The sequence below is a fragment of the Microtus pennsylvanicus genome, chromosome 9 (genome assembly GCF_037038515.1).
Source record: "Microtus pennsylvanicus isolate mMicPen1 chromosome 9, mMicPen1.hap1, whole genome shotgun sequence".
NCBI classification, from domain to species: Eukaryota; Metazoa; Chordata; class Mammalia; order Rodentia; family Cricetidae; genus Microtus; species Microtus pennsylvanicus.
In genome coordinates this window covers 3,864,878-3,936,966 of record NC_134587.1, presented here as the reverse complement: position 1 = coordinate 3,936,966, position 72,089 = coordinate 3,864,878, and the positions used below count along the sequence as shown (strand labels likewise).

The following is a 72,089-nucleotide window of genomic DNA, read 5'->3' as shown; positions in this document are numbered from 1 at the left end:
CTTCCATTAGGCTCTCCCTGTGTTTGTTCCTGTCACGATTTCTCAATTCTATAGACAACACTTGAACTGGAGTCTACCTGTAATGAGGATTTGGAAATCACTAGTCTTGTTACCTCTAGATTCTAGCATGATCTGGACCACCCTATGTGTGTTTCCATGGTTACCCACTCACTGGCAGGCTTGTCCTGCTGCCCCCCACATCACTTCCCAGTTGACTTGAGAAACAGCAGAGAGTTTTACCTGGTGTGATAAAGAACAACAACAGGACAACAGCATCCCAGCAACGCACACAACATTATCACGACTTGAACCTTTTTATTACCACTACAACATATTATGACAACTGAAAGAATTAACAAGAACTTCTCAGCAATATCAAACATTTAGCCTTCTAAGTGCTGAGAGTTTTGTCTCAATATTTTACCCAATAATGTTCTAATGCCCATATGTTCTAAGAAACATATGATATCCAATTGCCTTTTTGTGTGATGTTAATAGCTATTGACAATCAGTGTTGAATTCATTTTTGATCTTTTAATGACCCAAATTTTTATTTTATTGTCTTTTTATTTATTTTTATTCCATCAATATGCAATGCTATATTTCTTCTGTGTTCATTTAGTTGCTGTTATGATGAGATCCTTACACATTCCATCTACATTGAAAACATTGCACTGCTCTTAGTGAACACAACTTTAGGAATCTGCTGCTTTCACAGTAGGAAGAGTAAACTGGAGTATCTGAAGGTTTCTTTGGAGCTCAACAGCCTTAGGCCCAACTATGAACTGACCGTAAATACAGGTTAAAAACTGAGTCATAAGCTTAAGACCAATTTTATTAGCATTTGAGAGAGAAGGAACAGGAGAGACAAGCTATAAACCTTGGCAACTGCTTAGAGAAAAAGAGATGGAGGAGAGAGAAGACCATGCCTTTTGCAACTGAGGCTGGGAAGCACTCACACGAGGGAAAAGGAGGGGGCTTAGAAGAAGTCTTATAAACGAGTCTTCAAGAATGGTGTTACACAGTGGTCTCTTCAATACTGAAATACACTTTTCTACTTTTCTTAGAGTAATTTATTTTTATAATTTATAACAAAGTGGTCATGATTTTGGTAAATTTTTTAAACTCTTAAAAAGCATTGTGATCATAAAATAAGAATATCGGGTCATAACCAAATAGTCTTGTCTTTTTCTCTGAGAGCTGTGCTAGTATTTTGCTCTTTGCTTCTTAAAATTCATACACACACACACACACACGCACGCACGCACGCACGCACGCACGCACGGCTGTCCTGGCATCCCAGGGGCTTAGATGTTGCCACACTGTTCTAGCAAAGAGGGTCCAGCTTCAAGGCCACGGTACTTGTTAGAACTGTAAGAAAAGCGGAACCACGAGGTAAACCACAGGGTAAGGCACTGCCCCAGAAAGGAAGAGAATCACAACTCAACAAACCAGAAGTCCCAGGCAGGAACTCCGTGGGAGCCAGTGTTTGAGCAGGAAAACTAACAGTGTAAGTGTTAATTGCTAGAGTCAATGTTGACATGGCCGGGAACAGAAACCCATTAAATTGGACACTTCCGTTCCAAGTCATCCCATGCCTGGTCACGATGCTGCAGAGAGACTGGACACAATCTCCCCGATTGGATTCTCAAGACGATCAGTTACCCCCACGCCATTCACCCCATCCCTATTTCCTGCACAGGCAAGGAAATGGCAGCCAGGTAGAGATGGGCTTGGTTTTTATTTTTGTTTTTGGTATTTTGATTTTCTTTTGCTTTTGTTTTTGTTTTTATTTTATGTGTTGGGTAATTTGCCTGCATGTATGTCGGCAACATGTGTGTACCTGATACCCTTGGAGACCAGGAAAGGGAACAGAAGTCTCTCTAACTGGAGTTTCAGACGTTATGAGCCACCGGGTACTGAGAATCAAACCCAGGTCTCCCAGCAGAACAGCGAGAGCTCTTAACCACTGAACCCTCTCTCCAGCCCTGGGGGCAGTTTTTGAGTCAAGGAAAGACATTTGATTATAGCACTGTTAAATCGGGTTCTCAGGCTCTGGGGAGGGCAGATTTGCAATTCGCTGGTGGTGAGATGGCAAACACTGAGATGTGTTGGTAACAGCAAAGCTGAAGAAGAAAGTCCCCAGAGTCTGACCTAAGGGTCGTCAATAGGCACTTCCCCAGGACGTCTACACTTGGATGAACACAAGACAGAGAATAGTTAAGTGTACATGATAGTCTAAATTTCTTTTTAAGTCTTGTTCAACAGAAGATATTGCCAAAATACTGAGAAGACAAGCCAAAACTGAGAGGAAAAAATACAAAAGATATTGAGAATAGTTATCTAAAAATCTAATTATAATTCTTCAAACTCTACAATAAGAAAACCAATAACCCAACTTTGGAGTGGTTCACAATCATTAACAGATCTGTCACCAAAGAAGATGCTCAAAAGGAACATAAGCGTACAGAATGTTTCAAATGCTATGCCATCAGGGCGTCTGGCTTTGTGGCCGGCACTTTTATCCACTGAAGCATTCTGTTTTCCCTCTGGTGCCAAAGGAAAACCTCAGCTTTGTGATCGTTAAAGTAATGATTAGGTTTTTATGAAAAGAAAGTGTTTCTCTACCTCCTACTAAAGATTATCCTACAAGAATATCCTCAGGCTCTTGAACTTTGAAGTTAGGCTCTTGGGAGTCTATTATAGTGTTTATATGTCTGTGTATAAAAAAGTAAGACATTTGCTAAAATGCTGGTACATTAGCAAAATGATATTTACACTAGCATTTTCATCTACATTAACAGGAAAATTTGGAAAAGCTTAAAAAGTAGGAAAACACTAAAGAGCAATCAGTTAAATATCTAAGTCCATTTAGTGAAACATATATATATATATATATATAATAGAATTATTAGGCATATGTTTATAAACATTAAAACTTGAGGAATGTGTTGTAATTTTAAATAGAAAGCAAAAAGATAACCTTTCAGCGTTCTTGCAGATTTGAAAAACCTAAGGGGCAGAAAAGTCATATTAATTATGTGGAGGAAATGGGTATGAATTCTTCTTGCTTTTCTATCTTTTCTTTTTGCTTATGCTTTCATGAAAATATTCCTTTTTAAGGCCCAAAAGATATTTTCATAGAGTGAGCACACCAACCTTCACCAAGGCCAAAGAATGAAACTTCCTGCCTGAGACTCCATAGTGCCTTGAAGGCTGACCTCAATGTTCATTCCCAGCTGATTTCATCTCTAAATACACTCATGCAGGAGAATATGAGAACTTGGTGTATTTGGCATGAAACTTCCCGTTCGCACGGAACACAGACATTTGGCAATGCTTGTCCACTAGAAGGAGGGTCAGGCAGGTTGAACACGCCTGCCAGGGCTTTGAAGGCCTTAGAGAGGAGATGTGATCCCCAGAGGACAGGACTTTTATTCATTTTATTGAGCCAGCAATGCAAATAAGCCCAACTCTAGTCTCTGCGTAGATGAGTCCTGCAGTCACGGATACATAGCCTGAACTGCCCATCTCCTGGCAGCGTGATATGCCATGTTCTGTTGATATCCCTGGGAGGTCTGCCTCTTTCAGAAGAGAAATGGAGGAAGAGTAGATTGGCGTGGGGAGCAGAGGGGAGGGGAGGGGAGGAAGGGAAGAGAGGAGGAAGAGGGAACTGTTTTAAATATATCGCATGCAAAACACTGTACAGATTCTAGTGAGAGAACCAATGATGAAAAATGAGTGTTTGTTCTTGCTGACTAGAGTCCAGTGAGAGAGGGGGACAGACACACAGACTCACATCATTAAATGTGTATGTTGAGTTCATACAAGGGTTCAGAGCAAATAGGGACACATTGCCTGATTCATCATAAACACAAAAGCTAGGAAAACAGCTTTTATTAGGTAATTGCAAGTAATAGATATTAAATTACATTTCCTATTGATTTATAATTCATATGTCATCTTAATTTTTCTGGTCAGGTTTAATATTACTCCCTTATTAAGAAAGGGACTAAAGTCAAGCCATTCATATCAGAAATAAAATTTGCATGTTAGTAACAGATAAATGCATTACTTACTTTGGATTTTTACAGATTGTTCCGTCTCTGTTCTGATCTTTCAAGCAAGAAAATCACACAGAGTACTTTCTGTAAGAATAACCATGATTTTTAAGGCTTTAGTTATAGAGGCAAAATGGAGATGAAACTTTAATGGCATGAACTTAACTTTGTACATGAGCTGGCCATCAACTGAACCAGCCAAGTTAATCTCAGTGACTTAATAAGCAAGACAGTTTCTTTCACAGGGGACTGTGGGATTATTATGGAGCAAGGTCCTGCTTTGTGGTTTAAGGATGCTCCCATTCCAACTCAGTGAGGGGCATAATTTTTAACCATTCTCATTTGCGTAAATTATTTGAATTATAATCAAAGGCATTTTAATTTTAGCATGGGAAGTTCTGACATTTTGCGACTTGAGAAAATTAGTGAGCAAAATGGGTCTGCTTCTTTAAAAATACGAACTGAAATTAGTATACCAGGAACATTACATAGAAATTTATGTAACAACTTTATGACTCCATTCTACAAAAGTATTAAACACATGTCATGGTCCGGAGACTCCCACTGAAAGCATGTGAAGGAGAAAAAAAGGCCACAAAATGAACAGAAAGTCACTTCTTGCTCACATGGGCCCCAAACTAATCAAACCAGCCATAGAATCGCAACACTGATGAGCTGTGCTGTTTCACATAAAGCATTTCCTATCTCTCCACCTTGATTGCCTTATCCATGATGTGGGCCAATGGTCTGTACTTCTGAAGGACCTAACTAATAATCATAAAATTCATAAAGTACAAAGCAGAACGTTATACTTCAAAGGAAGTATGAGTGATGTATTTCTGCTTTTGGTCAGTTTTTACCCTGGTTGCATGAATGTAGGTTTACAGAAGAATATTATGTCCTGAAATTAATGAGCAATTAACACGCCGTACAAGCATGAGAACCTGAGCTTCCACACAGAAGCCAGCATGAGCCCTTGGCTGGAGCAGGGCCAGGAGAGAGGCAGAAACAAGCAGCTTCTGGCAGCTCGCTAGGTAGTCAGTCTATCTGAAACACTGAGTACAAAGCTCAGGGGTAGACCCTGTCTCAAAATACAAGGTGAGGAGCAATGTAGGCAAACTCCCAAAGTCTCCGCCCAAACAGCCCCAGCAAACAGGAACCAAGGGTTCAGCTACCTGAGGTTTTTTTGTCCAAACCATTGCATTCCACTCTCTGGCCCCTCCGGCTCATAGTCCTATCACAATGGAAAAAGCATTTCGCCCAATTCGGGAAGTCCTCATAGTCTTTCATAGTCTCAATACTGCTTAAAAGTCCAAAAAGTCTCTGTTCTAAGTGATCCTTAATATGACCTCTGTCACAATCAAAGAGAAAAGTACAGACTTAAAATGACACAGAATACACATTATAGTTACAGCTTCCCCTTTGATCCAATAACCTTTATTATTTCTCTACATTTCTTTCTGTGCAGATGCATGCATGTCCAGAGGATTAACTTGTAAGAAGGTTAAGACATGTCTTTTGTGAAACTTGCATTGAGGTCAGCAGGCTCTATCCCCAACCTTATTTTGAAAGTCTGCTACTTCCTGGGCAAGAAGACACTGCTCAAAGGTCACCATACTCCTTGCTGGTCCTCTATTCTGATGCCTTCTGGTGCAGTTCTCCAAGTCTAGAGTGAGTTCTGGTCAGTCAGTGGTTGGGGGTAGGAGATCTCGGGAAGCTAGGTGTGTCGGGTCAGGCCTGTGGGGTCAGAAGAGGAAGTCTTACCTAGGCTTTCTGGGAAGCTAGCCCAATGGGAAGTTTCAGGGAAGGAGGGAGCAAGCCCAGCCTGAGGGATAGGGATCCTGGAGGAGGCAGGAAATCTGTTCACACTTGAAGGCTAGATCCTGACAGAGTTGCTAGGTCTGGAGTGTGTGTCAGAGCAACGTCTACCCATTCGCTCAAAGAAGCAATCTTCAAGAGGAGAGGGAGTGTCCCTGGAGTGGGAAGACGCAGAGCCTAGCTGATGGCTCCAGATCAGGGGCCTACTTCCTGACCCAGGGAAGGGCAGGCCAGAAAGAGCCATGCCTTTGGGCCATTAAGATCTGAAGGAATATCCAAACTGCCTAGGCTCCCCCAAAGCCAGTACGTGCAGTAGGATCAAAAACCCACTGCGATTGTTCTTGAGTTCTCAGTATTCCTCATTGTCCTCTATGTTCAGCGAGTCCGGATTTATCCCATGCTTTTTCAGACCCAGGCCAGCTGGCCTTGGTGAGTTCCCGATTGAACATCCCCATTGTCTCAGTGTGTGTGTGCACCCCTCGCGGTCCTGAGTTCCCTGCTCGTGCTCCATCTCCTTCTGCTCCTGATTTGGACCTTGAGATTTCTGTCCGGTGCTCCAATGTGGGTCTCTGTCTCTGTCTCCTTTCATCGCCTGATGAAGGTTAATATCCTTACAAGACCTGGATAGAGGTGGGCGGTCCTTGGGCTTCCCACAGGTCAGGGAACCCTGATTGCTCTTGGAGCAGATGAGGGAGGGGGACTTGATCGGCGGAGGGGGAGGGAAATGGGAGGCGGTTGCGGGGAGGAGGCAGAAATCCTTAATAAATAAATAAATTAAAAATAAAAAAAAGATCTGAAGGAATAGAGCTAGCTGGCAGTGTGGAACAGAGATGTCACAGAGATGTGGGCAAACCTGTGGGGTGGAAGGAACAGGGCTACCTAGCACCATGGTGAAGAGGAGTCGCCCCACACTGCTTTACTATTTAAAAAAAAAATATTCAATGTTAATATTGCTAATTAATAAATAAAAATAATTAGAACATGTTTACAAGGAATAAATTAGGTCTTTGGATATAAATCCATCTTTATAGGGCTAAGTATTAAAGAAAAACATCATGAGAGTAGAACTAAGCTATATTTAAGTATAGAATATTAGCGGGTTTATTTTCATAAATACTCACTTTAAATAACCCACTGCCAGTGACAAGGAGCATCCGCTTTCATGGCTACTCACACACAGAGAATTGTTACATCTCAGTGAAAAATATGGAAACCAAACCCTTTTGAAAGGTGAACAGGATAGACGCTTAGAGCAAAATGTGGCACTGGCCATTAGAGATGACCAGGCCAAAAGAAGCCGTCATCAGGTGAGCGCTGGTGTCCAGGCAGGAACAGTGGGGCACTGTTCAAGGCTGAAAGGGCCTTTCACACTCGGCTCCCTTGAAATCCCATCCTCTCCTGGTAGACAACCCTCGCCTTCCCCTGCTGCATCTCTACTCAGCATTGAGCAGGATTCTCTCTGTGTTATTCTATGCCTAAAATCTAAAACCTTTCACTTAACATTCGCTTCAATTTTATTAATTGGGCAATAGCACACTTAGTCCTGGTTAATGTTTTATAAAGTTGAGGGAGGGGAGGGTGAGATTGGGAAAACGACACTTGCTGTGCAATCATAAAGACCTATGTTAAAATCCGCAGCACCCATGTAAAAAGTCACACATGGCTCTGCTTGCCTGTAACCCTAGTGCTGTATTAGGCCTTTGGGAGAAAGAGAGTCCCGGAAACAGGAGAATCACTGAGGCTCACTGGCCACCATCCTAGCTCCATGTTCAGGAAGAAACCCTGTCCCAAGGGGACAAGGCACAGAATGATAACGCCGTTTTCTCCTCTGGCTTCCATGCACATATCTGTGCAAATGCAGAATTAACAAAATATAACGTCAAAGTGGGGAGGCCCTTGGAAATGACACTGAAAAAGAGAATTCTTTACAGGTGCTAGAGACTCACCAGGAAAGGAAGCCTGTGGCAGGCCTGGCGGAGACGGGGAAAGGGTTCCAGGCAGCAGCACACTTTCTTCTGATGGAAACAATCCAGAAGCCACCAGGGGCTTTGGTTCAGATTTTATAACTACCCACTTTTTCATGTGTCACCCTGTTCTGACCACGCGGTTTTAAAAAGGCACGGCTATTGAAGCAAGCAGAAGATAAACAGAGGTTCTCTCTTATCAATTTCTGGTAAATCAAAAACCAGTTGTATGTTGGTGGTATGAGAAAGCCTGGGCTCTCCTTCAGTGATGTTTCCTCACACCTGGTAACCATGGAGTATGAAAAATAAACAGTGATTATTTCTGTGTCCCGGAGTTTGTGGCAGAGAAAGAAAATTTTCAGGTTTCGTCTTTAAGCAAAATGAAGAAAAACAATGGCAATTTGGCAATGAAAATAATAGCTGATACAGATATTATTATGATTATTCCAGGTAGAGTCCACAGTAATTTCACTTCTTGCAGTAATCCAGTGTCCTTTGTGTCCCACAGCAAACCTGGAAGAAGGTATTACTTTATCCCCTGTGACATTTAAACCCTGGGGTCAAAGAAGGAGTAAAATAAAATTTGGAAAATATTTTATTTGAATAAATGAAAACACATGAGATGATTATGAAAAAGGATTTAGGAACATTGTACTGGGAAAAAAAGAGGGTCTCAATTAATCTCTTAAACTTCTCCTTAAGTGGTAAAAATATTAAAGGAAGATAAGTTATGCCCGATAGAGTCAGAATCCTGCCAGTTTGTTTCTCCCCAGATACATTCATGCCCCTAATTTCCTGGATTGCTTAATTGACCCTTAAGAACAGATCCTTAGAGAGATAGCAATCAAGCATGTATAGCATTAGGCTGCTAAATCCAGTCTGCCCATGGATGGTGATGCTGACTTCCTCAGGCAGCTTTCCAGCCTGCCCTACATTCTGCAGGTTGTATGGTGAATGGAACATCCATAGGCTCTTACTACTAGGAGGCTAAGTTTATTATATTCTGGATTATGAAGGGTGTTTTGTGTCCATCTAGAGGATACCTGGACACCCCAAAAGTAAACAGCATTGTCTCTCCGACAGCTCTTTGTAGGGAGCAGAGAAAACCCTGGGTGAGTGAAGTGTTCAATAAACATGCTATTGCCGTGGGTGCAGCCATGCGAGGACCCCAGAGCCTCAGGCCTATGGAGAAAAGGGTAAAACCTTCCTCTGGACCATGTGTGAATGATGGCAGCATACACAAAAAGTGCCCACCACAGATCCTTCCACCCCATGTTTACAGGCTGAGGATGCTCCCTACAGAGAGCGCCCCTACCGAGACTAGCTAATACTCTGCTGTATACCCTAATCCTTGCCTCCTTGCTTATCTATGTTCACAACATTTCCTTTAACTAAAATGGTGTCAACCAGTCTGCTTGTTTGCAAAGGTGTCTGTGTTTTCTATTTTATAATGTCATAGTCACACTGACCTTTAGACGATTGTGCAGGAATGGAGGGACACACAGCCAATGTTGAAAGAGGGCCATTCTGCTCTTCTGGCTAATGACCAGTCTCTCTGTGCTGTTCTTCAGTCTGCCTTTCCTTCTCTTCCTCCCTCTGCAGCATTAGAGAGGCGCACAGCATCATCACCTTTCCTGTGGTTCCCTCCAGCAGCCAGGGTGTGACCCTGACCTACCCGTATCACCAGGCTTCTGCTAAGGCAGCTCTAACCACAGGTGTGTCTCACACGACTGCATCTTCCCGAGAACTTTTGCCAAGTCCAAATACACAATTGTAGGGTCAGCATTTTCTTCTCCTTGAGTGTTTGAACTTGACAACAGCTGTTGAAGAAGAGGAGGCTATACAGCTTGAATCTCATCAACAAAATCCTGTTCTTCCGTGCACATCAAGAATTCACACTTTGGAACTTACTTGGCACCATCTACCCATAAATCATGTCCGGAGTTCCAACACCTCAAGCCACCATCATAACAAAAGCATTTATGTCATGGATGCAATCCGGAGAATAAAATCTAGCACTCACAGCCTCTTGGCCAAGACAGGACATTCTCATTCAAGCTGAATGTGACTGCATACCCAGATCCAAAATACTACCTCAGCGTTTCTGAAGAAATTCCCAGAAATGGAGAGTTGGGAAAATGCCTCCCATGTTCTAAAACTTCACCTTTCATTTCCTGTTACTGAGGTCCCCATCACAGGTGAAGCAGGCAGCCCTGTCTCCAGGCTCTACAAATAGAAGCCACCTTCAGCCAGCTCTAACGATGATTAAAGACAAAAAATCACACACCATAATTTAAAAATCTGGAATCTTCAGGACTCATTGCATAGTTGCAGAGTGCCCTAGGAACATTTGTGTTCTCATAGTGTATAGAGTTGGCAGAATACTTAATACTCAGGTTACGTGACAGCACGCACTTCCTCAGTGGGGACAGTGCATTAAAGAAGTGGTCCATTTAAAATTTGACTTTACGTTATCGAGAATTCTTTGATGTTCTACTAAGTAGTTTTGCCTCTACTTTACTCCTAAGGCCTTAGTGATAGCAAGAAAGATTGACAATCTGTACATCACCAGGTCTTAATGTTCTCAGCAAGTTTGCTACTTAAGTAATTTGAGGCTTCTAGATAGTAGTTCCTGCAACCTAGGCTTCTAAATGGTAGTTCCTGCAACCTGTCAGTAATTAATCCATCTCAACACTTGAATTTGACCATGCTTCCCTGCTTGAATTTTCCCACTTCAACATCGGTCTTTGATCTGTGCTACCTGGTATGCTGGCCCAGATACCCTGGGTTTTGTGCCAGTTGTTAAGTGCATGCCCAGTGGCTAGCATCAAATATAATAAACTGAATTAACTATCTTGAGAAAACAGTAGGTGTTCAGGTCGCTGCCTATTCATCCTGGTGTGGAGCCAAGTCTCTAGTAGACATGAGATTCAGAAAATGCAGGTTCGGCCTTAGCTATGAAGTTTTGATTGCAAGAACATTAGCTCCTCTCCGGCATGGATCAACAATCTGGATCTAAGCCTGTGGGTGCAGATGCTGGTTGTGTGGTGAACTAACCACCTCAGCATTCTTACAGCCTTGATTCTTCCAGCAGCCTCCAGCTCTGGATGATTGCCATGAACTCAGCAAATCTCCATATTCAGTATCCCTTAGGATTTAGCCTATGAGAATTCATCCCAAGCAAGTTAACTCCAGACTTTCACCATTCTTTACTACTTTGCATATTTTCAACATACATTTTAAAGCCCTATTAATTGTGCTTAATTCCTCCATTTCCTTTCATCTGGCCTTTTTTTAAATTTGTTGACATGTTCACAAGGGGGAAAAACCAATTCCTAATTACATCAAAACACGTAAGGTTTTTTACAATGACTGCTTTTAGATATCAACTTAATGAGATTAACAAATACTTAGAAAACTAGTGAAGGATTTTGCTGGGGTGTTCTTTAAAAATATTTTCAGAGAAGACTACCACAATGGGTAAAGTCTGACTGAGTGAGTGGGTAGAATCCACCCTCTAGATGGGTGCTATCCAATCAGCTGAGGACCTGGTAGAATAAACAAAGGAATTTGTCTCTTTCCCTTGTAGAGCTAAGAAACCATCTTCTCCTGCCTATAGACATCGCAACTGGCGTATTTACATTCCAGGACTCTCGTCATCCATTTCTTCAGACCTTTAGTTTCAGAATGTCACTCCCACCACCGGCTTCCTGGGTCTGGCCCTTTAGGAATTACACTGAGCCATCTAGTAACATTCAAAGTTTCCAGCAGCTCGTTATTTGGGGCCTCAAAAATCGCCATAGTTACATAAGCCAATTCCTTACTAAATATTCCTTCATCTGTCTGTCTGTCTGTCCTCTTGGCTCTCTCTCACTGAGAACACTGATATATAATTACCCCTCACACGTGAGTTAGGTAGATCACATTGTTTTGTGATGTAGTGCTAGCTCCTTTTGTTTAGCCCGTCTTCACCTCTTATTTGGAATTGGTTTCCCTTAGGTCTTTAGAAGAAATGAACCCATTCCTACTTATAGGTTATATTTGGTCTCCTGTCTATAAAAGGACAATATTTACAATTTATACATGTACATGTTCCTTGGAAGTTGTTTTGCCCTTGTGTGCCCTTTCTTTTAGGACTTTTGCACACTTGCATGTGCCCCTGAACCTGTTCCGAGTGGAAAACTAGCACCTTCCTGGGCTTTTGTCCTGGATAGCGTTTTTCTGAGCCTTTCTCCAGAATGTGGCACAGTGTCTTTGACTGGGGTGGCATTGCCCTCAGGAACACCAAAGCTCTTTTACCACCACGAATTCTAGGCAGAACACAAATTCATTTGTTCTTAAGAAGGCAGTACAATCTCACCATTGGTTTTGTGATCAGACCATAATCCCACTAACAGGAACCTCATTTATTGCCTGTGGAAATGCAGATTGGTATAGCCACTCTGAGAACTGTTTACTGCTTTCTTTTAAAACTAATTCATGCATTTACCATGTAATCAACAGTAACATTCCTGGGAATTTATTACAGAGAAATGAAAATCTATAAATATATAAACGCGCTCTGCAACCTACCCACAAATGTTCAAAGCAACACTATTGGCCATAGTCCTAAACTGGAAACAATTAAGATGCTACATAATAGGAGGGAAGCTAAACAAACTATGATACGTATATGCTGCAGAACACTGTTTCAGTGATGGACCTGCAAAACCATGAAACATTTGCAAAGGTTTTCTGCTGACTACAAGGCAATCTTAAAAGGTCACATAGTAGTTTATGTAACATCATCAATGATAATATTGCTTTTTGGGTTTTGTTTTGTTTTGTTTTTTTTCAAGACAGGGTTTCTCTGTACTTTGGTGCCTGTACTGGAACTAGCTCTTGTAGACCAGGCTGGCCTCGAACTCACAGAGATCCACCTGCCTCTGTCTCCCAAATGCTGGGACTAAAGGTGTGTGCCACCACCAACGGCCAATGATGATACTGTTAAGATGGAAAAAATATTCATTCTTCCGGAGGTGGGTCATGGGTCATGTGTTGGGTAACCTGTGACTGAAGGTTGGCACTAGGGCACCTGTACCAGGATGATCCTGTATTGCAGCTGTAATGCTTACACACACCTATTGCTTGATAAATGACACAGTGAGGTAAAAGCTCTGGGACAAGGTCAGTTTTCTGTTTCAATACTAGGTTGTAGTTACATAAAACATAGCCATGGGAAAAACTGAGAAGGGCCTCAGGGGAGCTCTCTGTACTATTCCCCCAAATTTCTCTCAATATATATTTTAAATTTTTAAAAACTAGCAAACACACTTAACAACCCTGTATCTATTTTTGTAAGAGTTCAGGTCCTGTGGGCCAGTCTTATCATTTAAGGAAAGTTTTATAACATGGGAGGAAACTATTGACCAGCTAAGTTTCCGGATGCCAGCCACAGAGGCTCACTCTTCAAGAACAACTCCTAAGAGCAGCTGTCTTGCATGAGATATGCTTTATTGTGTCCCTAGAGCCACCCACCCCAACCCCTCACCAATTGGGTGGTACATAGGGCCAGCATCTTCATCACAGGTTCAAAGATGACATGAACTCTGTCTGAGATGTCAAAGAACTGTTATGGTTAGCTAGGTGGGAGTTTAAAACTTATCACATCTTGGAATATAGCTTAGCCTAGGCTAAGAAGATCCTGTCCCCCCCCCCAAAAAAAATCTAATAAACCCTCTTTTTAACATTTACTAAATGCAATAGCATTTTTCTTCTTACAGAGTAAGGTTGTTGGCATCTTTTAATATAACTTCATTCCTTTGGTTCTTGTCTCTTTGGCTGGCATCCAGAAACTTGGCTGGTCAATAGTTTCCTCCCATGTTATAAAACTTTCCTTAAATGATAAGACTGGCCCATGGTGCCTGAACTCTACCATGTGGTTTAAGCTGAATACCTGCTTTTCTCTGGGAGGCTGGGACTTTGCTAACTGCTAAGCAGAAACTGGTTTCGTGTCTACCTCCAATCAAACCTCAGGCATTTAGCCTTTGCTACACTGGCCAGAATACAACACAGCACACAGCACACAGTATACACCAAAGCTGAGATCTACACCAATCCAGTGGGTCAGAACCTTGGGACCTTAGACCTGATCTCCTTCAAACCATGTCCAGACTTCTTTGCCTTCCAGATTTTGTTGTATATTATTTCTATGTGACAAATCTTGGGCATAGCAAGGATAGTCTTGGTCCTATGTGTCATTCTAGTGACTCAACAAACACGGGAGTAGTTGAGGGGATAACCACCCAGGTGCCAATCATAAAGGCTACCCTAGATCCACTGCTCTAGCTGTCCCCTCCAGCATCCGCTTCTTGGTCTCTGGCTCCGGAGATCATGCAGAGCCTTTCTCACAGTTCGCAGCTTTTTTCCCTCTGCTTTGCTCACTGAGGACTTCTGTAAATTCGACACCTCTGTTGACCCCATTTCAACCAATTTTCAAAAGTCTCTGGCCCATCAAGGGTATTTCTTGTCTGAAAGGAATGATATAAAGTTATTTTTTAAACAACAAACTCTTGGACTGGGGATAGGGCTCAGTCCACAAAGTGTTTGGCACAAAACCTGAGTTCCAGTCTCAGAAGCCAGGTTTTACAAAAACTTTCAGAGGTGTTTCGAACACTTATCCCAGAGCTTGGGAGGTGAAAACAGAATGATTGATAGGAAAATCCAACGTGCACAAGATACATAGATATATGATATGCAAATACATGTGTATATGCTTACATCTGTGTATACACACCAACGTCTGCTTCAATAACTTTTATTAGATTGTGTTTAATTACTACATAATGCTTTAACATGAAAAACTATAATGTCAAATTATTTGATATAAAGAAATGCACAAAAGTACTGTTAGCCATATTAACACTAGAACTGTTAACTGAAGGTGGAAAATATGAAATCACAGTTACAGCCATATGCACATTCCTGAAAATTGAGCTGAAATCAGCACATGCATTGGATGCTGTGTTGGTTTCTTTTCTATGGCTATGGTAAAACATCACAATCAAGGCAACTTATAGAAGAAAGGGTTTACTTGGGACCTACAGTTCCAGAGGGTAGGAGTCTGTCACTGTCACGGTGGAGAGCGCAGCAGCAGGCAGATAGGCATGATGAAGGGGATACTGCAGCAACATCTGAGCGCCCACTGGAGACGCTAGAAGGTTTTTGAAACCCTAAGCCCGGCCCCAGCAAAACACCTCTTCCAACAAGGCCACACCTCCCAATCCTTCCCAATCAGCCACCAACTGGTGGCCAAAGTATTCAAATGCTCCAGACTTATAGAGGACATCTCATTCAAATCACCACAAATGCCAACTCCTTTGGTAGGTACTGTGGGTGATTTCTACATACTTTAGTCAGACTTTCCTCTGTCCCACCAGCCATGGAGACTTGTTATTAACTATGAAAGCTCAGCCTATAACTTAGACTTGTCCCATTAGCTCTGATAACTTAAATTAATCCATTTATACTGATCTGCATTTTGCCTCATGACTTTTTTACCTCCCTTCCATCTTGCACCTCCTGTTTCCTCTCTGTGTCCTCTGGTATCTCGCCTGTGCCTAGATTCATCTCCTCTTGTCTCTCTGCCCAGAAGTTTCACCAATCCTCTTCTTCCTAGCTACTGACCATTCAGCACTTTATTAAACCAACCAGAAGGCGCCTTGGCAAAAATACATCTTCACAGTGTACAGAAAGATTATTCCACAGCAACACACAAGCAAGGAATTTGCATTGCCTTTGCCAATGGGGTCTTACCTCATAAAGCATTTCTGCATTTCTAACACCCCCAAGTCAAGCATGTGTGATACTGTGAAGTAGTCTAAGGAAAGAACACCTCTTCTGGATTAAACAAATCTATTAAATATATCTATCAAAAATATTTCAGCTAACTGAAATATTGGTGGCCTTCTGATTGAGATCACCAATGCTAGAATCCAAATTCTGTCACTGCCTGACTGTGTGATGATGGCATGAGGCTTAGCCTTCTCTTTACTTTGGTTTCCTCCTAAGTAGAACTGGCAGCAGGGCCTAGAGAGTCAGTTCCGCCAGCACGCTCTCACAGAGAACCTGAGTCTGATTCTCACATGCCTGTAACTCCAGCAGCTCCAGGGAGATGGGACATCTCTGGCTCCAAAGTCACCTATGCATGATCAAACACAGATACGATGCATATCTATAATAATTAAAAACAAAAGTTTAAATATTTTTAAAGGAATTGCCAGTAATAGCGCTTGCCTCAGAGGGTTGCTGTAATAACTAAGTGAATTAATGTAGGTAAAGTGTTTTAAATAGTACCCGAGACATATAAAGTATATGGAAATTTTAGCTATAATTGTCTGTTCACGCAAGAACACATACGATACAGATTGTACTCCCATTTCATCCCTTTGACAAGGGACTTTTGACAAGTTGCTCGAAATCTTCCTGTGAGTTGAACAAATGGGCATAATGACATCAAAACGCACCCAATTATGAAAATTCCAATACTTGAGAGAATTCCTTTTATTAGAATCACCCATACTTTCCTCTCATTCTCTGATCACTGCACCCTGAAATTCACCACGTAGACCATGATTTAAATCACTCACTTGTCATTTATTTTTGCCTTGTGACTACGCCCTGTACCCAGTCTCAAATAATAACTTCAGGAACACAGGGCTACTCTTTTCTCTTTGTTCAAACCAAATATTGATTCTTCATTCAACCCTAATCCATGTGTTGAATAGATGCCAAGCTCTCTTCTAAGGAGGCATTGGGGAAAGACATAAAGCCAATGTCTGATCTCATACTCTTGCAACATGTTGTGATTAATGTAATAACAAAAGATGAAGTGGTCAAACACACTTTGGTGGTACACAGAAAATGTCTTCAGAAGAAACATATAATGGACCATTTTTAATTTCTTATTATTTACATTATTTTATGTGCACTGGTGGGAAGGTGTCAGATCCCCTGGAACTGGATCTTCAGGCAGTTGTGAGCTGCCATGTGCGTGCTGGGAACTGAACCTGGGTCCTCTGGAAGAGCAGTCAGTGCTCTTAACCACTGAGCCATCTCTCCAGCCCTCATGTAATGGATCTTGAAAGCTATGTAGTTCCCCAAAAGAAACTAAAAGGGGTATTTCTTAATGTGTCCCAGGCATAAATGATATAGTTATGATACTGAGATTTGATCCTTAAAACTCAGACAATGAGGTTTTAGTCTCCCTTAAGTGGGCATCATTGTTGTTATCTGATATCTGTTTTGCTTTTTAAGTTATTCTAAGCAGTTTTGGTTTGGTTCACAGTAGCATACTGATTATCATTACAAACCCTGGAACTAGGTTGCTTAGGTGTGACTTTCATTTTCCTCAACTTTTAGCTACCCAGGCTCCCTTGACTTTGAAATGTATATAATAATCAGCGCTATCTCCCAAGATTACTTGAAGGACTGAGTTAATCCATGTGTACTTAGGCCAGTTCCTGGTACATGCTAACAGCTGTCACTTCAGACTGCTTCTAATATTTCTACATGTTGGTTTAGCAATAGGCCCTGCAGTCATAAAATTATTAGCTGACATCTGGTTTACTATCCAACGACTCATTAACAATTTCTACCTATTGCAAAGTACGACGCTTCCTCTTTCCGGGATTTTAAGTGTAGCTACTTCAATGGTCAGAGTGCTATGACTGGAAAAGTGTAGTTTTTGTACCCAGTCGAGTAGAAGTCAATGAGAGGAGAAATACTCTGTGAGAATGATTCAGAAACCCGGAAATCAGTAGAAAGCTCGATGCCTGCTGATACACAAAACTGTAAATAATTTTATTTCTAGGAAGTTGGGTTAGTGGGCAACTACTCTGTCCAGTCCCTTGCAAACGGGGTCAATTCAGGCGAGTTCTCCACTTTTAGCCAAATCGGCTTTTTCCGCGGTACCCACCCTTTAACCAAATCTCTAGGGAGGATTAGCAAGCCGGATCCCTCTACCGGGGTTTCCCCGTCGCCCTGGCAACGGGACCGGAAGGGGCGGGCTTTACGCCCTTCCTTCCGCCCGTGGCTGCCTTCGGCCGCAGAGCCGCTGTGGGCCGCGCTGCGGGTTGCTCCCCTGTCTCCGAGCGGGAGCGGGAGCGGGAGCGGGAGCCGCAGCGGCCGCCGCACAATCGGCCACGTCAGCCTAAACCGGCAGGCCCGCCCGTCCGCCCTACCCCGCCGGCCGCTGTCCCACGGACCACACTTCCCCGCCCCACGCCTTTCCCACAATGCCGTGCGCCAGGCCCCGCCCCGCCGGCGCGACCCGAGCGGCGGTGCTGCTGCTGCTGCGCGCGCTCGTAGCCGGCGTCCTGTCCGACCCGGTCCCGAGCTCGGCGGCCTAAGGATGGGGCAGTAACCGAGGACGCTGAGGTGGGCGCAGGCAGCCTCCACGCACCGCAGGGGCCTCGGGAGGGAGGGCGCCGGCCGCATCCCACCGCTGCCGCGCCGCCCGGGGTCGGGTCCTCGCCTCGCTCGCTGCCCCCTCCACCCCACCTTCCGCTCGCACTTCTGACTCGGGCTGCTTCTCCCCGGTCGGACCCGGGACCTCGGACGCACACGGGCCAGCCCCGGTCCCCTGCCGTCCCCCGCTCCCGCTCTGGAGAGACGGCAGCATCCATCCTTAACGTTGCGTTTACCTTCAGCCTCCTCACCGGCCCCGGGCTCTTCTGTTACTCCCACCCTAACCCCAGGGACACCGTATCCCAAATTCCTGATTGAGATTAGTTCTTCCTTTGTTTTCCTCCCTGTTAGTTATTAGCCTGGGTATTTCTGGTTTTCTATCAGTATCTTTTACAAAGGTGTATATTTTGTGGGACGGACAGGAGGGGTTAGAAGTGAGGTGAGGCCTGTTCACAGGTAAGGAATTTTTAGGAACACGTTTGGGTTTAAATGAAGAGAATTGAAGTTGAAGATGCTAGGAAAGATTCCTCCTCCCCAAGCATTTTAAGATCTTAAAGGATACTAGTAGAACTCTAAGGTGAAATTCTAGATTTTGATCCTTCACAGCCTTCCTGGTTCTCTTATTTCTTCTACTTTTGTTTATTCCACACGTGATCTTTATAATGAAATTTCACCGATTCGCAGCTGTTTCACTGCCTTTTTTTATAAATCAGTTTCTTCTCTCAGAGCAAGCACTTTAGAAAATTTGGGGTAGCCCGCTTTGTAAGTTGTCTATTTTTGTACTGACATTTTAAAATTTTTATGTAAAAGGCACAAGCCCCTTGGAAAAGTTTTATGCTTCCTTTTATTTCCCTCAAAGGCATCCTCTACAAATGAGATTAGATTCGAAAGAAAACCAAACAGTTTTTAAGGCATAAAAGGAGCAAAAAGGAAGAGATACTGGAAAAGGGCAGTGTGCTGGGAGAAGAAGGAAACTCTGCTTATTCTTACCCTGGTGCAGTCACACTTATTCTTACCCTGGTGGATCACACGCCTTCTTGTCTAAATGTGTGTGTGTTTCTAGATTCCAGCCACCAATCACCCTTTTCCTTCTACCTAGAGTGATTTCGCAAATATGCCTACCTGGATACAGAGGCAAGGGAGGGTTCTAGAGAGTAGGACTCAGGGCCGTTCACAGTGTATTGCTGACCCTGTCAGTTGGTAAATTATGTTCTAGCTGCTTAGTTTGGAAAATATTTTAACTGCCTGGTTTGGTCTCTTTAGGTTAACGTTTCTGGGCTGTGTTCTGTGATGCTTGATTGACCCTTGAAGTAATGTGGACAGAAGTTCTCAAATGTGTTTCTTATAACCACTGGACCCAGCACTGTATCTTCATGTTCACTTAAATAAGAACTTGCCTAAGAAAGAGAATGGGAGTCTGCTTAAACAAAGATGACTTTCTCAGAGACTTGAAGCGGATCGGTCTCTGTCTTCTGATAGTGTTTGTGGTCGTTGTGGTAGGCACGGATCAGAATTTTTACAGTTTACTCGGAGTATCTAAAACTGCAAGCAGTAGAGAAATAAGACAAGCCTTTAAGAAATTAGCACTGAAGTTACATCCTGATAAAAACCCGGTAGGTAAAATTTCTCTTTCAAATACCTGCTTATTATACTGTGTCTCAATAATGTGTTTTATTTTTAAATAAGCATTTGAAATGCTTAAAATGTAAAAAATTATAACTTGGCAGCTGGAGATAAAAGACAGAGGTAGGTAGAGCACTTGCCTGGCGTGCCAAGGTTCGGAGTTTGATTCCCACCACCTGAAGCTAGTAAGTCACCTGCAGAGTAAAGCCAGAAGCAAAGCACGAGGATTTTGTCAGTATCCTGTACAGCTGCTGCTTCTCCGTAAACTGATTTCCAACAGGAGCAGTGAATGGATTAACCTCAGCCTTGTCTTTGATTCCCTCAGAACTCAGAAGAGCCTTGCATGAGGGACGGTAGCGAGTCACAGCGTGGTGTAACTTCCACTATTGTAATCCATGCAGAGTTCACACTTTTGACTTACACACTTCGAATCAAAACTTGAGAGCTCCAAGTGTACTTCCGTTTATAAAGATTGTGTATCCAAGAACCTTTAAAATCAATCTGTTTTGCCAGCACAATTTGTTGAAAATGCTGTCTTTTTTCCATTGTATACTTTTAGCTCCTTTATGTTTTGAAGTTTATGATATTTAAGTTTTTTTCATTAATTTTTAGCTTATCATGAATAAGGACATGATGGAGATAATTTATGTAGCTAGAAATTTATAAGTGAGTTTGTTTTGTCTCAGTTACATAAAGCTGAACACTATAAACTGGTTGACTTCTCTTTCCCAGAGATCTGTATTATAAATATTGAAGGCTTTTGTTGTTGTTGCTGTTGTTTTTCAAGTTTTTGTTTTAAAATTTCCAAGTGTAATTTCCAGAAGCCAAGTCTGTGTTACAGTAAAAAAGTAACATCTTTTTATTCCTGTTTTGAATCGTGATTTTGGTATGATTTCTTTTTTAATAATGAAAGCTACACTTTATGGCTGGGCCTCATGTGGGAAATGGCATGCATACTATTTATCACTGTTACAGAAGTAACAGATTCTAAGTAAAGGCTTCACGGGTCCCTTAGGCTTGTTTCTTAGTGGCATTGTTTTCAGCGTTTTAGAAGGGGATTGCTGATCTTTATCCACTGTTCCTCTTATTTGGATACTTTATACAGTAATGAACTTGTGTTGCCCGAACTGCCAGACTTTTGAATTTTGAAATTTCTGATTTCCCTTCGCTAGGCTTCTTTTCAAAGTTTGCTTCCCTAGGACTACTTCCTGATTTCATCTTGATGATTCATGTCTTATTGTACCGCCCTTTTTCCTGATAGTATGCAGAAATCTGGATCAGTGAAATCTGTATTTCTGAAGAGGTTCAGATTGTATATTTGAAATAACCGTTGTATGTAATATTTTTTAACAGAATAACCCAAATGCACATGGTGATTTTTTAAAAATAAATAGAGCATATGAAGTCCTCAAGGATGAAGATCTGCGGAAGAAGTATGACAAATATGGGGAGAAGGGACTTGAAGATAACCAAGGAGGCCAGTATGAGAGCTGGAGCTACTACCGCTATGATTTCGGTAAGGTGCCTGCTACCGTGAGCTCAGTCCTGTCCCCCCACCCCATGCTGGGCTGTGAACCGCAGGCTCTATGCCCTTGACCACCAAGCCATGTCTCCAAACCTAAAGTTTATTTTATAATATAAAACAGTGTTATTCTGCTGTTTAATTTGTATGTTGTATGTATGTCGCTTTGATTAGCTCTTAGGTTACTCTGAAGTTGAGTTGAAAAGGCAAGTCATTTGGTCTACAGAAATTATGGACCATATATGAAAGTGTATTGGTCAGATTATGCTTAATACTTTTATATATGGTTCCATTTAACAATGTGTTTTGTGCTGTATGTTGCATTAGAAGTTAAATATTAAAGCATGTCAAAACTTTGAAGAATATGTTCCAGCCATAGCTGGACTTTTAAACGTAACAGTAGCTTGTGTGATAGAAACACCATCTTCCTCGTGTGGCGCCTCTGGTGATCCTGGTTTTATGTGCTGTTGGCAGGAATAAACAAGGAAAGCGAGAGGAGAGAGAGACACAGAGGACAGGGAAGGAGGAAGTAGAGAGCACAGTCATATCAGAAGTGTTATCATATATCACCAGTGTTTCCTCTTGTACTAGTGAGCTTGAAATGCAGGCTAAGAACTGCATGTGCTTTTATCTGGACTAAGGAAAATAGTTTAAATTTGTTCTATGGTTTACTCAAGACTTGATAAATAAATTTAAAAATAATATTTACATATATTTCCTGCTGACTTTTACCAGCCAGACTTAGCTTCCTACTAGCTTACAAAAAGAAAATTTTATTGGAGTACAGATCTGTAATTTGTTACATATTATCTATTACTTCTGTAAGACTCTGAGGGCAGAACTGAGCATTTGTGTTTAAAAATAAAACCAAAGAAACCCCACAAAAACTTTGCCATAAAACACCCTATAAAGCCCCAAATATTTACAAGTGCCCCTGTAGAAAAAATTTCCTGTCGGTGCTTTATATCCATTGTTAACATTACTCAAGTTTGTGGTTTTGATATTGTAGCATGTAATCTTTAGGAGAAGTTAGGTGACGGGTACATAAGAATTTGTGCTGTTGTTGCAAGTTCTAGTGAGTTTGTGGTTGTTTTTAAAACTAACAAAACAAGGGGGTTGGAGAGATGACTCAGTAGTTAAGAGCACTGGCTGCTCTTCAAGAGGACCTGAGTTCAATTTCTAGCACCCACATGGTGGCTCATAACTGTCTGTAACTCCTGTTCCAGGGGATCTGACACCCTCACACAGATATACATGCCAGTAAAACCCCAATACACATGAAAGAAAAGTAAATAATTTATAAAACAGTAACAAGGCACAGAGGTTTTGTGTGGGGAATAATGGAGGTGACTAGGAACTTCACCCACCCTGTGGTCGGCTGGATCACAGCATTGTCAGTATTGAAGGAAGTCATCTGGAGCAGCAATCACTGTCGGTTTTCTCTTAATTTGATGTGTATTCAAGTTTGAAATTCAGTATAACTGACTTTTATAGCTAATATTTTATGTGGTGATTTATTTTTATGAAGTTTTAATTTTATGGTTTTTATCCACTTTTAAAATTAGGTATTTACGATGATGATCCTGAAATCATAACATTAGAAAGAAGAGAATTTGGTAAGTTTATGGGCAAACAACTTTCTGAAAGTAGTACAGGTCACATCTCTTACCCAAAACTCACAAGTCTGAATGTAATTGGAAGTTAGAAATCATTGAGATTTTTTAAAAGGAATATGATGTGCATGGTCTATTAAACTGTTCAGAGAAGCATGGGGGCTAGAGTGGTGGTTCTCAACTGTGGGTCACCGCTACTTTGGGGGTTGAACGATTCTTACAGGTGTCACCTAAGACTGCACATCAGGTACTTCTATCCCGATTCATAACAGATGCAGAAATATGGCGATGAAGTAGCAACGACAATACTGTGGTTGGGGTCACCACAGCGTGAGGCGCTGTATTGAAGGTTGCAGCATTAGGAAGGTAGTGTATAGTGGCATATTACTTGTGTTTAAATAAATAAAGCTTGCCTGACGATCAGAGGGCTAAGCAGCCATACAGGCCAGGGAGTGGTGGCACACACTTTTAATCCCAGAATTCCAGAGACAGAGGCGGGTGGATCTCTATGAGTTCAAGGCCACCCTGGGCCACACAAGATTGAATCTGTCTAAAAGAGAAACAGAGCTCCTACAAAGGTGATCCCAGCATTTGGGATCACACGCATTTAATTCCAACCCTAGGAAGGTGGAAACAGGAGCAATATGGTTGGACAGAGAAAGACTATAAAGGGGAAGAGACAGGAACTTGGTGGAGTGTAGAGTTTGAGGATTCATGGAGAAAGGATCTTGCCCCTTCTATCTGAAGGTTCGGTAGAGGTAAAAGTTTCTTCTAGTGGTTGGCTCCTTTGCTTTTCTGATCTTCAGCTTGAACTCCAGTATCTCTGGGTTATTATTGTTTATGCTACAATTGAGAAACACTGGGCTAGAGAAGTGACTCAGCTGTTAAAAGCACTTTTACCCTCGAGAAGACATAGTTTCAATTCCCAGCACCTACATGTCTCACAGCCATGGTTCTCTGACCGCTACAGGCTCTGTGCACTCACATGGTCACATGCAGGTGAAGCTATCATACACATAAAGTAAAATTATAGAAACACTAACATTTCTTAGTCAGTACGTAGCAAAATAGCTAAGTATGAATACCAAATGAGAGTAAAAAGAATATGCAGTTGAGGTTTAGCGTCCATGTTGCTTTGTTACGTACTTGCAACAGCAGAAAAGGTGCAGTTTCAGTCTTTTAGATAAGTGTGGTTATTGTGGGAGCAAGTTTAATTTTCTATGTGACTGATATTGAAAGTCCCTGTTCCGTTCCAGTTCCATTTTAGACCATTAGGAAAACAGCTGACGGATAGAGTGCCGCTAGAAGTTGTGTATATGAACTCTTCAACATCTTTTCCTACAAAAGGAATGGGGGGATTTGATTTATTGATAGATAACACTAATGCCTGTGTCACAGACCATATGTGGTTGTGTAGCTCTATAGCTTTTCCTTTGTGGTTCTTACTCTGACTCATTCATAAGTGTTTTGTGACCCTTGTGGTTAGAAAAAGGGAGACTTTTTGCACAGAAATCAGAGGAACTGAACCAAGCCTGCAGCTGCTGCTCTGTGAGACCACCTAGAATGATACTTGGCTGAGTTTATATATTCTCAGGCAGCACTGTGCAGAAAAGGCCTCCGAATTAGGTCACTTAGAACCCCACATGACAGTTCTAAATTCAGGCCCCAAACCTTAGAGATAATTGAGACACATTAACTAAAACTTGCACTGTTCTTTGTGTGCGTGGACTAAGACAAGATGACCCTGGCCCTTCAGTTCTAGAAGCAGAGAGAAGATGACAGATGTGTTATAGAGCTGACTCCTGTTGCTTGTGAGTTTCTGTTGCCATTTCTTTCTGTTGGCTTGAGTTAATCTTTCCATAAACAATTATAAAATCATCTTTAAGTGATGTGTATATATTCTAGTCTTCTGGGAAGAGTCCCAGCACTCTCAAATCAGCTCTATTTGGTAGAACAAAATGATGCAGATGCTGTGTTGTGATCATGCCCTGGTTCATCTCTGCTTGCAGCCTTTCCTTATACCTTAAGTCCTTATATCCTTTTAACTGGTTAATTCATTGAAATCTCTGCCCAGATTTTGCCTCTCAAGTGTCTCTTCTAGCGGCCAGGGCTGGCTCTGATTTCCACCTTTCCACTTCTTGGCATTAGAGAGCTTTATTATGCATCTCTGAGTTTTCAGCATAAGTCTTTTATAGTTTGCCCAATTTTCCTGTTGTTAGTACTGGAAAATTTAGGCCAAATTAGAGAGTTGGCTTTTACCAGGAAAGGAACCCGAATGTCTGATTTCAACACAGAAGGACAGAAGTAGTTAGGAAGCTCTAATTTTAAAGCTATGAATGTTGCCATCTTTTCCTAAGAAGGGTCATGTTTTCCATTAAGCACGAGCACATTATCTTTTTGTATGTCACAGTACAGTAGGACATAAGCCGTGATCAAGTTCTAGGTTGTGTTTGAAGGGTGGACAACACCTGACCAAATAAGGCCACAGTTGAAGCATGCTTTTGCAGATGTACCAAAAAAGAGGAACTCAAGACAGTACAGCATTTTCTGTACTAGTAGAAGCTACTGTATAGATATTAATAGATATTCTGGTTCTGTGATCTCAAAGAAATTTGCATTTTCAAATATATATTTACTCTGTTTTGTGTTACTGAATTATATAAAGGCATTTCATTGTGCTATTTTACTGCACTATTAAAAATATTTTTAGTCCAGCACAGTGGCTTACCCTGTGACCCCAGCTACGTGGGAAGCCAAGGCAGAAGGACTGTGAGTTCCTTCCCAGCCTACACAACAGAGAAAAGCCTTGGTCCTAAAACTGAGCAGATAGGGAATGTATTTTTGTCTGCCTTCTCACTAGGCAGCGAGAACTGAGCCACTGCTGCAGAGGTTGGCAGTGTTTCTGACTCGGGGATACACAGCATTAGATGCTCTGTCTCCTGTGGTTGTAACTGACAAGAGGCTCTCTTTTTCTGTTAAAGTTTTCCGTAACTCTAATGAAGATTCCCCCCTAAATTAACATCAGTTGGTAGTCTAACCCAACATGATCATCAATATAGTGTTTAACACTTCCCAACTTTGCCAAAGAATAACCGATGGAAATCCTAAGTTATTTACTCTTGCTTGCAGTGTGTAGGTAAACTGTTTCTCCACAGAACTGCCTTGCCACTGAAATACATTCCTGAGTGTTTCCACTAGCCAGTCAGCTAAACAAAAATAAGAATAGTACCCATATCTTGACAATTATAATTCTGAAAATTGCACTTAAAATCACTGAAAGCTGATTTTGGTATGAAATTATATAAAGAGCTTAACAAATTGCCCTCACATTTGTGTCTAGAATATTAGAGTAATCCTTGGTTAAAATTTTAAAGTTTGTCTTCATTGGATCATTTTACAAATACATGCTGTCGACTTGATGCTACATGGTGTTCAAATCTATTTTAGCAAAAACATGTATTGATGTTTTAATATGACAAAATTCTTTACATTTTTGAACAGTATGATTTTCCAAGATAAAGCTCTTATTTGGGAAAAACATTTAATTTAATCTCTGTAATCTTTACTCTGTAATGCAGGTCACTAGCACATAACCTTTCTTTAATCCCAGTACTGCAAGCAGGCAAGTGAGTTCAAGGCAGGTCGGGTTTTCATAGCCAAGTTCCGTGCTACCAGGACTACACAGTGAGACCCTGTCTCAAAAATCGTTTTCAGTGTCTGTGACGGGCCCTGGCCCTACACTGCCCCTTGCTGCTAGTGGTGTAACAGCTTTAGTCTCCGCCGTGGTTCCCCTTTACCGCCCTTGTGCAGATGGGCAGAAGCCCTGGCTGTTGCCTCCCGTGCCACCCCTTGTGTGCCTTCACGACCACATTTACCCTGAGTACAGGCTCAGGAGGAGTTTGTAAAAGTTACATGGGTATGACATTTGAGAAAAAACAGTACTCCTTATAGGAAGACCACAGGAAATACACTCACTTGGAATATTTAGGACTGATTTTTTTTATTCTGATCTTAGCAAAACGATTTGTAATTAAAATGTGCTTTAATAAATTGTTGTGTTTTGTGTGCTTTCAGATGCTGCTGTTAATTCTGGAGAACTGTGGTTTGTAAACTTTTACTCCCCGGGATGTTCACATTGCCACGATTTAGCCCCCACTGTACGTATGCTTAATGTCCCAGCTGCTAAAGCCTTTTTTTTTTAGTTGATGTATTTATTATTTGGGCTTCCTTTTTTTCTAGTTTGTTGGAAATTATTTTGTGTTAGTCACTGTGACTATGAGATCTTTTCCCATGTTTTATTTAGGAAATACTTTTCCCATGTTTTATTAGGAAAACTTTCCTCCCATAAAATCATACAGAGTGAAGTATTCAAAAGAAGAAACATTGTCAGAAACTCTTGTTGTCTTTTTCTGTCTAGTGGAGAGAGTTTGCTAAGGAAGTGGATGGGTTACTTCGCATCGGAGCTGTCAACTGCGGCGATGACCGGATGCTCTGCCGGATGAAAGGAGTCAGCAGCTACCCTAGCCTCTACATCTTCAGGTCTGGAATGGTAAGTGCTATTTCCATTTTGAAGATTTGTGGACCTTATAGCTATTAAAGTACTAGAGAAAACAATATGAAAACTTTTAGGCTGGTTTTTGCTTTTCTTATTTTAGGAGCTAATTTACCATAAACATTGTGTATTTCTTTATGAAACTTTCAGGACCATCAGTTTCTGTCATACAGGATGTTTAATGCACATTTCAACATACTTTAGGTGCTGCCTCATGGGATATACAGCTCTAACCGCTGTCTTTTTCCCACTTCCAATGACGAAAGGGAACTAAAGTCGTTACAAATGATATTCTGTACGATCTGTACTGTCGGGGTTCTCCGAGTATCATTTGTAAGAACACTGTGTTGTTAAGAAGTAGAACTTCAGCATCATTCAGAGTGTTAAGTCAGAGTATTGGGTAGCATTTGAAAGTGAAGAAGTAAGGGCATTCTCTAAACCAACAGGCTGCAGTGAAGTATAACGGAGACCGGTCAAAGGAAAGCTTGGTGAGCTTCGCCATGCAGCATGTCCGGAGCACAGTGACGGAGCTGTCCACAGGTACAGACTCCCGCATTGGCTTGCCTTTTCGGGGGTGTTTTGTAATCAGTCTTTTGGATTTACAATGATAGTTTTACATTTGGGTCATAATTATGTTTTGAAGTATGTTTTCCTGTGCTTCTTAGAAAGGAATTGTCCTTGCTCTGGTCCCTGCTGACTTATACATTGGACAGGCTGGTTCCGTTTGCACAGGGACTTGTACAGCCGAGGTGTAGAGGGTGTGAGATGGGGGTAAGGGCATCCTGTGAGGCTGCCAGCGCTCAGCCCTGCAGCGCTGATGCTTCCACAGCCACAGGCCGAAGGCTCAAGTTCAGAACCACTTCAATGCTAGGTTAAAATCATTCACCACATGATTGTAGGGCGGCTATAAAGTATCTGAGCCAGAGTGCATGGCCAGAGGGGGACTCATTCATTCATTCAGCACCAACTGTGTGTGAGGAACTGTTCAGCACTGTGTAGCAATCCCAGCCATCAACAGCTTACGTCAGTGAGCGCGAGGCCAGCCAACAGCTGAAATGCAGTCCAGTAACTTTTCTGACTAGAAATTGAGCAGACAGAATGATCGAGGTGTGAAGCTACCCTGTTGAGGGGGAGAGAAGAGGTTAGAGTGTACTTCTTCACAGAAAACGTAACTAACTTCTCCTAAGGTGGAATAGGAAGGCTTTGGGAACACTGCGTATTTGGAAGTCAGCAATTGTGCACACATCTAAGACAGCAGTGAGTGCAGTGGGCTTGTGTGGTGAATGTGACTGGCCAAATAGGCAACGCTCAGGTCATACAGACTTAACCTGTTTGACTTTTCTAAATAATCAGTATGTCTTAAAAATATTTGGTAATAGGATTGGAAATAGTTAAGTTTGGAAAGAAAAAACTTTTGGAAGAATGTTTTCATTGAGTAAGAAATACTCAGAAATTTTATTTTCTTTAAAGGGAATTTTGTTAACGCCATAGAAACTGCTTTTGCTGCTGGTATCGGCTGGCTGATCACGTTTTGTTCTAAAGGAGAAGGTAATTTCTCACTTTGTTAGGATGAAAAGACTGGTAGAAGATAGTTTATACCACTGTGCTTGATTTTTCTTTTTTTTCTGTCAGTAATCAGTCAGTTACTTCAAAGTACAATTTAAGTACCAAATTACAAATATTTACTTAATGTATACGTCTTTGACCTTTTAACATGTAATGGGTAATAAAATTTGTGATGTGTAAATGTTTCTGTATAATATCATGTTTAGTGGATGAGTTTTCAGCCAAGTTTTCAGGATAAATTGTATCTCAAATAGTCAAAGATAACTGGGCAGTATGCACAAGTAATTAATTATATCAACTACGGTTGCTTCCAAAATAATTTTTAGAAATTCAGACGTTGAAACTTAAATACATAAAAAATGCGCTCACCTCATCAGATTGTGCCTTTAGTGATGACAGCCCCATTTTTAGGGCATGCCCCTTTGTAAGTTATTTAAAGTTGAGTGTCCTGCATGCCAAATTTTAAAAATGCAAACTGTGTTCAATGAGATCAGTTTAAAGTTTTTCCAAAATTACAAAATATCTACCAGACAGTGGTGGCACATGCCGTTAATCCCAGCACTCAGGAGGCAGAGGCAGGTGGATCTCTGAGTTCGAGGCCAGCCTGGTCTACAAAACAAGTTCCAGGACAGACAGGGCTGTTACAAAGAGAAACCCTGTCTCAAAAAAAAAAAATTTAATCCATTGTAAATACTTTGTTGTGCCTAATCCCAGTGGGGGTCTAAAAGCCACAGTTCACCATCCTCAAGACCTGTGTTAGGAAAGCACTGCCTTCAGCTTAGTGTCTCAGCAGTGAGTTTCCCACCAGCCTAACCCAGTGGCTCTTAGCCTTCGTAATGCTGCGACCCTTTAATACAGTTCTTTATGTTGTGTTGAAGCCCAGCCCTAAAAATTATGTCATCACTTCTTCATAACTAATAATGTAACTATCTGATATGTAAGCCATGTGACAGGGTCATTCAGTACACACCCACACCTCCGGTAGACCAGTGGGATAAGAAGCACAGGTCCAAGCAAAGCTAAATGCTGATTTCTCTATCTACACATGAGCTTTAGAAACTTTCTAACATACTGCCATTTATCTTAGCGCCCCCCCCCCCAAGCTATGATGCCTTTTCTTCCAAGTCTTTTTTTCCCATATACACAACAAGAGGGCGCAGGAGCTCAGGACAGATGGCTGCGAGCCACCGCCAAGTCTTACCTCATTGCGTCCTATCATTCATATTTAATAAAATTTGGTCTTTTTAAAAACGTGAAATGCCATTTTAAGATTGAGATTTATAATATTTTGATGATTCTGCCTATACCTTCTCAAATAGATCTGTTAGATTATATTTCTTGACCAAAAGAGAGTGTTTCTAAGAGGATAAGACCTAAAAAGATGTTTCCTGCTCTGTTTGCATCTGTAGTGGAAATCCTCAGAAATGAAGGGGAGGGAGTAAGAGATTGAGCCTGAGTGTGGGACAGAGATGGCCTGCTGGGCCTGTCCATATTTACCAGTGCAGCTCCTTGCCTTAGAAACAGTATGGCGTGGCGCCGAATGAGGTCATCAGAATTAAAACTAAAACAGCCTCGTAAATTTCTTCCCCTCAGATTGTTTGACTTCCCAGACACGACTCAGGCTCAGTGGCATGTTGGTAAGTGCCCATCATTTCTATACAATGTGTCTCCGTGTAAGAGTACAGCTAGAAGTTGACAACAGAGATCTTATACAATGTGTCACCATGTAAGAATACAGCTAGAAGTTGACAACAGATATCTTATACAATGTGTCACCATGTAAGAGTACAGCTAGAAGTTGACAACAGAGATCTTATACAGTGTGTCTCCGTGTAAGAGTACAGCTAGAAGTTGACAACAGAGATCTTATACAATGTGTCACCATGTAAGAGTACAGCTAGAAGTTGACAACAGATATCTTATACAATGTGTCTCCGTGTAAGAGTACAGCTAGAAGTTGACAACAGAGATCTTATACAATGTGTCACCATGTAAGAGTACAGCTAGAAGTTGACAACAGAGATCTTATACAATGTGTCACCATGTAAGAGTACAGCTAGAAGTTGACAACAGAGATCTTATACAGTGTGTCACCACGTAAGAGTACAGCTAGAAGCTGACAACAGATATCTTTTCTCGTGGTTTCTTGAACACTTTATCCCACTTACCTGTGATCTTATTTTCTGGTAGACATAATTTTAGCTGTGTCTTTGTGAATTATTGTGTTGTCAGTGTTAGTGTGTGCTTCCCTTATGACTCACCTGAGTCTGCTGTGTTTACTGTTGTGTGTGCATTCCTCAGTTGTTGGCTAGGCTTTGTCATCTCCAGACTTCAGATTTCGTTATCTCGGGGTTTAGCCTGCTGCTGCTGCTGCTGCTGCTGCTGCTGCTGCTGCTGCTGCTGCTGCTGCTGCTGCTGCTGCTGCTGCTTCCCATGCTGTGAATGATGCTTGTCCTTGAGTAGCGCTGGAACTCCACGTGGTCTGGGAGATTGTCAGTTGTGAAAGCTGGAAAAGTCCTGTAGAGTATTGATGTTGATTGGGTGGGATTTTTCTACATAACAGATTGATTTTATGGGCTTGTATCTGCCTCATTTCTGTCCTGTTTAATTTGGGGATGGGCATGTTAAATTGATTTGTATTTTCATTTTTTTATGTATGCCAACGTGTGTGTGTGTGTATGCATATATGTATGTAGCTTAGTCGTTCTGTTACGTAAGGGTTAGGTAATGCCCTGAGATGGTACACCAGGCAATTTCACCGTTGTGGGGCATCACAGAATTTACTAAGACAAACCTGGTGTGTTCAGGATGCCTCATACCTAGCCTTTGTAGGATAGCCTGTTGCTTCTAGGCTACAAAACTGTACAGCATATTACTGTGCTGAAAGAATATGATCAAACTGTAGTCTACAGGCGAGGAATTGGTAGACCTGTATGGAGCATGTAACATGAATGTGCTTATGTGATTGAAGGTTGCTTCTCTAAGCCATAGAGATCTTGTTGCTCCTTCCTGGAATGCACTTTGTAGACTAGGCTGGCCTCGAACTCACAGAGATCTAAATATTTCATTGAGTTTTACTTTTTATTTCCTTTCTGTTTTCTTAGGGTTTAATTTGTTCTAAAATTTTTGAGATGTCACTAATAGTTAACTTTTTTCCTAATATTTAGATAATAAATTACCACAAATTACAGCTTTAACTGCATACCATATTTTGCTGCATAGTATTTTTATTATCACCTGAAATATTCCCTTTTTGTTTTTATTTATTTTATGTGCATCAGTGTCTTGTCGTGGGTGTCAGGTCCCCTGGAACTGTAGTTACAGACAGCTGTGAGCCACCATGGGTGCTGGGATTCAAACCCAGGTCCCTTGGAAGAGCAGCCAGTGCTCTTAACCACTAAACCATCTCACCAGCCCTGTAACTGTTTTTTGAATTATAGATTTAGACATTATAATGTCTAAAAGCAGATCTAGGTTTTTGAAGCTTTGTGATACTCCTGGCTATGTAAATTCCAGCATGGGTAATGAACATGCTTTCCATAGTTTCTAAGCTAAATTGAGATGTTTATGGCCTAGTATATACTTTCATAAATCCTCATGTACTTCTGAAAAGATGCACACACGCACGTGCTTGTATGAAGTGATGATGCTCAAGCCTAGATTTAGTTTTCTTGCAAGAGTATCACACTACTTCCTACTATTATTATGGACATTTCTATTTCTCCATTTCATTTTGCTAACTTTTTCTTATATTTTGAGTCTTATATGAATCCAAGTAAGGCCACATGGTGGTGGAGCACACCGTTAGTCCCAACACTCAGGAGGCAGAGGCAAGCAGATCTCTGTGAGTTCGAGGCCAGCCTAGTCTACAAAGTGCATTCCAGGATAGCCAGAGCTGTTGTTACAGAGAGACCCTGTCTCGAAATGCTTAAAAAAAAAAAAAAAGATTTGTTAATTTTGTTTGTAATTTGTAAACCATCAAGATTACAGCAAGTCTCTGACATCTCTGACTCCATCTTCTTAGACAAGGCAAGTCCGTGAATGCAGATTCCCTCATTACCTCTTGCAAATTTGCTATCATCTGTGTTAGTCCAGTGTGGGTTCTCATAAGTCTTCATGCAGTAAATTGAATGTATCTTTGTGTATATATGTGGTACAGGTATCTGAACCTAAGGTTTTAAGTATGCTAGGTTTCTCCCCAGTCAATAGTGTACTTTTTTATACTATTTAATTTTTACTTGCAGATGCTCACATATACTACCTACGTGCCATTTTCTTGTTTTTCTTTAACAATATTGGACTTTGTGATATATAGGTTATTTTTTTTTCACCTTGGCAGCCATTACTGTACTTTTCCGTTTTTTTCTCTTGTCTTTATGACATCAATTAAATAGATGTCAGTTCTCTCTGTTTACCAGCTTGCCTAGTCTGGAAAGGTTTCTTTTAGTAACTTGACATTTTGAGAAATGTGCTTTCCATGTAGGACATTGGAGCTCTTTACAGGAGCTCGGCAGCAACAGGAGAGGGCTGACGGGTGCTGATCTACATGTCACAGCGTAGGTGCAGAGACTCTGATAGAGAGGACTGACCGGTGCTGATCTACATGGAACAGCGTAGGTGCAGAGACTTCTGGTGAGGGCTGACCGGTGCTGATCTACATGGAACAGCGTAGGTGCAGAGACTCTGGTGGAGAGGACTGACGGGTGCTGATCTACATGGAACAGAGTAGGTGCAGAGACTCTGGTGAGGGCTGACGGGTGCTGATCTACATGGAACAGCGTAGGTGCAGAGACTTCTGGTGAGGGCTGACGGGTGCTGATCTACATGGAACAGCGTAGGTGCAGAGACTTCTGGTGAGGGCTGACGGGTGCTGATCTACATGGAACAGCGTAGGTTCTGAGACTTCTGGTGAGGGCTGATGGGTGCTGATTTACATGGAACAGAGTAGGTGCAGAGACTTCTGGTGAGGGCTGACGGGTGCTGATCTACATGGAACAGCGTAGGTTCTGAGACTTCTGGTGAGGGCTGACGGGTGCTGATTTCCATGTCACAGCGTAGGTGCAGAGACTTCTGGTGAGGGCTGACGGGTGCTGATCTGCATGTCACAGCGTGGGTGCTGATCTGCATGTCACAGCGTAGGTGCAGAGACTTCTGTGGCCTTCATGATAAGGGGAGGCCAGCTGCAGTGATGCGGCTGACAGGCGCCACGGTTTGGGCTGTTTAGTCTGAGACTGTTGAACAGCCTAGTTAAAATAATACTGTGAAAATGTAGTTCTCATATACAAAACAGTGTAAAAAGGAGGCCGGGCAGTGATAGCACAGGCCCTTAATCCTAACAGTCTGGAGCAGAGATGGGGGGATCTCTGAGTTTAAGGACAGCCAGAGCTATACAAAGAAACCCTATCTTGAAAAACCCAAAAAGAAAAAAATAAAAGTTGATGTTTAATTTGTGTTTACTATTGAGAAAATTACATTTTACTATTCATAGTTTAGAGTACTGTGTGGAGTACTATTTTTTAGAGCTTTAACTTTATAATAGAAAAGCTTAGTCTCCAAGGAAGGTGAACCTCATTGTCCTTTTTCCTTTCTTTGCACCATGGCATGTTGATTCCTTTGCACTTCCCATCAGGACGGTCTTGTCAGCGTGGGATGGGTGGACTGTGACACCCAGGACAGCCTCTGCAAGAGTTTGGACGTCACAGCGAGTACCACTGCTTATTTTCCTCCCGGAGCCACTTTGAATAACAGAGAAAAATCCAGTGTTTTGGTATGTGTTACTTTATAGAAATTTCTTTGCATGTCATTGGACACATGCACACATTGTAAGATAATAATTGCTCACATCTTTTTAGAAATAATTCCTGAATATACTCTACAAATTATGACATACTTAGATTAGTGCATCCTGTTTTGAGATATACTTATTTGTATATATACTTTCATGGCTATAAGCAGTGTTGTACAATCTTGCATGTTCATCTTGTGTATTTCTTAAAGTGTCTTTTTGAAGGAGGATACTTACAAATTTCCCCAGCTCATATTGTCAGATTGCTGTGTACTCCCTAGCCAAGAAAATATTTTATATAAGAATATTTATGCAAAATAGTAAAGATGAAAGCCGGGCGGTGGTGGCGCACGCCTTTAATCCCAGCACCCGGGAGGCAGAGGCAGGCGGATCTTTGTGAGTTCGAGACCAGCCTGGTCTACAAGAGCTAATTCCAGGACAGGCTCCAAAACCACAGAGAAACCCTGTCTCAAAAAAAACAAAAAAAGAAAAAATTTGTAAAGCTGACTCAGTGTTTAGGAGCATTGCTGCTCTTCTAGAGGACCCAGGTTTAGTTCTCAGCACCCAGGTGGCTCACAACTGCCTAACTCTAGTCCCAGGGGATCTGATGTCCTCTTGGAGCCCACTCTAGCAGCAGGCATGCATGCCGTGTACATACGTAGATTCAGGCAAACACACAGAAAAATACATTTAAGGGAAATTTTAGCATAAATTTTAGTAAATTTTTTAATATAGAAGCACATTTAAGAAATTGAGAAGAAAGCTGAGTTTTCAAGTTAAGTAAGTTTTAATTATTAAACATAAATGGTGGAGTAGCTGTAAAGTTAGGTTAATGCCCTGTACATTCTCTTGCTCTGCATCCTTTGCTACATATGCTCCGTTGATGACACCAAGCTCTAGGATAAAGTACAGGCGGAGGTGAGGGAGGTGTGAGGGGAGGAGTGTTTGCCTCCTGTGAACATTTTGTTTTAAAGCAGAGACTTGACTTCCGGGCATGTTCAAAGAAATTTTTGTCTGTATGTTTTGCTTTTAAAAATTCATACCTATGTGATTTGGTTTTCTAAAACACATAATCGTTTTTTCCAGCTCTAGGTACTTATTGATAGAAATAATGTAATATTAGAAGTGTTTTAATATTACAAATCCTAAGAGACTAAAGTGTGGACATTGTGTAAAATGTGGTTAGAACTGAAATTAAGCAAGCATGTTTTTCTGATGTTGTAGAATTCACTTCAGATTGCAGAGAGGATGACCACAGAAAATTTTACTTATTGAATTAGCGACTCATAATTTGTTTACATAATTATTTTTTAAAAAGAAAGAAACAGCCTAACTTTCTGAAAAGGTATTTCAGTAAAGAGTCTTCCTACACAAGGCTAGTGACTGGTGACCCAAGTTGCTGTGTGGAGCCTGTGTAACGGCACTAGGACATACCAGCTCCACAGTGTCCTCTAGCCTCTCTATACATGCGTGATATGTGTGCACACACGTGCATACTAATAGATTCTCTAATTGAAAAAAGTCCAGTTATACAGTATCTTTAGTAGTTACCAAAATATGGCGTGCTTTTCAAACAGTCTCATTTGGAATAATTTTAAAAACTGCTTAATTTACGTGGTTGTTAAAACTTATTCTTCCACCTTAACCTGTAGAAGTTGTAATAAGATGTCAAATACAGTAAATGAGAATGTTCTCAGAAAGTTTACAGTATGGTTCATTTGTTCTAGTTCCTTAATTCATTGGATGCTAAGGAAATATACATGGAAATCATACATCATCTTCCAGACTTCGAACTGCTTCCAGCAAATAAACTAGAGGTGATGCTTTTACAGTAACAATAAATGCTGACAACCCTGCAGGTCGTAATAAGTTAGCAACAGAATTTATTTGTTGCTAGGGAGAATCAAAAATAGCAGTTTTGAAGGATTATATATTGGTTAATTCTGGGAGAAAATTCTGATTACAGAAATTGCAGTGTTTCTAATTCAAAAGATCTTTACATCCTTGAAACTGAGCTTTGAGAGGACCAGCAAGGTAGGATACAGATGACAAAGCAGCCTCGGTCTGAGAGCACAGCTGTTGTTCACTGGGATTAGGGAGCATCTTCCGATTGTGTTCACAGTGCGCAGTCAGTAGCAGACTCAGCCCCTTTAATCTGTTCATCACTTGGCGCTGGATGGAGTATCTTTACCAAATATTTTATTAAACCTAAAACATGATTTCTCCAGCCCTTCCCAAGTCTTAAGTTATTAAAGTCATATTCTTTTCTCGGAACAGCCCTTGCTTTAAGCTTTCTGACCCAGTGACCTATCTCTTACCATGTACTCTAGAGCGCTATTACTGCTGACCTCAAGAGAACAGTGACTGATTTAGAGAAGACTTTGAATTAACAAAGGAGGGTAGCTAGCGTTTATTTTATGTCAGAGAAGTGAACACTGGATCCTCGCCCTCTGCTGACCTTGTTCCTTCTTGTCACGTCAGGATCGTCTGGCGCATCATCGCTGGCTCGTGTTTTTTCATTTTGGAAAAAATGAAAATGTAAATGATCCTGAATTGAAAAAACTGAAAACTCTGCTTAAAAATGAGCATATTCAAGTAAGGAAAACTATACTTTGCCTAGCTTGTGGGCATCCTTGTTTGTCTGCCTTGTTTATTTTACTAAAGGTTTGTCAATTCTTTTCTCTTTGCACAAATAGCTTTAGTATCTGTGGATGGAATTGGTTGGTAGAGCACTCACACGGTGCGCATGAGGCTATGAACTGGATCCCGGTAGTGCATAAACCTTGCAGTAGTGCAGATTTGTGGTCCTTGTCCAAGCAGGAGGGTCAGACGTTCGTGGTCATCCTGGACCACGCAAGAGTCTGTGGTCCTGGAAGTGCGTGTTCACTTTTCTTACCGATATCTTTTGGTGTGGAGACTTAATGCTTAGACCCTTACTGTTGTGCCCCTGATGTTGGTCTGTTAGTTCACCTTGTCATTTGCTTTGTTTTAAGGAAATGGGACCTAGCTGTAGTGTCCCGGAACTCATCCCCACCTCTCTCCTGACTCCTGGAATTGTAGGCTCTGCTACCATGCCCACTGCAGAGCATTTTCCTTTCCTTTTACATTTCCTAAGTAAGGCGTGGATTATTTTGTTCATTGTCCATGTATATATTTGTTCCCCGTCGTTTGTCTTGATTGCACTTTATTGTATTCTGAGGAGCTGCATATGATACTAGTTGTCAATACTTGTGTGTGACTTATAGAGTCTGTTGTAGTGTTGATGAAAGGGATACTTATTAGTGGCATTCCCTAAATAGTAATAATTGTGAATAAAGTCCTATGTACATGACTAGGTGTGGAGACTAGAAGTCAGCATTGTATGTCAGTCACTGTCAATCTCATTTCTGAAATGGTGTCTCAGGGAACCTGATTTGCCACTTGAGCTATAAGCCCCAGCCATCCTTTTGTCCCTACCTGTTCACCCCTGGGACTAGAGGTGCAAATCACTGTCCCAGGTTTATTGTTGTTTATCTTTGAGATTACAGTTACATTATTTCTTCTTTCCCTTTCCTCTCTCAAACTCTCCATACACCTCTCCTTGCTGCATTTCAAGCTATGGCCTCTTTGTTGTTCTGTTGGTTTTTGTTGTTTGTTTATCGAGATAAGGTTTCTCTGAAGCTTTGGAACCTGTCTTGGAACTTGCTCTTGTAGAACAGGCTGGCCTCTCTCACGGAGATCCACCTGCCTCTGATTTGCTTCCTGAGTGCTGGGATTAAAGGCGCGCACCACCACCCGGCTCTCTGTGTTGTTTTTAGCATGATACTGGATACTGAACTCAGGTCCACGTGGTTGTCCGGCAGCAGTTTATTTATTGAGCTGTCTCACCAGGCCTCTGAATGTAATTTTTGAGTCACATTCTTCTCTACTTTCTGTTCATAGTCCTGGTTCATTTTTCTTCCTGGTCATATGATTGTTAATATATTATTTTTTATGGCTCTTTTGTCTTAAATACCACGTTTCCCTCCTTGGTCTATCATTTGCTTGAGTTATTTGTGCTATTTTCTTTGACACTGGAACATCCTTTTTCTGCATTATTTTTGAAGTGCCTCGCTTGCAAAGTTACCTTTGCTCTACCACAAAATGAAATAGCCCCTATGTTCTTTTCAAGAATATTTTTCTTAAAGAAATTCTCATTTTCTTGGGAATTTCTTGCAGGTTTCTAAATTGTCTAGGAAGCATTCTTTATTGAACTCAGTATTAAATTTTGTAAATGAACCATTCCTGTCCCTTTATTTTATAGCCCATTGACTTCTAATGTCATTTGGAGATAGTTGTATGGATATTTAAAAAACTGTATAAAATGTGTTTTATCCAATTCAGTGTTCTACTTTCCAGGTTGGAAGGTTTGACTGCTCCTCTGCACCGGGCATCTGCTCTGATCTCTACGTTTTCCAGCCCTGTCTAGCAGTGTTTAAAGGACAAGGAACCAAAGAGTATGAGATCCATCATGGTTAGTGTGCTTTTCTCTTGCTGTGCTGAAACACCATGACCAAGGCAGCTTCTAGGATAAGGGGTTTACCTGAGCTTATACTCCAGAGGGGTAAAGGGCCATTCATTACCACTGTAGGCAAACAAGGCAGCAACAGGCCTGCAGCAGAGATAGCCGAGAGCTCACGACTGAACTGCAGCGGGAAACTGTACACACTGGGAATGAGGCTTTGAACTCTGTAAAGTTTATGGTGGTGACACATTTCCTCCAGGAAGGCCACCACCTGGGGACCACCCATCCCAGTGAGACTAGGAAAGTCACAGAAATGCATCTTAGTTTTCAAATAGAAATACTCTGGCTGTGATTTGTATTTTGTGGACACAATTATTGTCAAGAATTTGCTCTCACTAGCAAATATGTAGAGAGATATTTTAATTTATGCTTATTCTTTTAAAGGTCTTTTTTAACATTTTGATAACTATTTCAGCTAAACATCTGAGGGTGGCACATCACCGTGTGGGGATTTATTGGCAAAGCAAGCACCCTTTGTGGTTTCCATCTCCCCATCCCTCATTCATTCTCTCAGCTAACCGGTAGCCCTGCCTGCCTGAGAACTCAGACTTCATTAACTGCTTTGTCTGATGTTCTGAAAGACATGCAGTTAGATGAGTAACAGACACTGATTCAACAGAGGCTTCTTTCTTGGCCTCCCCCTGTTATCTCTGCTCTCGTAGTATGAGGTAATAGAGTTGCAAGACAGGAACTCTTGGCTTAGATACTCTTCTGTTTCTCTAAAGAGACACCATGACCAGTGCAGCTTAAAAGAGAAAGCATTTAATTTCCTTGCTTACAGTTGAGAGCGTTAGCCCATGACCATCATGACAAGGGGCAGGCAGCAGGTTGGTAGTCACAGTGCTAGAGATACCCCAAGAGTTCACATCTGATGTACAAGTTGGAGGAAGAAAGAGACTGGGCCTGGTATGAGCTTTTGACACCTCAAAGCCCACCGCTAGTGACACACCTCCAAATCTTTCCCAAACAGTTCCATCAGTTGGAAACTAAATATTCAAATATGTGAGCCTATGAGGACCATTCTTATTCGAACGACAGTAGCTATGCTCTCAAGAAGTTTGGACGACAGTGTGATAGGGACAGGAGAGCTCTCTAGGGAGAAGATGACAGATGCTCGGTGGCCACTATGTAAATCTGAACAAGATCCAGGGGACTTGTCCTTGTCATAGGTCAGTGGGAGCGTGTGAATTGAGCATGAACTGCTTAGCTGCTTAAAGCAATTACAGAAGTAGGGTCCTTTAGCTTAAAGCAGTGAGTTGTGACCCCCTTGGCAGATTTCTGTCTCTAAAAGTATTTACATTATGATTCATTACAGTAGCAAAATCACAGTTATGAGGTAGCAACAAAAATAATTTGATGATTGGGGGTCACAAGGACATAAGGAGTTGTATTAAAGGGCAGCATTAGGAAGGCCAAGAACCCCTGGGCAAAGATGTGACAGGACCACCCTGACCACAGGACAGCATTGTCAGATCACAGCTCCCAGTGAAGAAGAACACTGAAGTTGAAAGTGTTGAATAACTTGCCCCCAACATAGGCACACACAAGTGACTAACTCTAAGACCTGAACTTAGGACTCTAAGCTCTGTTAGAGCCTCACAGCAAGGTAGGTTATACTCTGAGCCATGCTGACCTGAATTCTGTGTACCTAAAGCTCAAACTGACCTTGAACTTGCAGGCTCCCTACCTTGGCCCCTGTAGTGCTAAGATTACATACACACTCTGCCCAGTTGGAGTGACACGTTACCTATGAAATGTTCCCCACCTTCTCTGTTCTCTTTGCCTTGTTTCAGATCCATCACCTCCTTTGTCTGCAGTTGTTCTTCCTCTTGTCTGCACTCGGCACCCATGCCACTGCTCTGCATTTTGAATCTTCTGGAGAATGAGTGTTAGGCTCCTCATATAGCAGCAGTGGCATTGTCTGTTTTGCTCACTGTTCTGTCCCCAGCACCTGGACTATGTCAGGCATGTCTAGGAACGCTTTAAGAGTTGTTGCAGGGTCAGGGTGCTTTCACACCTCTTTCTGCCTGTTCTCGTAGCCTCAGCACCCACCTTTGCCCCCCTCCACGGAGATTAGCTTCACCCACTTTTGACTCCTGAACATACCGAGGTCTTCAGTCCTTGTGCTGTCGCACATGGCTCTGCCTTCTGAGTTACAGTCACTCCGCTCCTCCAGATATTAGCAAACCCCAAATTACCCTTCCAGACTTACTGTCTTACCGTAGGAAGCAACTGAGCCTGTAATCATGTCCCTGTATGTTGCTAATAACTATACTGCACCTTGCACTCAGCGCCTCTGTGTCCCAAGTAAAATAGACAGACTAGAACAAAATAGAAATGATGTGAGCTGTACTTTACCTTCTGCGTTCTCTTCAAGTCTCTAGAAGTTGAGTGTTTGAGTGTGGAGTAGTATCCTTTACCCAGATAACAACCGTTTGGGAACAGCCATCTTAGTTTCTGTGACACTGCAGTCAAGGTAGATGAAGGGGTAATCAGAAAGCTCCATGGAGCCAGAGGCCTTGGTTCTTCACTGTGTGCTGCAGTCTAGATTGCTAACAGTGTGCTCGCTGACTAATCCCAGAATAAGTTACCTGAAAATGAGAAAGCAAGTCAGAAGTAACACATGGGATCACAGCCCCATATTCTGGTGGTCACTTTGACATGAAGTAAATGGCATTGGAGCTGTCTTGGAAGGAAACTGAGCTTCAGTAAGTGTAGATTGTACTGACAAAGAAACTGAGGTAGAACAATCTTCTGAGATTAGAGGAAGCCCTGAAAGAACAATCGCCACGTTCAGATGTAAAGTCTAGACAATGGCTGCCCAGTAGAGGAGGTGATAAAACACAGTCGGTTTTTTACAGACTTGAGATAAGAAGAAAACCCTGTTGATCTTAGGCCAGCAGGACTTCAAAGATGGGAAAGGTCATTGTTGACAGAAGACTAAGACAAAGATGATCTCTGATCTTCTGGGGAAAGGCACTGGAATTTCATCCTAAGAGAAAACAGGGAGATACTTGGTTTTAGAACAGTCACTGCCCAGGGTAGGTAGGAGGCAATATTAGAAGGGACAGCAGAAGCTGCCTGGTCACTTGGGTAGGACTGCCGTACCTTAGATGGTACCTAAGAGGTCAGTAGACAGGTTTAAACCTTTTAGAAACTCAGTATAATTTAGTTTTTGTTAGTATATAGGGGATTAAGAGAGGAGTCCTGTAATTGTCCTAATTTTATGTAGGGAATTGGACTTGGAGTAATGGACCTTTTAGTGAGGAAGGATTAGGCGTCGACAGGAAGTAGAGTGTGTAGATCACAATTGAGTATATACCTTGGTTTCAGTAGAGAAATGTAAGCCAAAAACGAAGACATTAAGTTGTGTGTTAATGGTAAAGACCTGAGTGAATATGAGTTAATGTGAGTGAAACAGGAGAACCAGTGATCAGGACCACCTTTCAGGGTGCTCAGAAAGAAAACTGTGAAGCAGTTCAGGAAACCGCACTAAAGAGAACAGGCAGGAGAGTAACATTGCTGTCGTTTCACCTGTCCTGTCTGTTGAACCGTGACAGTAGGTATGTGTCTGACTCAGTGCTCACCTTCATTTTGACTGCTGAGTAAGTCAGAAGGTACTTAGGGAAAATGGAGTCTCATAGTTAAGAAAAGTCGTCTGCCAAGCCACAGAGCATGCTCTTCAGACTGTGGCAAACATTGAATGCACTTAAGTTTGGTATTTGTTGCTTTCTAAGGGTGACTTCACTAGTGTGGCTGTTACAGCAGTAGCAGGGGGCATAGGGCTAGGGCAAGAGATGGAGTGGACACAACCATAGGGGAACAAGTAGGGAAGAATCCTCTGGGTGGTCTCATTTAGGCAACTGGGTAACAATCTGCCAAGTCTGAGAATATGAAAAAGAAACACATAGGGGTTGGGAAGAGGGTGGCCCATTCTAAAACAGATACATTAAGTTTCAAATAATCAAGTACATTTTTCCACCGGACAATTTGTAATACATATTTCAAATTCAAGAGACTACTAAAGGGATTATTGTATTTATGAGGTGAGAAAGCATTCCTCAGAGGCCTTGTCATTTAGTTCAGGAAACAGAAGAATGCCCAGTAGAAGGGATTCCCAGCACAGCAAGCCTAGGAGAGGGTGTGGAGCACAGGAACCCACCAGAGCCAGTCATCCATAGGCCTTCTTGTTTCTTAATTTTAAGTACTAAAATTAGAATGTTTCCGTACATACAAAGAGACCACGTACTTTAATTTCTCTCAATTTATAGGAAAGAAGATTCTATATGATATACTTGCTTTTGCCAAAGAAAGTGTTAATTCCCATGTTACCACGCTTGGACCTCAGAACTTCCCTGCAAGTGACAAGGAACCATGGCTTGTTGACTTCTTTGCCCCGGTGAGCTGTTTTTATTTGTCATCTCAAAAAGCCATCCCCTCGACAACTGGAACATCAGTCTAGAACTGGAGGCCCTGCTGCTCCTCCGGGCGCTCCCAGGACGAGGCTGTGGCAGAAGGTGCTGAGGGACAGACCACGGCACTCAGCGGAGACAGTGCAGGTCTTCCCTTCCTCGTCCTCTCTCGCTCATGCTCACTCCTTTCTTCCAGTGGTGCCCGCCCTGTCGAGCTCTTTTGCCAGAATTACGGAAGGCATCAACGCTGCTCTATGGCCAGCTCAAAGTTGGCACACTAGACTGCACAGTTCACGAAGGACTCTGCAGCATGGTAAGACGTTCAGTATTAACACAACCTTGTTATGGCAGTAATAATGAAACAGTTTCAGCAAAATAGTAATTGTAGTTGAACTGTAAATAGATCTGTAGATGGCTGACTGTATGCAACTTTGTTTACCAAATTCAGGCATGTGTTTATTTGAGTCATAAAATACTTCCAAAATTTTCCGTTTTCTTTAATTAAGTCTTTGTACTTTTGTAACATATTAAGTTTTAGTAGTCTGCGGTTTATTCTTTGGATTTCTTTTTACTTGTCAGTCTGAGTAGTTTGATTTGAGCAGGCATGATATCCGGTTTAAAAGAACCGCTCATTTTCACGATGTGGAAGTGGCAGTATGTCTACGTGGGTGATGACATTGTATATTAAACATACTCTGGTTGTTATGAATAGGGTAGGAGTGAACCAGACATGGAGAGGTATAGATGATGTAAGAGTAGCCACGAGTGGATGGTACTCATAGCTATGTGAATTCATAGTGGTATATGAATCTTTAAACTCAAAAACTAAAATGTTAAAGAAAAAAATGACAAGGGAAAACCTGTTTCTTTTTTTAAATATTTATTTATTTATTATGTATACAATATTCTGCCTGTGTGTATGCCTACAAGCCAGAAGAGGGCACCAGACCTCATTACAGATGGTTGTGAGCCACCATGTGGTTGCTGGGAATTGAACTCAGGACCTTTGGAAGAGCAGGCAATGCTCTTAACCACTGAGCCATCTCTCAAGCCCCCGAAAACCTGTTTCTTAATACATACTAGAAGGTAAATGTTTGGCTTCACTATTCAAGAAAATACAAATTACATCAAAATTTTGCTACCTTCCCTTTGACAGAAGCAGCTTATAAATAACAATGTTCAGAGTGTTGCGGTGGATCCTGGCACATCCCTGCGCACGTGGTAACAATGTTCAGAGTAGTGCGGTGGATCCTGGCACATCCCTCCGCACGTGGATAAGCAGTGGGGTGTGGCTCAGAGGCAGCAGCGCTTACCTCACATGTCTAACGCGTGGGCTCAAGCCCCGGTGTTGAGAAAGACAAAATCTTAAAAAATAAAATATAGAAGGAAAAGGGCAGATTATATAGCAGCAATTAAGTATGATAAAAATCATAGAAAAGTCTTTAAATACTCAAAACAGTACAGTGTTTTGCTTGGAGATAATAGAGAGGAAGTGAGGTTTAAATACCAGCAGATTTGACACCGAGGGGTGGGGCCAAGGAAGCCGGTGTCAACAACAAGTCAGTGTGACTAACAACTATTAGTCACTAGTAAGGGAAAATGTGTAGGTATTTATGAGGTTTTTCTCGTAGTTTTAGTATGTTTGAAATTAAAGTAAGTTGGGGGAACTGTTTGTGTTTTAAAGAAATAAATAAAAGAGCTATTAGTATCTTTTGTCCTTTATGTAATTTGGAAAGTAGATGCCAACCAAAGGTGCAAAATCATCATGAGTAACGGTAGTTCATCTTGAACCATTTGGTTTGTCTATATTTTATATCAAATAACTGCGTTATCAACAAGGAAAGTGTAAGGGTTAAAAATACAGTACACTCACCTGAAGTAAGCCTTCATTCATGCACATCCTCCAGTTGGTTTACCAGGTCTGTAAGGTAGGTTTGGTAATGTTAACTAGTGAGATTGTGGGTGACTAGAGCACACAGACAATATGAACTTGTCAAGTTTTAGCTAGTCTCTTAACCTAATAAATGCTTTGAATTCACACATTTTCAAAACTTCATAATGTTGCTAATTTTTCTAGAATTACTAATATGTTCTTACCAACTTGAGGAGCCATAGATCAGGTACAGCGGATTACATGTCCATAAGTGGGGAAATCATTTTGAACCTTAAAACTACACAATGCTGCCTGGGCTGGTGCCCATGTAAACTGTGAAGAGAGAATTAAATATTTTACACTACAAGAACTCTTGAGTAAAGAATAAAATGACCATTTTCTTAGAGCATGACACTAAAAATACAAAACACAGTTGTGTTCATTTATTCTTGCTGTTTTACGGTGGTGCTCATTGCCCTTTAGGATGACCCCAGTACTGTCGTGGACAGAGTGACCCATGGGTCTTCTCAGTCTCTTCCCTCCTAGTTTGAAATAGACGAAGAGCTTACTAATCAGTTTCTCTGGCTCACTTCCTGTGTTTTGGTGCCATTGGACTTTAATAATGATTAGCTCCATCAGTACAGCTTTAATGTGCAGCCTTTTTTAAATTTGTCGTACATTCTTCTCTTCCATCACCAAGAAGACAGCAGTAGATTTTTACAGTCCTGTTAAAGGGTATAGAGAATGGCTCAGCAGTTAGGAACATTTACCTCTGGGTCTTCCTGAGGACCCAGGTTCGGTTTTCTGTACCCACATGATGAAAACACTATCTGTAAGTCCAGTTCCAGAATCAGACACCGCTTCTGACCTCCTGCAGCACCAAGAGGCACATGGTGCATATATGTACATTCCAGCAAAACACCCATAAACATAAAAAATCTAAAATGATTTGTATGGAATTGAAACAGATGGGTAAAATGTATGAATTTCTTCTTCCTCACAGTATAACATCCAAGCTTATCCAACGACAGTGGTATTCAACCAGTCCAGCATACATGAGTATGAAGGGCACCACTCTGCGGAACAGATCTTGGAGTTCATAGAGGTATTTTCAGCTAGAGGCTTTGGCCAGAAGTCTTTCTGTTTGCATGTGTACTTTGGATACTTTGTTAGGACTTACTATTTTTGTGCCAGAAGATTGTGAAAAAACTTTTTTTTTTTTAATATAAGCCTTTGGTTCTGTTTTGTTGTTGTTGTTACCTACTATGGTGTCTTGTATATGGGAGACACTGCTACTGAAATACGTGAGATGAGAATTTCCCGTGAAGCCTGTCACCATTTGCCTGTTTCCTCTCAATGCAGAAGGCCAGGCATTCTGCAAGAAACTTTGGCATTGTTGGCACGGAAGTGCCTGCGTCCACAACATCTCCATGGTGTTCATTGAGTCTTGACTGACCATTACAGGGGCTCTGACCACTCGTGTGCCTGCGTCCACAGCATCTCCATGGTGCTCATTGAGTCTTGACTGGTCATTACAGGGGCTCTGACCACTCGTGTCCATTCTACTCTGTGGTGTCCTTCTGTCCTCCTGTTTTAATGGCTGTCCTAGTAAAACTAGTGTGTTAATTACTGTGATACAGGCCTGGGGCTCTCTTAAAACTGCATTCGGAATATACAGTCTCAAGAAAGGTGTATAGCTCCTCTATTTAAATATCAAAAAGTAATAGTAGTAGGCTTTGTGTTAGTAATTAGGTGGTTATTTCTAAACATATTATTGTATATGTTTAGTATATAATAGTAGCATTAACAGGCCTGGGTACTATCGGGATTACTCCCAGAACTTGATTATATGCTCTTCTTATGTAGTTTCCAAGATACCTCTTTTCCCAGCCTACGGGGATTCCAGTGCTAATGTGAAAATATATCTTCTAAGAAAAATGATGGGCAAAATCCAAACTTAATAAATTTGGTAATTCACTTTTTAAAGCAATTCATGATAGATTTCTTTTAAATATCTAAGTGTCCTTTTGATTTCTCTAAAATAGGAACTTTCTAAATGACATACCCCAGCAACTAGCCAGAAGTACATGAAAAACTTGGTATATATAATAATTTTTTCTTTTTCTTTTTAGGATCTGAGAAACCCTTCAGTGGTCTCTCTGACGCCCACCACTTTCAATGAGCTAGTCAAACAGAGGAAGCATGACGAAGTCTGGATGGTCGATTTCTATTCTCCCTGGTGCCACCCCTGCCAGGTTCTCCTGCCGGAGTGGAAGCGGATGGCCCGGGTACAGTAACGTCATGCTTGCTTCAGTTACTTTAAACCTAAGTGGATGATTTGTACAGACCTGATTGAATCGTTAGGACCCATCGCTGTCCCAGCCTACTAACTGAACCATCTGATATGCTTCTGACAAAATACTGCCAGTGTTAGCCCCGAGGTCATCTGCATTTCCTGTTTACATTTTTCTGTCATTTTATTTTCAGAGCTTACAGATAACATTTCCTCACAATATTGTGGGTCTTAAAAATAAGCAGCCTTAGTCAGGAAGTGTGGTGGTGCTGGCATTCAGAAGGCTGACCCAGAAGGATCAGGAGTCAAGATTATCCTGGACACAAAGATGCCCGTTCTGTCTTTAAAATAGACAAACTAAAACTAAGCAAAACAGAACATAAGCTCAAACAGTGAGACATTTATATAAGTTTCCTATAAACAGTGTTATAAAATACTGAATGAAAGCAAATTATTTAAATACTAGAATGGAAAATGAAATCAGTAGTTCTTATTTATCCCTCAAATAAAAATAAATGGAGTTAAAGAGAGTTATTGTATCCTAACATTTAAGATTGTGTATTTGATAAAAACGGAGTGAGTCAGACAGTGCTTACCTCCAATAGAAAAAAATATTGATTGCGAGCATGGGGACCATGGGAGAGGATAGAAGGGGGGGAGAGGAAAAACATGTATATAGCTCAATAAAAACAATTTTAAAAAATAATATTTTTTGAAAGTACTAGATTATGTTTTGGCTACTGGCATTGAAATTTTGAAATGCATATTTTCCCACATGGTAAACGAGCCAGTTATTTCATCTGCAATAACTATGGGACGTTCTTAATTACTATAAAAATTTCAAAGTATATTAACACATACAAAAGTTGTCATGAGGGCTGTACAGTTAGGAGCACTGACTGTTCTTAGAGACAACTCAGTGCTCTCTCCCATCTTAATTCCAGATCCAGGGGTTCCCGTGCCCTCTTCTACCCTCCGTGGGCAGTGCACACACATGGTACACAAGATGCAGGCAGAACTCTCATACACATAATTTTTTTTTTGTACTTTAAAGTTACAGAGAATTTTACTCCAGCATTGACCCGTGTGTTGACTTTGTTCTTTTGTAGACATTGACTGGACTGATCAGTGTAGGCAGTGTGGACTGCCAACAGTATCATTCTTTTTGTACCCAAGAAAATGTTCAGAGATATCCCGAGATAAGATTTTATCCCCAAAAGTCAAATAAAGCTTATCAGTACCAGTAAGTATTCTCTCAAATTTGAAGACATCTCTTAAAATCCTTGGTTATACAGTTAGCCCAGCATATGTGATTGGGAGGCCACCACTGGGTGAGCCCACACAGGATGAGGAGGGAACTGAATAGTAAAGCTGGGAGAGGAAGAACTCAGGCTTGGTAAGTCCTGGCTGGCCCCGCTCCCGTCCAGTCCTGGCCTGCATCATTTGCAGTGGTCCTCACAGTTGGTGGGAAGAAGTCATACCATCCTGTTGCAGAGAAGGAACTCACCACATCAGACTTTGTGTACTGCCCTAGTGTACACCCATTCTATACTAAGTAGGTATTCAAAAAACAAAACACAATCACTATTGAGAAGTAAAGATTGAGCCATGAATTTCTTGGAAAAAATGCAAGAATTAGCTATGGAGAATCACAAAATCACGTACAGTTCTGGGTTAATTGGGGAGGGTACTTAAGAAAAATATATCTGAAGTCATATAACTCTTAATATACTTTCTGGGAAGAGACACTCGGTGACATTAACTAGTCAACACTTTTTTTTTAATTGCTACAGTAAGATTGTTTCTTGACCGTATCCAGTAATATCCGTCTACAGCTTTGTATTCTCTTTCCTTCTTTCAGTAGTTACAACGGCTGGAATAGGGACGCTTACTCCCTGAGAAGCTGGGGGCTCGGGTGAGTAACTGTACTGCGTGCTATTGACAAATACTGGTTCAGAGCAGGGTATTCTCGTGTGCGCAGTTTCCTGTGAGTTAGAATTCTAGCATTTGAAGCCTTGGACAGGCCGTTTTATGAAGGCAGAACCAAGCGTCACTCCATTACTCTCCTCTGAACCATTGCTCACGTCAGAAGGCCTGTGGGATTGCCGTAGACTGCGTGCATTGCTCACGTGGGAAGGCCTGTGGGATTGCCGTGGACTGCTTGCTTTGCTTCTGTCTAATGAGAAATGATGTGTGGTCCCCTTACTGCAGATTTCTGCCCCAAGCGTCCACAGAGTTAACACCTCAGACTTTCAGCGAGAAGGTTTTAGAGGGGAAGACTCACTGGGTGGTTGATTTCTATGCTCCTTGGTGTGGACCTTGCCAGAACTTTGCTCCAGAGTTTGAACTCTTGGCTAGGGTAAGTATTGTTGTCTAGTTAAATAAGTAAATTTTACTCACATGCATGTTTTAATAATTGGTTAAAACATTGTAAACTAATTTTTTATTTAGTTCTTAAAAATTATCTCTCAATTTAAAAAAATTGTTCCTATAGCTACAATCTGTCTTTCTTGAGACAGGTTTCTCTTTGTAATGCTGGCTGACTTGGAATTCCCCATGTAGAGTAGGCCAATCTCAAACTCAGAGGTCTGCCTGCCTTTGCCTCCCAAGTGCTAATATCAAAAGCATTTAATAACAGACTGTGGAGCCCACGGGTGTATTTGTGTGTGCACCTTGTTATTCTATAGTCTCCCTGCATGTGTTTGTTCCAGTAACCATGGGCCTCAAACCAGAGACAGCAAAGACACTTCGATTGTCCCAGAGCCAACGAGGACTGCGTAGTGTAGGAGATAGTGATGAAACAGAGGGATCTACAAGCAGGCTGTGAAGACACGCAGAGCTTTGTGTGTGGTAGACAGGTGACGCAGAGGAGCCCAGGGCACGGGGAAAAACTAATTGCAGATACCTTGTGTTTGAGGTGCTTGGAGGCATTCACAAAGAGCAGTTCAGTAGAGTAGATTAGCATCAAGGAAGAGTCATCAGCACAGAATTATGTAAGAGCTCACCGAGAGAGCATCATAGTGGATACCCAATGGTGGGGCTCTGGGGGCACGAACTGGCCTCAAAGGGTGTGGTTTGGGGACTGTAAGTAAAGTAGGGAAGACAAGAGGCAGGCGTGGACAGCACCGTAAAGCAGACGTGAAGATGAAGTCAGGAAGGTGTCTGTAGGTTAGGGCAAGGAGAGGTCCCTGTGGCCTTCAAGCTGTTCCGGTGCTGAGAATGATAATAACGGAAGTCAGTTGAGAGCACCACACACATGGCTGGTGATGGAGGGATGGAACCCAGATGGCAGCGTGCGTGCTGCTTCTGAGAGGGAACCTGTGACCTCTGCGGTGTATGGGAAAGAGTCAGGGCTGGCCTTGACAGTACAGGCGGGAAGGCTGACCTGGGCAGTGTAGGTGTTTGGTCAGCCTTGCACTAGACGAAGACAGGTGCTGGGGTCAGAGTTAAAGCCTCAGGTGCTCCCGAGAAAAGACTTCATGTCAGACAAACGGCAGCTAGTGGGCAGCTTAAAGGGCTTGGGAAAAGTACAGGCAATCTCACTTGACTGGGGAGAATTAGACTGAGATTTAAACATGACAAGTCCTTAAATATATAAAGAACTGAAATATGTTGGCTATGTAGTTACCAAAATAGTTTATACCCAAGATACAATGGCAAGACCTGTGGCTATTTTTGTTTTTCAGATGATCAAAGGAAAAGTGAAAGCTGGGAAAGTGGACTGCCAGGCTTACCCCCAGACATGCCAGAAAGCTGGCATCAAAGCCTACCCGAGTGTTAAATTTTACCACTATGAAAGATCAAAGGTATGTCCAGGCTTTCGCTCTGTGCCTTCCTTCAGCCAGCCAACTCTGCTGCTCTCCAGTTTGTCCCTTCACCTTTAAAAATATTTCTTATTGAGACGTCTTTTGCGCTGTATGGAGGGATCTTACAGGGTTTTCTGGTCTGCATGCTCTCAGCAGCCTTACGAACTTGGTGCTCCGTGAGTGGAAAGACACCTAACCAGACCTTCATGCCTGGTGCCTCTGGGTTGTAGGATTTATTTTATGGAGTTCCATATTTGCTACTTTTTACTATAATGATTGTTTTTAAATGTTTCCTTACAAGAAAAAGAATTGAAGGAAATTATTTTATAATGCCTTTGAAATAGCCTTAGTAACTGAGCCTTTTTGAGGAATATGTACCAAGGATTCAGATTACAAGTAGGGTCCTTTTCTTTGGTTGTACTTGTTTTGGGGCACCGTTAGCAATATGCCTTTTTTTTTTTTCCTTTTTTGGTTTGGTTTGATTTTGTTTGTTAGGAAACCAGACTGGCATTGAACTCACAGATATCCACCTGCCTCTGAGTATTGAGGTTAAAGACATACACCACAGTGCCTAGCTGTGTTAGGTTTTCAGTCAAAGAAACCAAAACTCTAGTCAAAATCTCACCAAACCAAGGTCTGTGATCACTAAGTCAAAAGCTGCATCTCTCAGTTGACAAAATGGTTACCTGAACCCACATAAGGGCCTGGGCCATCTTCCCAGGTATAGTAGGGTGGCTGTCACAGAACTATGACGCTTTAACAAGAGTACTGATCTTTCTAAGACAATGAAGACACATTTTTTCCTACTAAAATTATTTTGTGAGAAATTAAATGAAGGAGGACTAGGATGTGAGCTTGACGGACGCTTGTCTCCGTGGTTCTGCTGTGGTTCTGAAGGACAGTGCTCAGCCCCCAGCTCAGCCTTGTGCACACGTGTGCCCACAGGTGCGGCTCTGGGGTCAGTGTGTGCCCACAGCTGAGGCTCCGGGGTCAGTGTGTGCCCATAGCTGAGGCTCCGGGGTCAGTGTGTGCCCATAGCTGAGGCTCCTGTTACTGCCCTGCTGCTCTGCAGCGGGGTGTACTTGAAGAAACTTGAGTTTCAAACAGCTTTGGGACAAAAGAACGTTGAGGCATGACTAAGCAAGCTTCTTGTGTGGAAATGTCATGTTTTGATTTAAGTACTTAAAAGATAACATGAGTGTTTTTAATTTTAGAAAAGTATTTGGGAAGAGCAAATAAATTCCAGAGATGCAAAAACTATTGCTGCCTTAATTTATGGAAAATTGGAAACTCTCCAGAGCCAAGGAAAGAGAAACAAGGTAAGAGCCAGGCCTACAAGTGAGTGGCAGGTTGCCAAGGTGGATTCTTAGTATGCATTCCGTGAAGAAATAACTATTCAAAGACATTGTCACTTTAGAGAAATGGGACAGCCAAGATTGTGTCCTCTAGATAATGAAATGGCTTTGAAATTGGTATACTCCCCATTTAACAAGAAAATGATCAAGCTTCTTCCATAAATAACCTGGACTCCAATGTACCTAGCAACATCTCTAATACACCGAACTAGGGAAAGACAGGTCACCCACAAACAGAGTGGATAAGTCTTGTTTACCTAAAAAATGAAAAATGCATCCATGCTACATGGTGAATTTTGAAAAAATACTTAGCTGAATGAAGCCAGTCACAAAGGGCTGCATATTATATAGTTCTGTATATGTGGAATGTTCAAAAACTAACTAGTTAGTTCAACCACTGGCCTGGTGAGAGTAGACAGGGCAGTGGCCTGCTAAGAGGAAAAAGGAATTAGACTTTGAAGTGCAAAACATGTTCTGAAAATAGTGGTCTAACTCTTGAGTACACCACTGAACTTTCATTGTGGATTTTCTCTCTTTAATATGTGAAATATGCCAGCCAGGCTTCCTGCTGCACACCTTTAATCCTAGCTCTCATGGGGCAGAGGTAGGCGGGTCTGAGTTTGAGACCAGCCAGTAGTAAGGTCTTATTTCCAAAATAGTTTTTTTTAAAGAAAATTATACAGCAATGTTATTAAAAATAGTGATAGCTAATAGTTATTTAAAAGTTGTTTAGTGTAAATAAAATATTGAGTATTAGCAGTAAATACCCTAGAACTTCAGCATATTTTAGGTAGCCAAGTTTCTTTTGCACTTGGTATAGGGGGAATGTGTATTAGCCCATAATCCCTTAATCCTGAATTTGTGTCTACCCATCAGCACTGCAGAGCCCTGCCTGTTGCCCTCCCACTTGAGTCTGTTCCCGGCATACTGAGAAGCAGGTGCTGGAGTAGGACTTACTACAGTCTCATCTAACGCTGGAGGAACAGAGACACAGCCTCTGGAGAGGGTCAGGCTTTGCGGAACCAGTTAACTGGAGACCTGAGTGGGGAAAGGGTTATAGAGCCTGATATGTTATCCCCGTCTATGAGGCAGGGGCAGAGGAGATGCCAATTCATGTCTTCTTGATATCTAAAGTAAACATGTTCTTCTAAAGATTTAGTTATTTTAAAACTTAGGATTTATGTTTTATATTTTATTACTCATAAACCAAAATACCATAACTGAAATTAAGAAAGGGAACCTGCCAGATATCACTTAGTGTCTTTGCTGCTGCAATCGAACACTCTGACAGACTCACAGTTCTGTGACAGTCGTCCTGGTACCCCCCTGGTGGGGAAGTCCTGCGGGCGCGGGAGTGGAGCAGCTGCATCACACCCAGTCAGGACACGCTGCTGCCTAGGGCTTCTCCATCCACACAGTCCCAGTCCCTGCTAGGAAATGACACTGTCATGTAATCATGACCCCACAGGCGATTGCAGAAGCTTCTCTCTGGTGTTGACGGTAGCAGCCGGCACACTCAGGGAGTGACTCAATAGTTGCCACACCTACTGTGGGCAGCTGAGACTGACCTTGCCATTGTTAATGAAGCAGGGAGTGTCTTGTGTTATACTCCATCAGTAAGAACATATTGATTAGCTTTTAATACCTTTTTCTTTTAATTGCCTTTACGTTAAATACAGGATGAGCTTTGATGCTGTTGAAGAAAAAAAAAATTTAAGAAAAGAATCTGGAAAATAACATCAGAAGATCCGTTTTCCAAACGTTAGGATGCTCTTGAGGAAGCAGACGCAGTGACCTTGGCCTTGCCGTTGCCTTGTGCTCCTCTGGCTGCCGCAGACACTTCCGCAGCCTGCAGACACTTCCTGTCTGGGACCTGGGACCTAGGCTACACGCGGTTCTCGGCTGCACCTCTGTTGTTGTTGTTAATCCCTTTAGAATGCACACACCATTCTTAGCTCAGGGCCATACAGGAGTGTTCCCTGGGCCACGTGCAGGCCAGGCACTGGTTCTCTGGCTACCAGGCTGATGTTTGTGCATCTGTTACGTTCTGTCTGTACAGAGTGGACATGGGTTTCTACTGTAATCTTACGATGGTCCTGACAGAAAGTGACTTGGTTTTCCGTCACCCCTTCTACAAATTCTGCCTTTGACCACATATTTTATTTTGACTACTTTCACAATACCGCAAAATAAAAGCGCACCCATTTTTCATACTGTGTACTAGTGTATATACAGAGGTTCTCCTTTTGTTTTATTGTAAGAATTGGAGAGATATTCTTAACACAACAGTGAATGTAAAACTTGTAAACTATGATTCTAGAACAAAGTAAGAAAAGTATCTACAGCAGTTAAATGGACAGCATCAGCGTCCCCGTGTCTTCACGGGCACACATTCGTTTGCTTGTTTTCATAAATGTGTTCCTGCTGACGGTTTGGTTTGTGTTGTTTGCGGTGTCTCCTGATTACACATTTTCCTCTGGGGTCTCTGTTCTCATCATTCACATTGATTTCTTCTCCTGTCCAGACTTCACAGTTCATATAGGAACAGTAATTTTACATTTATTTTAACGTGGCTCATGGTGGTATTGTTCCTTGGTTATTCCTGTCAAATGATGTCTTTTTCAGTAAAGAATTGCCATAGCAACTGCAGTTATTTTTACTGAAATCAAGCACATGATGGACTCTCCGTTTCTCGGTTGTTTGGACTAAAGGGCCACAAGGTTTCTCCTGCGACTCAAAACCCTGAGTGCCCTATGTTTTAATTCTCAGAGTGTGTGGGATGGTCAGAGGACACCAGTGAATAAAGTCAAATGATTTTTCTAAAATTCTCTTGAAGATCGTTGTGTTTGGAAGATTTTTATCACTGTACCATACTCCCTCCCTCGTCTGTCTTCATAAAGCTTACAGCACAGGTATGACTTACAGAAAAGCAGCGCACTCTGTTCTCAGCGCTAACCCATTCAGCTTCTGTTTTATTGCTCCGCTCCCCTGACTCATTATTTTGTACATGTGAGCAGACAGGGCAGTTCTTTCCTAACATACTTTTTGAATCATGACTGATAATGGCAAAAGCCTTTCACATAGTAAATTTGAAAACATGGAATTTCTTTTTAAAATGGCTTGTTTATGTGAAATCCCCCAAATACTGCCCAGGGGAGTCTTAGAAAAGGTCTGCTGAGATAGAAGACTCGCCAGAGGATACAAAGGAGTTTACAGCACCACCCTCCTATCACAAACACGTCAGTAGTGGCTAGGTACTGAGATTGCCGCCTGTAATTATTTCCTGTACTTATTGATAAACGTTTTATAGGCAGTAAGTTGAGCAGTGTCTGTTCTTTCCTTAAGCTATATGCAGATAGAAGGTACGTGGAAACTAGAACCTCCTGGGACGTCAGGTTACGTCTCCTGGGTCTAGAGTGACCCACCTCAACACTCAACAGTGTTGCTGGATCTTCCAGAACTGGCTGGCAGACAGATGTCTGAACGAGAACACTCTGAGGAGTACCATTGTAGCGTGCAGTTTTCAGCAGCAACACCATTCTTGCACACAACTCATGCTAGCATACCAGAGCAAATTCCGGGAGGCAGGCCGTGGACACGAATACCTTTTTATCCAAGAGTGTATTGCTATAGGGACTGGGGGGTGGGGGGGTGTTCATCGGGTAAAGCACATGGCCATGCAAGCCTAAAAATCTGAGAACCCAGCTAAAGCCAGAGGAGGTGGTAGTGTACTTCCGTAATTCCAGCATTCCTGGGTGGGATTGGAAGGCAGGGACCCTGCTCAAGACTGTTCTGGCCTAAACAGACATGCTGTGGCATGCCTGTGCCTGTCCACACAGATCTTAAAACATTACATAGACAAATGAGGCGGTTGTATAACGTTCTCTGAAGTTTAAATTGTTTCCCTCCAGTTCTCACTGGATGTGCAGTTATTAAAAAGATACAGTTTCTCGTGGTCCAGTACTTGATGATGCATAAAAGCAGAGAGTTTAAGGAGAGGATAGTGCAGCTGACTGTGTCCAACAGACTACTCCTGGTTCTTTAAGTCTGCCAGCAAAGCCAGGTGAGAGTCTAAATTAGGTCAAGTTCATTCCATCCTGACCTAGAAAGATTTGTACAGTGTTTTCTCACATACCTACACAACAGTGTTACTTATGACAGTGAGAAGGCTCTTCTGTTCGCAGCCTACATTACACACCCTCAATTCTGAAAATCCACCCAACTAAATAAGCTTGCATTTTGTGGTGGTAAAACCAGGTTAAAAAGCTAAGCATAAACACAGTTTTGATCGTGCATTAAAATGTTATGATTTGCTGGATGGTGGTGGCGCATGCCTTTAATCCCAGCACTCAGGAGGCAGAGACAGGCGGATCTCTGTGAGTTCAAAGCCAGCCTGGTCTAGAGTGAGTTCCAGGACAGGCTCCAAAAGCTACAGAGAAACCCTGTCTCAAAAAAAACAAGTTGTGATTCACTGGCTTGAATCGTTTTTTTTAAACACCATTTGACCAGGCTTAGTAGTGTTTGCCTGTAATCCCAGCGTGCAGGAAGCAGGGGGATTGCCACGAGTTGAAGGTCAGTTAGGTCTAGACAACAAGTAGCCGTGAGGGCTGCCTGTGAAGCTCTCAAATCCCAAAAGCAGAGGCTGGAGAGTGGGCTTGGCTCTGCTATTCTAGAAGAACCCCGATTTAATTCCTAGCACCCGGCTCACAACTGCAGTTCCAGGATGTTCAGTGCCCTCTTTTGACCTTGGGACACCAGCACTTGTGTGCACACACATCTGCAGGCAGAACACTCATAAATTATTAAAAATAAAAAAAACAGTCTAGAAAGATAGCTAGTCAGTAAAGTGCTTGTTACACAGACACGGAGCTGAGTTCAGACTCCTAGCACCTGTGTGAAGACCTTGGCGCATGGTCTACACCTGTAATCTTGGTGCTGGCAGAACTCTGGAGCTTGCTGGCCAGGACATCCAGCTCGCAAGAGTCGTCCCTGTCCCCAAAGTAAGATCAAAACCCCTGACCTCAACCTCTGGCTACCACGTTTGGCACGTGTGCACACTCAACTACAAACTGCATTTCACTGAGGTTCCGTCACGAGCTCCCTTGCAGATGACTGAGTAGCGTTTCTGGGAAAGTCCTGACCCGGAACTGTGGCCAAAAAAGGCAACGCTGGCTTCAGTATCTGACCCGGAAATGCTCTGCCAGCCACCTGATTACATTGACTTCATGCATCACCTGGAGTATGTCACCCTGGAAAGGTTTGACCTCATTGTTAACATCACGAGCTAGCTGATCTATAAACAGTGCTTTTCTGAAGATTTCATTTGAACACGTGTTTTTGTAAAACAACTGTAGGTATAGACTTTGGAAAAGGTGAGTAAATGCTTGTTTTAGTTAGAAGTAACTGATTAATTGCATATTATATCTCAATGACCAAGTCAAGGAGAAATTAAAAAGAGTCCGCGATATTGTCCGGTGCACTAAAGGACTAGAAATCAACACGGAAGAATGGCTGCTGCCTGAGGAGAGGGAGTAGCGGCCGCTGCTCGGCTCCCCGTGTGCTATGACCCTCGTGCATAAATAACATGCCGTGCCCGGAAAGGTGCAACTGCCACCATAAAAGTGTGCCGCTAATGGTTCCTGTTGAAAAGTAGCCCTCACAATGCTTAGGAGTATCGTAATCAGTGTTTTTAAGATGTTTATTAGAAAATCTAATGTATCTTTGCCTAGGAAGCCACACCTATTCCTTTGGAAAGAACTTTCTCAGTCTTTCTGTTTTCTCCCAAGCCCCTCAGACAGGCTGCCCTATTGGTTTTAATCAGAAACATGAGGCACCAGCGGGTGGCACTGGGTAGTAAGGAGAGGCTTCCTTCCACCTCAGGGGGAAAAGGCAGTCCTCTGTAACCAGACCCTGGTTTGCTTTGTTCTCCGGCTAAAAAGCTCCTGAGTATCCTGTATTGACTAGTGAAATGGGAGGCAAGCAAAGTTGGTGATGTGATAGAATAGGACAGACTCTGGACAGTACGACAATACATCATCAGCCACACGGGCCCACAGACCGCGGAAGGCTCCCTTCGTGAAGAATGCCACCTCTTATTCTCATGTATCACTTCCCGGAATCTTAAAACATACAGCAGACTATACTAAGACCTTTCGAGATTCTCAGAATGTGCTGTGATTCTTAATGCTACTTTAAACTCACTAAGTAGAAGTCCCAATTCTCAGTTGAAAAAAAAAACTGTTCTTCAAAAAAATTGGATTTCCTGTCCTGTGACCCAATTCCTTGGTGAGTTTGGTGATTTTGCTACTTTGTCTCTCTCTACCATGGCTGATTTGCTAAGTGAAAAACAAACATCTCTCTGCCTGCTTCATCAGCTAGTCATGCAGATAAAATAACATGTTTATAAAAATGTGCAAACAAAAATCAAGAATGTAGACTTTTTTTGAAACAAAAAAAGGATTTTGCGTCCTATCAGTCAAATATAGTGTGTAGACTTTTGGATCTAGATTTTCACAAACATCAGGAAACAAAGAAGGGGCTGAAGCCAGCTCAGTGGTAGAACATTCACTGAGCAGACGCAAGGCCCTGGAATAGACCTCAAAAAAAAGGAGGGGATAAGAAGAGGAGGAACAAGAAGAGGAAGGGGGGAGAGAAGAAACATGAAAATTGAAAGTAATATTTGATAGGGGTATTTTATTTTTAAGTGGGCTGACTTTTTGTAATGAAAACAATGTTCAAAATTTGCTTCAAAATAACCAGAATATAGAGGAAACAGCCTGGGGAGGGAGAGTCGGAAATAATACGAAGGATGGAAGTGGCTGATCTGAAATACAAGAGCTGAAGAGAGGTGTCGGATAAGGGTTAATGTACTACTTGGAAATACTGCATGATAAAGGTTATGTATTAACAGAATTTTAATTTTAAAATGCATATATTAAAATTTATGAGGAAACAAAGCATTAATAATTATTTGCCAGTAAATTAGCTCACTGCCTTAAAAGTAGGGAAACCACCACACAGAAATGGATTTGTCCGGAATGAGGGGCCAACTTGAAAGGTGGGTCTGCCTCCCCTTCTCCCTTCACTTCCCTCTCCTTGGACTCTAGTGCCCTTCTCTGGGGTGCTGAGGGATTACAACCCTGCTCCCCACAAAGCCTGAGACCGAATCCTTAAGCACAAAGCACCAACTAGACTTCTTGTCTAGTCAAAAGAACCCACAGAGCTCCTTCCATTGTCTCTAAGGAAGATCAGTCACCTCAGGACCGGGTGAGCCACCTTAGGGAGCTAAGGTTACTTCTACTGTCCACAGGGGACAGATGTGGGTGAATAGCGGCACGGGTCCCCAGATTTGCATAACCACCTCCCAGTGATTATTGCACTGCAGCTTCTGGGACAGTATCTCAGCTCCTCCCTTCCTCTCTTCCTGTGTATGTTTGTGTGTGCGCACACATGTGTGCATGTGTGCTTTCGTGTGTTTGTGCATGTTATTCTTTCTGTAGTACCTCTTTGTAAAAGCAGCGTTTCCCCTAAGGGAATTCCATGCACCATGCAGCATCTAAACTAGTTCTCCAGAATTGGGAATGGTACTTTTCAGTTAACAGAGTTAATTCTATCTAAGGCCCTACACGTACCCTGGTAAAGTCATAATAACTGTGCCAGATGGACTCATGGGCTTGGACATGGGTTATGCAGGCATACACTGACCTTGTGTGCGCCTAAGGCAAACAAAGAATTACCCTTGACCACCATATCCTTCAGAGGGCATGCTTCTCACCCTTCCCCTGGGTGGTAAGCCAGATCTCATCGGTCCTTTTACTATTGTTTTTTCCTTTTTCAGGTATATAGTGCAGGTTAGCCTCAATCAGAATCCTCCTGCCTCAGCCTTCTGAGTGCTAGGATTACAGGCTCACACTGTTAGGCCTGGTTTCCATCATTAGCTAATGTTAGCTAAATTCAAGTCTCTAGGGAGCTAGAACAGTTCTCAAGGTTCATTTGCGAGCCCCAGCTGTGAGATAGAAAAGTTTGCATTGAGGCTTGGCTGGAATCACTTAGCTGACCCTGTTGCTCCAAGTTAGAGGCGTAAACTAAGTCCTAATCAACGTAGACACGTAAAGAGAAAATTCCTTTGGCTTCAGAAAAGTAAAATTGAAGATGCAAGTACTGACTGTATTTAATGTTTTCAGATTTTACAGCAACCTAGATAATATTTTTTAGAAACTGGTCTGAATGTTAGTGACCCACCCACACACACACACACACAACATGTACTAGTTTCATTCATTAAAATCCTAACCCCCAGGACAATATTAGGAGATGGGCCTTGACAAGTGAGTAATTCATGATGTGGACCAGGAAAGCTAGTCAGGACCCAGTGAGAAGGTGCCGTCTGTGATATAAACAAGGAAAGGGACCCTCCTCAGATGCCTGCCCATACCTTCATCGAGCTCAGAGAAACACAAGTCTGCTGTTGATAGTCACCCAGTGGGTCTCTATTCCAGCAGACCAGGACAAAGAGTGAGAAAATTCCTGCTTAGGCCAAACGCAGCAGGTCTCTGCAGAGCCCTCGCAGTAGCGAGGTCAGAATAAGCAGGCACTTGGTCTCAGAGAGCCACTACTTGCAAGTCTGTTCAATAACTTCAACACGTATCCTCATCACGTGTCCCCTTTTGCAGAACAAGAAAACAGAGTGGTGGTTTATATGTGTGAGAAAAATTGTAATTAGTTTGAACTGCCTCCTGTAGCAAGCTTTCTTGCCGGACTATATTTGGACTGCCAACCCACATATGAGAGACAAGTTATTAATTATGAAATCCTGGTCTTAGACTTTTCCCCAACTAGCTCTTATAACTTAATTAACCCATTTTTTTTTAATCTACGTTCTGCCATGTGGCTTAGTTACCTCTTGCTTGAATCTGGTGGCAAAATCGGGCAATTGGCCCAGGAGTTCCACCTGTTCTCTTCTGCCTAGCTATTGGCTACTCAGCTCTTTATTAAACCAAATGAAGGCAACTTAGGCAGACATAGCTTTACAACATAAGTAAATATTCTGCAACACTCTCTAATTTCCAGAGTTCACATTAACAAATGAACTTAGGCTTGTTTTTAAAAAAATCCAACAGAAGGGGTTGGAGAGATAGCTCAAGGGGTCCCAAGCATTGGCTGGTCTTCCAGAGGACCCAGGTTCAGTTCCTAGCGCTCACATAGCAGCCAAAACCTTTCTGTAACTCCAGTTCCTTAGGATTTAACACTCTTAGCGTCTGTAGGTACTGAATGACATTCAAGATGCAATGCAAGACATTCATGCAGGAAAATCACCCACGTAGATAAAATCTAAAAGAAATTTTACTACATAGAATTCAACATAAACAGTAAACCTGAGAATCCCTCATGTCCCAGATTCCAATCTGTAGCCTAAAATATCTACAAATATCTCTCTAAGTATGTAACTACAAAGAATGACTGCCTAAAAGTCACACTGAGAATTTTCCCCCCTGAGTTTATGGCTCTTGCCAGGAACCCCAGCACTTGGAAGGAAGATGGCCCCAAAGTGGGGCCAGGCTGATGACAGTGAGTTCTAGGCCAGTTTCGGCTACTGTGTGAGAAGCTGTCTCAAACAATCCAAACAAACAAAAGGCAATTTTCATCTAACTTGGTATCTTGAAGAAGGCTCCAAAATCACTACTACCTAAAACCTAAATTTTTCCTCTAATGTTCTGCAATATTTAATAACATCATATCAAGAGAAATTAATATAACAAGTATTTATTAGTAAACATTGGGTTTTTCTTTCTGACAAAGCTATGAATATCATATTCATTGTTCAAAAGTGTGCTGTGTTCTGTATGTGTGGTGTATGTGTGGCAGAGGAAGGTATAGAATTTGATGTTGTCAAAATGTCCTCCAAAAAGAGGTGTGTTGGGGCTGGAGGGATGTCTGGGCAGTGAAGAGAACTGGCTGCTCTTCCAAAGGACCCAGGTTCAGTTCCCACATGGGAGCTCACGACTGTCTGTAACTCAAGTTCCAGTGGCTCTGACTCCCTCTTGCAAACATACACGTTGGCCAAGTACCAGCACACATAAAAATTAAATAAATAAATAAATAAAATTACTTCTTTTTTTTAAAAAAAGTGGGGGCCGTGTTTACTTCTGGAACAACACCTGTTTCGTACTCATCCAGAGCCATAGATTCAGAGTACCAATATCTTCCCCATTGTCCATGATAGTGGTCAAAATATTTCAATTATCCTTCCATTTGCCCATGATTTTATACATTTATTAGCCATCACCATTTCTTCTGTGAGTTTCCTGGGGTTCTTTCCAATTTTTCTATTCATTTATTAACCACAATACCCTACATATGCTACATTCACCAATTAATCTTATCCTCACAGTGACATTGATCACAGCGCCCTCAGCAGGGGAGACTGGAGAACTACGTCTGACTTGCAGAAGTGGCAGCCATCACTTGTCTGCATAAATATTCATGTTTAATACTAACAGTAGGGATAGGAAATGTAAAATTGAGTATTTGCTAAATATCACTGTCTCTGACACAGTTTGGAATATCTGTTACTTTATGGGTATGGATTTATCTGGTATATTTGTAATATGTGATGTTGAACTTGGCATACAAAAAAATTATCTTTATATCTTATCACTGAAAAAAAGGCTAGTTAGGATCAGCTGGGGTCAGGGTGCTATAAACACAGCTGCCTTCAGTTGGTCACTGGCGTCTCCTTCAACTGTACGTACTTCATCAAGAGATGGATGAAGCCTCCGATCACAAATACTGTGGACTTGGTTAGCGGTGCGTGCTAAGGCGGCTGTACCAATGTGCCCGTCACACACTCACCATCATAGTCTGTCTCCTCAGGCTCTGGGATGTGTGTAAGAAAAAGTGTGGTCAGCATAGGGAGCCGACCCAAACTTTCTACACCTCCAGTCCTAGAGAATCTGACACCTTTATCTCAGGCACCAGGTGCATGCGATGCATATTCATACATGCAGGCAAAACACTCATGTACATAAAATAAGTCTTTTCAAAAGCTGTTTTTTTTAAAAGAAAATAGTGTGGGCTAGTTACCTTATCTGTTACTTCCCTGGTGTCTAGGCTCTGAAAAATTCGTAGCTCCTACTGCTCAAGCAGTTATGACAAACCCACGACCTAATGCCCTTGCTTCGAGTAAAAAGATACTTGCCAAAGCCCCAGATGATGGGCTCGTGTCTTTCTGGACAAGATTTATGTGATTAGCAATTTCAAATTCAAACCAGCTCTACCAGTAATAAAATAGGTACAGGACTGGATGTGTATTTGCAATGACTTGCAATAGGCAAAAAAAAAAAAAAAAAAAAAAAAAACGTCTTCAGAGTTTGTAAGACCAGATGACAATAAGCAGAAAAACCAAACCGTTCTCTATGCTGTAACCACAGAGCTAAGGACAACAAACATTGAGGATAATTATGGAGAGAATCAAGAGTTCAGCAAGAGAGTTCAGTGGTTTAAGGTGCTTGCTGCCCAAGAGAGGCAGGCATCCTGTTTGATCCCAGGAGCCCACATGAGGATGGAAGGAGAGAGTCTACTCCACAAAGTTATTCTTTGTTTACATATGTTTACATATGGCCTGGCACACATTCCCCAACATATCTCACGTGTACACACACACACACACACGCACGCACACACACACACGCACACACACGCGCGCGCACACACACACACACGCGCACACACACACACACACAATGAGAAAACGAGAGCAAAAGTGGTATAACTAAAAGTTATAAAACTTGGAAAATAGCTAAAAAGCAACAACGGAGTTGAAATCGTTCTCCCAAAGGAAACGTCAACATGGATAATAGTCATGAGTCCTGGAAGAGATGGCTGTGTCTATTATTTTGTTCCAGAGAACAAAAGAAGGCATTTAATCTTGCAGATATCTTTATCTCTGAGTAAAGCCAAAGAATTTTCTTACTGAAAGATATTTTCTGGACTTTGAAAATGGACAATGTCTGGGGACTCCATGATCACATGACAAAATTATTTCATTTAACACAATGTCCTTAGTGTCTGGAATACCCACAGTATAGCACCTGTCTGGAATGTTCCTTTTAACTGTAACAGCCAATGACGTATATACAGCGTATGCTGTCGTCCATTCATCAGTTGACTGATGCTTGGTACCACAGTTCATCTTTGAGCCACGGCAGTGTTGTTGTTGTGGACACGGGAGATGTCCCTTGGAGATGTTTCTTACAATTCTTAGGGACATGTTAATGGGAGTGACGTGGCTGCATTGTATAGTAATTATTTTTTTTATTTTAGGAACAACCATCATACTATTTTCCATGGAGCACACTACTTTACAGTTCCATTAAGCAGTGTAACAGAATTTCACGTTCTCGGCATCCTCACCTCTTTGGTTGATTTGACATTGTTGATGACGACCACCCCACCGAGTGCATTCAGTGGTGTTCAAATGTGCATCTGTTTAGGGCTGACCACTGAAGATTGAAGAACATCAGAGCATGTCTGGAGAAAACTGGTTCTCCCTCTCTCAGCGGCCACAGATTGCCTTATAGCTCTTCATTTAGGAGAGGGGATTTCCTAGTCTGGGCTTCTACTGTTGTGATAAAGCCATGGCCAAAAGGACCTGGGGAGGAAGGGGTTTATTTGACTTACATATCCAAGGCAGTAACTCAAGCAGGGTAAGAACCTAGAGAGCATGGAGGGGGTGCTTCTTACTAGCTTGCTCAGCCTGCTTTCTTCTAGAATCCAGGACTACAAGCCTGGTGATGTCCCTACTTACAATGGGCTGAGTTCTCCCCATCAATGACTAATGAAGAAAATGCCCTTACAGGTTTGACTACTGACAGTCTGATATTATAGTGGCATTTTCTCTCTTGAGGTTCTCTCCTCTCAGACAACTCTTGTGGTGTGGGAAGTCCTTCTGTATATGTGTTGCTTTTATTGGCTAATGAATAAAGAAACTGCTTTGGCCTGTGATAGGGCAGAATAGAGCTATGCGGGAAAACCAAACTAAATGCTGGGGGAAAGAAGGTGGAGTCAAGAGAAACCATGGAGCTGTCACCAGGGACAGACGTGCCAGAACCTTGCCAGTAAACCACAGCCATGTGGCAATACGCAGATTAATAGAAATGAGTTAGTTCAAGATATAAGAGTTAGCCAGAAATACACTTAAGCTATTGGCTAAACAGTATTGCAAATAATATAGTTTCTGAGTGATTATTTCATGGTCTGGGCATCTGGGAATGAACAAGCAGCCTCCCCCAACACTTGTGCTGTGTCAAGTTGACATAAAACTGCCCAGGATAGAGGCCTTGTGGAGTTTTCCCCCATCCTAGCTACCATGTCAGCTGGTGATGTTGTCATGCAGGTTTTGTCTGGGGAGCCATATTGCTGAGATTCTACGGGGGCAGCTTCCCTGTCATGCCTAGGAGACACTATCTTGCCACAGAAATTCTTGTCTCTGGCTCTTTCAGTCTTTCTACCCACTCTTCCCTGGTGTTCCCTGAGCCTTATGTACAGAGGTTGCACTGTAGGTATCCAAGTTGGGTTTGGATACCCTACAGTCACTTAGTCTCTGCATTTTGATCAGTTGTGAATTTCTGTAATATCTTCATCTGTTGTAAAAAGGAGCTTCTTAGATGATAAGCTCCTCTTACCTGTGGGTATAAGCATAAGCATTTAGAGTACCGTTAGGAAATCCACTGGTTTAGGAAAATGGAAGTAGTGGGTTCTTCTCTAGAGCCTGGGAGTTCTCAGCTATGAGCTGGCATCCACTCTCTCCTGTTGAGCTGTAGTTAAGTCCAAAAGACAACTGTTGGCTATCCCCAAGACAGAATGGCCACTGTTGCATCAGGGAGATGATTCTGGGCTGCTCATTTCTGTGGTTTGTAGACTTTGCAGCTGGAGAGAACTGCTGATGGATTTTCCTTCCTTGTCAGCTTGCATGGCACCGTCAGGTCCCACAGGAGCTAGTCTTCAAGGACAAGTCTCCCAGATCAGTTCCAACTTCCCTCCTCCAAGTCCTATGTCCAAACTGTGCAGTGCCTTTGATGGTAAGAAACAGGATCTTACCAAGGCAATAGCAATAACCTATATCCTTTGGGAGTCTTTTGGCTCCCTGACCAGCAACTCTAGAGGAAGTTTCTCATTCCTGACCCTTTTGTTTTGTTAGATAGCCTATCTTGGGTTTTTGGTTTACGCTTTTGTTTTGAGAACAGATCTCGCTGTGTAGCATAGGCTGGCCTTAAATTCATAATCCTGCCTCAGATCCCAAGTAGAAGGGATTACAGGAATGTGTTTATTCCTTCCAACTTATATTTTCTTTTAATTATTGGTTTTTTCCATACCAAAACATTTGAGAAATTTGGTTAGTTGCATCTCATACCTTGATGCACATTATTCTGTGTGGATATTGTTCTCATCCTCCAACTTCAGTCCTTAAACTCCAACGTGTGTCTTCTACTATGGAGTCTTCGTTGACCTTTGTACTTAGCCCACAGTGATTTGTGAATTTCTAAAGATACTTAACTCTCAACCACGTGACGTAGTATTTACACACACACACTTGAATTCAGTCTTGTGCTATCCTCCGATTTTCACATGTGTTATCTCGCAAGCTAGACTGCTAGAAGATCTTCAAGAGTAGGAGACATTTGGTTTTTTTCAATATAGACAGACTTAACAGTTGCTGAGGTTTATACAGAAAATATACTCATTTCATTTACTTATATGGCTGAAAGCAAAAATTGAGATGTTTACAACACAAAAATTTCATTCAAGCCGGGCGGTGGTGGCGCACGCCTTTAATCCCAGCACTCGGGAGGCAGAGGCAGGCGGATCTCTGTGAGTTCGAGACCAGCCTGGTCTACAAGAGCTAGTTCCAGGACAGGCTCCAAAACCACAGAGAAACCCTGTCTCGAAAAACAAAAACAAAAAAAAAAAAATTCATTCATACATATCTGAACAAAACTTAGATTGTTTAAATCTGCTAAAGAAAATGTGGCAAAAGTCATGTTTTCTTGATGAAAATTATGGAACCCTGCCTGACGGCACAGAAGTCAAATACTTCAAGACGTGGTTCGACGGTTTCACTGCAGCTAAGTGGATGTGTTTTCTGATGCCGTCCTTGTTTCTCTTTGTCTTGGTTTCCCAAGTAACAGATTCACCTTTTCCTTCATTCCTATGCTTTCACCCTTTGTTCATTCTTATCATACGTATGCTTGATGACATATCTTCAAGCAAACTTTTTAATAGTTCTTCATTTACGATAAAGTATGAACTATGCAAATTCAAAAAATAAACACCCACACAGAGATTTACCCCTTATGAAATGTGTTCCCTCAGAAGTAGGGCAATTCATCCATTACAGGCTTGAGCCATAAAATTGGAATCCAAGCAATAATTCTCCAATTAAAGAAAATTCTAGCGCCTGGTTTTTCAGTCCTTCTGAATCAAGACTAGCTGGCCTCAAAAGCTATCCTGCCTTGGTGTGAATAAGCCTTCACATAAGAACTCTTCGCTCAGCCTCCACAGTCAGAAATTAAGGGAGGAATAAATTCAGGTTGACATTTATACACAGTATTTTGAATACCATTTTGGTCAAACTCGTATGAAATGAGTTACTGCAGAGTGAAATTTAGAGAAAAAAAGACATATAAACATCTTGAACCTGAACAGTTCAGCCCAACTAGAAACCAACGTGTGTTCTGATACCAGGCTGGGAAAATAGATTTGTCCATGATGATTCTGCAGCTGGTCCTGAAACACTGCCCATGCCTACAACAGTCCCACGCTTATCTTTCAAACATCCTCCTCTATGGAAGCAGCTGTGGCGATGCCCACTTCTTCTGCCTCTCACTTCTCTTTAACAAATCTAGCATTCCAGTGTATAAACTATCCAAGATGTGTCAAAAGCAAACTCCCAAATATGTTGATAAGACACAAAAACAAAACAACCTCAGGAATCTTGTGGGTCTTAACCTCTTAAGGTTTCTATTTACAATTAGGAGTTTTAATTTGTTCCAGCATGAGTATCGAAGCAATGCTCAAAAACCAAAATTGCATTTCAAAGAACGGACATTTAAAGTGTTTGCAAATTGCATTTGCATTGTATAAAGTATTGGGCATATGAGTTTTAAATTTAATTCTAAACAATGGAACATTCAAGAAAATCAGAGCACCAGATGGTAAAACTTTTCTAAGGTCCAGCCTGGTTCCCCTGCCCCAGACTGCACAGTCTGGAAGCTGCAGCACTAAGCTCTTTACTCTTGATGCCATGGACTCAAAGCTCAATGTATTTGGGGAAAATGAATGAATGAAAGAAAGAAATAGGTACACAAAGTCGTAGCCTCCCAAACACATGTACGGTGTTGTGCTCATTTACCCTGTAATCACGTGCAGGGCTCAGGACCTAAATGCATCAGCCGAAGTACACATTGGAATCAAAACAAATAAGATTACACCAGTGTGGGGGTCGCCATTATGAAAGATTCTGGGACCTGTGGGATGGAATAGGATTTTGAACTCAAAGAATAATGTAAAAATTCCACTCAGTCTCCTTACCAGAAGCTTTTTATTATGTTTTTAATAAAATTGAGTGGTTTCATTTTCAGCAGCTTGTTTGGTCCCTCATGTTAACGCTCCCAAAATGTCAGTCTAAAGGCTGATTGATTCACCTATCTCATTTGCCCTGTAGAAATTACAGGCTGCTTATTGTAAGCAGTCTGCCTAAACCACATTGGATCCTAGTGTCCAGTACTTCTTAAACTCTTGCTCTTTTGTCTGTCTGCAGCTCCATGAATGTGGCCAACGGTCCTTACAAACCACAGTATCAAATTCCACCACTGTTTGCAACCTATAGAAGACATCTCTGGCCCAAAACCTCCATCCGAGTGTTACTGATGCTATAGTCCCTGGTAACAACGGTGCCCATCTCATATGGCTGAGGCAAGTCCACCCCACCCCACAATTCTAAAACAAAGGAAAGATATGGAAATTCCCACAGCCTTCCAGATTCAAACCTATGAGCCTATGGGGGAACATTTCACATCCAAACCACACTGATTCCAAAAGCAAAAAACGACAGCTAAGACTGCATCAAACCTAAGAGTCTGTGCAGCAAAGGAAGTAAGTGCAAAGTTAACTAAAAAGACAAAGAAAGGACTAAGCTACATTCTTACCATCCTTCTGACAAGAAATTAACTCCCAGAATATAAAGAACAGAAAGAGCTGAACGCCAAATCATCCCATTTCAAACTGAGCTGCAAGTCTGAATATACATTGAGCAGACACACCAAGAGGCAACAGGGGCATGAGAAATAGCCCTGTCTCACAAATCACTAGGGAAATACAACTCAGAACCACGATATCTCACCATGGCTATAATGGATACCATCACCAAAACAAAAAGGAGATGCTGAGTAGGGTGCAGACAAAGAGCATATGTGATATACTTAGTGTAGACGTAAATCAGGACAGCCTGCTAAAAACCAGCATCGTAATGCCTCACAAACAAAAACACAGCTGCCTGTTTCCTAGCAAGTCCACCAATGGACAGAATTGCTAGAAAACATATATGTATTTTTTGCAAAACCTCATATTTCCATCTACAATATTTGTATACGTAAGCAAAGTTATTTTGTCATATTGTATGCATGCATGCTTTCTGCTTAAGACATTTTGTATATTGATACAATTTTAGGATATATTTATCATATTGCACTATGCATTTCTACCTCTGATCAAGATACTTATACATTGTTTACAGTTTGAGGTCATTGACTCATTTGTTGGAACAGTTTTTAAAGATTGCTTAATATTCTAATATGAAACCTTTTGTTTTTACGCTATATAGGAATCAAGGATTATAAATCAATAGTCATCCATGTTTGTTAAAGTTAGACTTATCAGGTTCTTTAGATACATAGAGATTGTATTCTGCATAGGTAGGTAATCTTCAACTATTTCAAAGAGCTGTATAATATGACATTAAATAACTTAGGGTTCTGTTGATGTGAGACACAGTTGCTCCTGGCAGCATCGATCTATTTCCAAGAGACTGCTGAGCACCAAATGCACTCCACTTGGAGCTTGTTTTCTTCTTGGAAAAACTGGCCTTTCGGCAAGGAACTGCCCATGCATTGACCACTGACAAAATGCATGATGTCCAGACAGGACAGCAGGATACAAAAAAAAAAAAGACTGTTAAAACTTGCCAAGACAGGGTAGGGCGGTTTTGAAAATTTTCCTGCCTCTGAAAATGGTCTGTCATTTACTCCAGGCCTTAGCCAAAGTTGGTTGCTCCAAAGTTGCAAATGAGACTTTGGGTGATTGCCCATGTAGCCAGTTGTCTCTGTCATTTGTTGCACATTTTGGAAGTTGCTTGATTGCACTTCTTGTTTACTCAAGACTTAGACTCCTTAGGATAGGATAATTATTGAAACATTTATCACATGTTTCTTGCTTGATATGATTCATGCTGGCTGTAATTCTAATTTTTATACTTGATATTTGTTCTTATTGTATATAGTTTTGTATTATGCTTAGAACTCTTTTATTTAAACAAAAGGGGGAGGTGCTCCTTCAGCCAGTAGCCTTTGAGATACCAGCCCATTTGGGCATGGCCTCTTATACTATAAATGCCGATGTAAGGCACACACTCGCTCTCTTCTGGTTGCTGGATTCGGTTCCTGTTCCTGTTTGTGCAGAGGACCGTGATCAGTAAGTCTACCCCTAAATAAACTATTATACTCAATTCTGAGCTAGTGTGGGATTTTTTTAGTGCCCATCTTCCAATAGGAACAAGGTAAAGTACCACATATAAATGATTTGTG

At 41.9% G+C, this 72,089-nt stretch overlaps 1 protein-coding gene across 2 annotated transcripts; it reads left to right on the top strand.

Moving 5' to 3' along the window:
- The first annotated feature begins 18,112 nt into the window (after positions 1-18,112).
- Positions 18,113-56,057, top strand: Dnajc10 (DnaJ heat shock protein family (Hsp40) member C10). 2 transcript variants are annotated; one of them, XM_075984746.1, is made up of 23 exons: positions 18,113-18,259; positions 19,553-19,902; positions 21,266-21,428; positions 23,000-23,050; positions 27,122-27,204; positions 27,465-27,596; positions 28,046-28,139; positions 29,070-29,147; positions 30,759-30,802; positions 34,795-34,932; positions 36,678-36,767; positions 37,432-37,545; positions 39,328-39,442; positions 43,765-43,892; positions 44,102-44,218; positions 46,782-46,883; positions 47,911-48,066; positions 49,181-49,314; positions 49,933-49,986; positions 50,283-50,430; positions 51,758-51,877; positions 53,092-53,196; positions 54,912-56,057. In XM_075984746.1, exons 2-23 carry the CDS (start codon positions 19,699-19,701, stop codon positions 54,921-54,923), a joined length of 2,382 nt encoding a protein of 793 aa, XP_075840861.1. In that variant the 5' UTR covers positions 18,113-18,259; positions 19,553-19,698; the 3' UTR covers positions 54,924-56,057. The 2 variants fall into 2 exon arrangements, with proteins under 2 accessions (XP_075840861.1, XP_075840860.1); XM_075984745.1 differs by having other exon boundaries at positions 53,092-53,215; positions 54,935-55,125.
- Positions 56,058-72,089: the final 16,032 nt, after the last annotated feature.

Bases quoted from the DNA above. Each gene is read 5' to 3' on its own strand.
- Dnajc10 (XM_075984745.1), top strand. From the start codon at position 19,699: ATGGGAGTCTGCTTAAACAAAGATGACTTTCTCAGAGACTTGAAGCGG. The intron at 39,443-43,764 runs GTTAGTGTGCTT...CTCAATTTATAG, and splicing joins AGAGTATGAGATCCATCATG to GAAAGAAGATTCTATATGAT. The intron at 51,878-53,091 runs GTATGTCCAGGC...TTTTAATTTTAG, and splicing joins ACCACTATGAAAGATCAAAG to AAAAGTATTTGGGAAGAGCA.